This window comes from Ambystoma mexicanum, chromosome 3p, assembly GCF_040938575.1.
Source record: "Ambystoma mexicanum isolate Mex_15411 chromosome 3p, UKY_AmexF1_1, whole genome shotgun sequence".
Classification (NCBI taxonomy): Eukaryota; Metazoa; Chordata; class Amphibia; order Caudata; family Ambystomatidae; genus Ambystoma; species Ambystoma mexicanum.
In genome coordinates, this window is record NC_090925.1 from 205,837,792 (window position 1) to 205,909,880 (window position 72,089).

Here is a 72,089-nt window from a genome sequence, read left to right on the forward strand (position 1 = left end):
GACTGTCTCAGTATCCTACAGCCCCCCCTTGACGTATAAAACCCAGTTGCACTGTCCTAGCTATGAAATAATTTCCCGACCGAATATATAAAATGAATAATTTTAATAAAGATCTGATGGTGAGACTAATTTCATTGTTTATGTTTTTCAAACAGGTACATCATGCATTACTGCATGTGTCACGAGTACCAGACACCGGCGGACGGCTTTTTTAACCGCCAGTTGCTTCTCCGCGTGAACAACGTTACCACCCTGACCATTTTATGGGACGATCGCCAAGTACAAGTATGCCCTTACGCGGTACTAACGGCTAGATGCAACATACAGACCGTTGTGGTGGCCTAGTGCCTCGTTGTTGGAACAGCCATGCGATTATCAGTGCGACCGAAGAGCTTATTTTATCGTAAACCAACACCCTGTTTACTGCACACGAACATCGCTTGCCTCAAGACGAACAATTTTGGATTGAGAGCAAATAAAAATGAAAATCGCTGAATATTCTCTAAACATTTGATGTCAAATAAATGTACTTTACCAAATTTACAATCTTGCAGTTTGCTTTTAAACCACAGTTTCATATTCCGAATTGTGGCGCTGTATTGTGAGATGATCTAAGACCCTGTGTACAGCAAAGGAACATCGCGTGCCTCAAAACGAACTTTTTGGAACGTGAGCAAATAAAAAAGAAAATCGCTGAATATTCTCTAAACATTTGATGTCAAATAAATGTACTTTACCAAATTTACAATCTTGCGGTTTGATTTAAAAGTACAGTTTCATATTGCGAATTGTGGCGCGCTGTGTTGTGTGAGCTGATCTGTGTTGATTTCCGGGTTCTGTGTGGAGTCGCGTAGAAGACGCCTGGGCGCGTTTGCCTACGCAGCACAGTCACGTCACAGATAGAGGCGGGGAATATGAATGTTTTGATAAAGTCTGTTTCAGGGGCGGGGGATTTGATTTAGTGCCGCAAAAGCAGGTGAGCCAGGGCGATGCGGCAAGTGATAGGATTATCAGAAAATGGCGGCTGATTTCGAGTGCGTTAATGGACGAAAAGTCGGGTAAGGTCCATAGGAAAGTTTTCTACGATCTACCGAGTTATGCTTAAAAACACATGGCCGAACCGTAGGGACAATAAAAAAAAAGTCCCGGAACTATCCTTTAAGACTCAAATTGACGAGTTGAAGGACAAGGGACAAACAGCTATGCTACTTCTCCTGGACCTCTCTGCAGCGTTCGACCTAGTGGATCATGCAGTCTTATGTAACCACCTAAGGTCGGCGGCGCACTTCTATGGGGAAGCCATAGCCTGGGTCAAATCCTTCCTGGCCAACAGGACAATGCAAGTCTTTTCCCCACTAACGGCTGCTGACCCAACTCAAATCTCCTGTGGAGTACCCCAAGGATCCTGTGTCTCACCCACTATGTATAATATCTTTACTAAGCCTTTGTTCGACAAATTGGACAGACTGGGTATCACCTACACTAATTATGCAGATGATACCCAGATCCTCATTCCCCTTTCGGGCAACTTTTTGGAGGACACAACCTTAGTAAACAGAGTATACCTCCTCATTCAGGCATGGATGGCATCTCACAGCCTCTGCCTGAATGACGATAAAACTGAGATACTAATCCTAGGCTCTGAAACCAACTTAAAAAAAGTTAGCCCTAACTATACCGCCTTCAATATCGACAACAATCTCATCAAGGTGATGCCAGTGGTCAAAACACTAGGCTTCTATCTTGATGCCCCTCTCTCGGTTAAGAAACAAGTCAACTCACTCGCATCCTCCACAGCTTATACCTGTAAGCTTATCCGAGCTTGCAGACCATTCCTTTCTACCTCGAGTTGCATCACCCTCGCCAATGCCCTTGTAATGTCGAGATTAGACTAATGTAACGCTCTCTACTCAGGTGCCAACAAAAATATCATCGACAAAATACAAAGAATGCAAAATAATGCCCTAAGAGCAGCCCTGAATATCCCTAGGAGAGAACACATCTCTGATGCTAGGAGAGAGGTTAACTGGCTAAAAATATATGACAGGTTACTTCTAAAAACAGCCTCCCTTACCTCCAAATGCTTAAACAACTTGGCCCCACCCTACCTTGCTGAAAGGATAAATAGAAGATCGTCCACACGTCCAACGAGAACAGCCAATGTCCATACCCTGGAAACGCCTAGATTCAAAAGTGTCACAGCCGGAGGATCTAGCTTCCCAGTTATTGCAGCACAAACCTGGAATGCACTACCGCACAACCTCAGAAAGGAACAACCATATCCTAAATTTAGACTCAATATAATTAAATGGCTACGAACGAATGACTGTTAGCTTACCCTCTCGGTACCTTGCACTCCTGTCTCTGCTGTATGTCTCTTAACTCGCTTCCTTCTGTATGCCACTGTAACTATCCTGGCAGCCTATGTTCAAACTGTTTTTGTATACTATATGCTTCTTTGTACACATTATGTAACCAAGTTTAAGTTGTCTTGGCCTCTACTGCGCCCGGCTACCTAATGGGTTTGGCACGATTTACCAAATAAATAAACAAACTAGCAAACAAGAGGCCTGTGTGAATCCCAGCTAGTAAAGATCTGGGACAGTAACCAAGAGGCTTGGGTGAATCCAATCTAGTAGAAACCCTGGAACATTAAAACTTTGAGGCTTGGGTGCATCCAATCTAGTAGAAACCTTAGAACATTAACTGGGAGGCTTAGGTGAATCCCACCTAGTAGGAACCATGGTAAAAATAACTAGGAGGCTTGGATACATCCCTATTTAGTAGAAAACCTGGGGCAGAACCACAAGGCTTGTGTGAATCCCAGCTAGTAAAAATCTGTGCAAGTAACCAGGAAACCTGGGTGAATCCGATCTAGCAGAAACCCAGGAACATTAACTAGGAGGCGTGGGTGAAAAGATACTTGAAGGGAATCCCATCTAGTAGAAACCCTGGAACATTGACTAAGAGGCATGGATTAATCCCTAATTAGTAAAAACCCTGGGGCAGAACTAGGAGGCATGGGCGAATGGGCGAATGTCATCTAGCAGGAACCCTGGAACATTAACTAGGAGGCACACAGGAAATGCCATGTAGTAGAAACCCTGGAATATTTACTAGGAGACTTGGATGAATCCCATCTAGTAGAAATCCTGGAACAGTAACCACAAGGCTTGAGTAAATCCCTATTTAGTAAAAGCTCTGGGGCAGAACCATGAGGCTTGGATGAATCCCAGCTAGTAAAAACCTGGTACAATAACTAGGTAGCTTTGGTGAATTCTATCTAGTAGAAGCCCTGGGACAGAGCTAGGAGGATTGAGTAAATCCCATCTAGTAAAAACCCTGTGAGAGTAACCAAGAGGCTTAAGGGGAATACCATCTAGTACAAACCCTGGATCAGTAATCAGGAGGCTTTGGTGAATCCACCCATTAACTGGTAGGCTTAGGTGAATCCCATCTAGTAGGAACCCATGGACAATAACTAAGAGGCTTGGGTGAATTCCATCTAGTAGAAACTCTGGGCCAGAACCAGGATGCTTGGGTGAATCCCAGCTAATAGAAACCCTGGAACAATAAATAGGAGGCTGAAGGGAAATACCATCTAGTAGAAACCTGCGTAAAATAACCAGGAGGCTTGGATAAATCCCTATTCAGTAGAAACCCTGGGGCAGAACCAAGAGGCGTGTGTGAATCACAGCAGGTAGAAATCTAGGCCAGTAACCAGGAGGTTTGGGTGAATCCAATCTAGCAGAAACCCTGGAACATTGCCTAGGAGGCTTGGGTAAATCCCTAATTGGTAGAAACCCAGGGTCAGAACCAGGAGGCATGACAAATCCCATCTAGAAGAAACCCTGGAACATTAAAGGGGTAATTTGGTCAGAACTATTATTGGCCCAATCGATCGGGCATGTATTTTAGAGAATACATCGATCGTTCTTCAAAAAATGTCCAATGCAACTTACCAGCGTTTTTCTCACTTTAACACATGTGAAAACGACGGGTCGGGTACCAACATTTTGTGCTAATCCTATCCGTTGATCCATCACCCTAAGTTCAAGTGCCCTTGCAGCACTAATTCAGATCACCCGCCCCTAATGCTGACTTCACTAGACCCATTTCACAACCCCAATGCATGTGTCATGCCAACGTTCTCTGTGTGCAATCTATCAATGTGTGTCGATGCAAATGGCAAGATGCCTCGTTCCTCGACAAATGTAAACAAACCCTTTCTGATCACACAACATTGGAGTTTAATTTTCCTTTATGTCAGTGTATTTCATTTCAAGTTTCTGCTCTTTTCAGCTATCTGCCAAGTACGCCACACTGAGAACTGGTACTTATACTGCCTAAAATGAATTAACTCAGTAGTTGCTTTTCATTCCATATATTCTGGAAAATGTCTTTACCAAACCATAGTTAAACATGTGTCCTTGCAAACCTTTAAAGTTTGAGCCTATTAATCTTGTCTTTTCACAATGTGTTTTTGTAACGTGGCTGTTTCTTCACTTGTCTTTCTTTGACATTCAATGTTAATGGGAATCCACTTTTCTTTACTGTATTCAAACAAAAACGTTTTTATTTACCTCTCTGTTGATTCTGTGCTTCTTCACTATTCTGGAAATATGGCAACAATTCAGCCCTCCCTGTACGAGCCTGAATACTCAGAAGAAGAAACCCCTGAAAGAGAAAAATCTTGAGACGATGTGGAATTTGATGAACGTCATGTGGATCAATAACCGGAGCCTGAGCCCAGTCGCATGGAGCATGTTTCCACCTCGTGCACATGCCCTTGTTGTGAACGTATGCCTACTCTGGTGCAGAACTGCTGTTGCAGAGAAATCTCTGGCTGCTTGGCATACATTGCAGAAGAAGACACACCACCGCTATCTGTTACCGAGCTGCATGATTTCAGGACCGCCTGCATTGCAAGATCTGTGTTGCGAACGATGATGCTCCTTATGCACGAACTCCGAGCTACAGTTCGCCGTCGTAATCCAAGCAACAAGTAAGTTCACTCTTTATATGTTGTGTGTTTGACTACCAAGACGGCCAACATAATATGTTGTTCCCCAACATCAATATAACTTCGATTCATCACTGATGAAAGAATTTTTCTGAAAATGGAATACATTATTCATTCTAATCTGAAAACAAAGTGTTCATCTTTAGATTTATCGTCAGAACAATTACATTTCTTTCACTTGGAAGTATCTCCCAAACAATTTTTGCTGGAATGTGCGTTCACATTTCCAAAGGATCCCTACTTGAAATCACAAGTATTGTTAGTACTTCGCATGGAAAGATACTTTTTAAAGCATAACAATGCCTTACATTTTACAAGGTAAGGCAAACAAAAAAAATGCAATTATTGGGTTCATTCAAGTAAACTATTTGGTATCTCTTACACAGGCCGTACAGACTTTTGGCATATCATGCCTTTACATGGTGGATTCATGGAACACTGGGATTTTGCGTCCGATGAGTAATGCCTGCCTGGTTGGTTTAAGCCATTCATGATGAACTCCCCAGTGACCAAGGACAATACCGTAGATTTATACAGACAGTACCTCGACCGCAGCAGTATAATTTGTAGTGTGATTGCCATCCACTTTATCAAGCTAAATAAAAAATAAAAAAAAGAGTTAATCTGAACAGTTGTTAGACATTTTTTGTAAGTCCACAACACGTCCAAAAAGCTAAGAGTGTCGTAAAAGATTGCTTTGCTTTAACAAGTTTACTGGACTATCGCGCTCCCCTTATCCACATCCATCCCCCTCCTCTATCAATGGCTGTTCGCACCTTTGGGCGTGCGCTCACAACGGGCAGGTAGGATGGGAACGCTCAAGGTGCTGAATACCATGTACACCACAAAGAGTTATTTCGCATGTGGGCCCTTATCCACATGGCCACCCTAGACCCAGTATTTCCAGACTCCCCTTTGAAGACCCCGCCCTTGCAATCAATATATGTCTGTGTCTTTGACTGTGTTTCGGGCCTATCACACTTGCCTCATCCACATCCATCCCCCTCTGCTATTAATGACAGTTTGCACCTGTGGGCGTGCGCTCGCAAGGAGGCTGGGAGGGTGGGAATGCTTAAGTTCCTGAATACAATGTACACCACAAATGGTTTTTTCACATGGGGATTCTTCTCCACATGGCCACCCCAAACCCGGTGTCTCCAGATTCCCCTTTGAAGACAGTGCCCCTGCAATCAACAAATGTCTGTGTCCTTTGACTGTTTTCCAGGCCTAATGCGCTTGCTTCATCCACATCCATCCCCCTCCGCTATTAGTGACAGTTCGCACCTGTGGGTGTACGCTCACAAGGGGCCTGGGACGATGGGAACGCTCAAGGTGCCGAATACCATGTACACCGCTAAGGGTTCTTTTGCAAGGGCACCCTTATCCACATGGCCACGCCAGACCCAGTGTCTCGAGACTCCCCTTCGTAGACCCCGCTCCTGCAATCAACAAATGTCTGTGTTCTTTGACTGTGTTCTGGGCCTATTGTGCTCTCCTCATCCACATCCATCCCCCTCTGCTATCAATGACAGTTTGCATGTGTGGGCGTGTGCTCGCAATGGGGCTGCACGGCAGGATTGAGGAGGTCAAACATTGTCATAGAGGCCGGGTGGGTGTGAACAAACACGTCAAACATTCACATACACTCACTTCTGTAATCCTTTATAAGCACTGTGGTTATTAACAAGAAAACATCTGTGAGATCGACAACCGATATCGCCAGCTCTCCACTTTTTGCCTTGCTTGCTGAGTCGGCTCATCTGTTCGTCTAAGTAACTGTTAGTCAACTTTTACTATTGTTTTATGCAGTGTCAATGTTCTCTGCTAGGCCACGTCCTATTGCTTTACACTCAATTCACACCCTATTCTCATTTTATTTCATACAAAAAGTCTACACCATTATCACCCTATGCATTTTATCTCTGTAATTAGCACATAACATTACAGAGTATTGTTTCCAAATGTAATCTTTCATAGTGCATGTTTTCAATGCATGTTTGCTTTAGGTGCCATTTTTTATAAAGTGATTTGTTTTTATTATCAATGGAATATGATGTTTGATGTACTCACTGTGATACTTTTTTAATAGTAATATATATTTATATTTCTTTATAGATCATAGGGACAATCCAACAATGCCTTCTTGTATCGTTTTGGTTTGCACTAATAAGAGCCATGCTAAATGTCAGAGTACAGTCTTGTATCTATAGCCAAAGGATTTAAATGTAATAAGAAAATGTCATGTGGATGGGAACTGGCTCCTCAGGGTCCTTTCCTTTTATTCTTACTTTGTTTGTCCCCACTTTCCTCTTTATGGAAGCGGGGGACACCCAACAAGCCCCGAAGTCCTATAATGTCATTCAGAGGGAGTGGGGGACACCTCCACAACCCCCGCTCCCCTTGATCGTCATTATGATAATTCAATCATTTTTCCAGTGATGAATACAGCATTTTTGTCGCTTCATTTTTTTCTTCTTCCGTATTTCATACGGATACCCGTCTGCAGCATGCACTTCTCAGAAGATATGTACGAACAATCACAGTACACTAAAAAGCATCTCCCCAGACTTCTTAGCAAATTACTTCCCAATGCAATTCCAACTGAACTTCAGCACATGCCCACACAGGTGACTGGTGGATGCAGAATATTTTTACCATTTTCTAAATTTGCCTGTATAATATGTCTTCTAAATGACCACTTAATATATTGAAATTGTCTGTGAACAGGTAACATAATGGACGGTTTTTAGTTTTTGGGGAATATTTCCATTGATATTTTATTACACAAGTTTCCTTTGTGACACAATGTACTGTGGTTTGTACATTTTGTATTTTAGATTACTTTGTGTATCCCTATTTTAGAGATACTCGAATAGTCAGTGCAATGGGACCCTTTCCAAGCACACACTCACATCCCGTCCTTTAAAAATAGGTCATTTTTTTCAAACAACCATGTCTGTGTTTACATAGACTGCACTGATTTAATTACAGACCGTTACCCTGGAGGAAACCACAAACATATCCAACATCCTAATGGTGAGGCCGAGCAACTTGCACACAAACCTTTTTTCTTTATTTCATAATAATTTTATTCGGCCTTGAGGCCATCAATGTACAGCCTATCTCAAAAGATTATACAATATGAACCCAACACAATACTGCACATCAAGTGGCACTTTGTGGGGAAAAGAAAAAAGACCATCAGAAATCCCAGCCCCATTCAGGGTATCACCAGCTCCATGGGCCCATCCACTTCAGACCCCATCAGCCTGTGTCCAAAAGGGGTAAGGTTAGCACCAGTTAGGGGGGTAAAACTCATGTTGAATCTAGTTGGGCCGTCCCGTCCAGGGTAACAATGCAGACTGATTTGGATCCCGCTACTGGGCGTCCTACCACTTTTTCCCAGGACCCCATTGGCCACTCTCCAGTCCCAAAAGGCCAGTTCGACTGTGTCATCGGAGTTCTTGTCCTTGCTGAGAACTCTGCAGCATCCCGCCATGGCTTCCCTCGAAACAAAGGTGCAACTCCTTACGGTCCACAACCAATGGAGGCTTTTATTTAAAATGGCATCCCTAGATTCTTGCTTGCCTGTTGCCAATTTGGGTACCCCATGAAGATATATAAGGGCGCATCTGGGCCCACCTTGGGCCTGGGGTCTAAGCATGCTCCCTCTTCACCATGGGCCGTAGGCTCTCATTTCCCTTGGGCTAGGGCATCTAGAACCCTCATGACTTGGAGCGTAGGCCGCTGGTGGAGTGGACTTGGGTTTGGCACCCCCTTAAACCCCTTGGACTTAGTGATACTCTTGCAGGGAGCTATGACAGTGGTGGGTGTAAATTCCCAGGTATCAGATTATGGTGGGCAATATTTGCTTTGATAATCACAGATCTCAACGGAGGCTGTACAGTAGGGTTTTCCGGGATTGAATTGTTAGACCCCTTGTAAGCAAGTATCACGTTGCAGTCCCCCTCCCCCCCACCCCTGCAGCTTCACTATTCCTCATTATTCCCCTCCCCTGGATCTCAATGAGGTTTAAGAGCAGCGTTCTAATTACTGCCAGCTCAGCAAGCACTTGCTCTCATTTACACCCCCTAGCTATGTAGTCGACCCCAACTGGGTGATCAGAGGCACCAGGATTGATTTTGAGTCATGGGGGGTTGGGGGACCTGAGTGGGGTTAGATGAAGGAAAGAGCTGGTCCCGAAGGTCATGGGTGTCAAAAACCCACTCCAGGTGTTTCGTGAGGAGCAGGAGGGAAGTTTGTGGATGGAGGGATCCATGCTCCCCCTACCCACTTCAGCCATGGAATCCGGGTCAGTGGTGGGTGGAGAAACATCAGTAGTCAGGACCGTGGCAGGTACCAGAGTGGGGTCGGGGCTAGCTTATTCAGGAGTTGAGCTTGGAGGCGGACAACCACTTTCAGGTGCTGCTGGGAGGACAATTTCCCCTGCTGGGAATACCAGCTTCTCTGGCACAAAGCGTGATGGATCGGGTTTGGGGTGCACAAAAGGGGCAGCATATGTCGAGATGGATACAGAGGACGCACAGTGCCAGGTGGTCTCCGCTGTGGTTAGGCAGGTGCTACCCAACATACCACCCGATCGTTGAGCCCTATCAATGTCCATAACCATGCCACTAGGGGTGGTGTACCCTCTGGAGGATGTCTGACTTCCATAGGTGGCTGAAGTGGCTGTAGTTTCTTGGGTCATTTCTGTACACCTCACTCCCTGGCCCATATCGAACAGACCACCCAGGTTACAAGGGTATCGCGTCCTTTTGCTGACACCTGTTTTTTCAGTGGGTGTTTTGCCGCAGGAGTTTTCCCGAAAATTCCCATCACCATTTATTGGGGGAAAGGGTAAATATTGGGTTGGGGAAAGGTAAATAAAAAAAATTAAATTAAGTGGGCATTGGGGGGGAAACGCCCCAAAAATAATTAAGAAATATGGTTGATAACTTTTTTGCAAAGCTCCCACGGTAAAACACCCATCAGAAAAAAGAGGATTGGCGAAATTACATGGAACCATTACAATACATGGCTCCATGGCCACTGGAGATTGGTGCATTGGATGTCGCTTCATGAACTCCTCGATGAATCCCTTCAAAGGCAGCTTTGTCTCCCAGAAATTGATGTATCTCCTCTATCAGCAGGTGGGCCTACCCTGCTAGGGGGTAACTCGGGCAGCCATGATCCACCCGCAAAAGATGGACCAAGGGTCGGTGGAGTGTTGATGGCATTTTTAAGTGGCCCTCCATGATGCCCTCCATATTGCCGCTGCCTTCTAACGACCAGCATCTTGAGCTGGGATTTGGGCACTTACTCTGGGGGGGGGGGGGCAGACTGAGTGCAGAAAAGCAGAGGAGGGAAGGGAGAAATAAGTGGGGGTTCCGGTGATTCCATGGAGGCCTTGGATAGAGCTTAGCAGTGTTGTCTTATCGGGCGGCAAATCAAGTGGCCCTGGAATAGTCCAAAACATTGGGCCGCCACTGCCCTTTTTTATCATTTTGGATGTGGTCTAAATTATAGTACTAATGTCCATTTTTTATTGAACAATGGTATGAATATATAAATCGATCAAAGGACCGTGATGCTACATCAACCACTATTCCAGAGTCAACAGCAACCTCACTCACCTTTCAAGTAATTTGTTTAGAATATTCCTTCAGATGCGACTATACTGAAGTTCAACTTAAAACATATTGATTATTGTTTTGTATAATATTAGCTTTTGATACAAACTGGCTTGTAGGCTTCTTTGTCAATATCGACCATTTGTTACTTGTAATTTATTTTTGATGTTACATCTTTAGTATTACAATTACTGTCATATAGGTGGAGCCTGGAACTTCAACAACATACCATTCTTCTACTGCAAACTGTCTGGATGATGAGGCATGAGAAGTGGTAATTTATTGATTTATACTAATAGTTATTGATTAAAAATATCTTTTTTACATATAAGATAACCTATTTTTTTTATAATTTATAATACTGTCAGTAAATTGCAAAACTTTCCATCAACAACCTTAATGTATTTATCGCAGAAACACATGCAGCAATGAAAGTAAACCTTTGGAAAATTGAAGGCAAGTCCTACTGTATGCACACTCCATGGTAAAAACAACCCACTAGGGAAAGAAGCCAAGAGATAGCTTTGTAAGGATAACAAGGTTTACGCGTACAAAATACAAGTGCCAGAAAAGAACTCTGCTGCTCGAGAGCGCTCTGGTCTTACATCATCAAGCATGGGGTTATAAACACAAAAAGCGTCATCAATATATATGGGAGATATCGGTGCTTCCGATTGGAGGCACCCTACACATGGGCCTGCTCCATAGGGTATGCTCTGGAGAGCGCTCTGGTCTTACATCATCAAGCATGGGGTTATAAACACAAAAAGCGTCATTCATATATATGGGAGATATCAGTGCTTCCGATTGGAGGCACCCTACACATGGGCCTGCTCCATAGGGGATGCCAGGCGATAATTAGCTGGTTCTTCCCCATCGATCTTGGTGCATGTGTGTCAGCAGGGCTCATCCTTGCGGTTAAGGTCAGGGCATACATACAATACAATGGGCTTCATTAGAAGTATGGTGGTAAGGCAACAACAGTGCTGGTATGGCTACCGGCACCGTTGCTACCGTGCCGACATACTAGGAGTTCTGCTCGCTGGTGCCCTTGCAGCCACCAGGTCTGACCTGGTGGCCGTACCGGCACCTGCGAGCAGAACATAATGGTAGCACCGGTACCGTTATTAACGGTACCGGTGCTACCACCCTCCCCATTCCCATTGAGCTCTATGGGGCTCAAATGGGAATGGGGATGTGCCAGGCCCGGCACCCGCGAAAAGGCAATTAGTGGGTCCGGCTGGGCCGGAATAGCCCGGTAATTTCCCACTTGTGGGTGCCGGACCCGGATACGAGTTTGGAGGTAGCCTTGCTGGTAAATCCGGCAAGGCTACCTCCAACCTCTTAATGAGGCCCAATGTATCTGATCCAAGCTAAACAACTAAAACTGGCTATTCACTCATTATGACAGGCACCTGGGCAATACAGGAAAGGGGTGCCGGGGAGAAGGGAGGATAAAATGCATTCATGTTGAGCCATACATTCAGGACTTCATTGATACTGCAGTTCCCTACACCCAAGGTCTCGCCCCTGGCGATTAGTCTGTGATTTACCCCTCCCAATACCTCATGTTACAAGAGACGTGTGTTGCTATTAGAGAGAAATACAGTTGTATGGGCTTTGGATCTATGGTGGGCACCTTAGGGAGGTTAGGATGCTTATCACTAAATGAAAGGACTTGGGTTGGTGGAGTGTGGCCGGCTCTACCCTGGCTGGGTGGGGGTCAGCGGCCCGATGGCAGGTTAGTTGAGAAGTGTTATATCGTGCCTGAGTGTGTTTGTAATGTTTATCAGTAAAGGAAGGAGATGTGTTGTGATGTGCTTGTCTCTGTATGTGAAAGCTGGTGATGTAATGTGGAGTGTTGCCTTGTGAATGTCGGAATGTTTACCCAAGGATTCCACACCCAGCCAGTTAGAGCTCCCCAACCTGGGTGATGGGAGCCAGTGTTATGTCCTGTCCACTTATGTATATAACTTCATGTAACTGTGACTTAAGTACTTGTAATAAACATATAAGGAATCCCAAGAAGCCTGGAAGTCACTTTACAACATTGGCGACGAGGTGGTCTTAAAAAGAAGAACATGCGAGCAAGAAACTGAAGAAAGTGGAAGAAGCCTGCTGCTGGGGGTGCAGGAAGAAGTTGGAAAAGAAGGACAACACTGCCCCAAAACACAAGTAAGACCCATCACCCAGGGCACCAAAAGGGAGGAAGGAAGCCCTATATAGGAAGGATAAGCTGCCCATAAGGTGGAGGGAGAGCTGGGTCCTGGGGCTGAAGAGAGGAGCAGGGCCTTGAAGGGAAGCTCAAGAAGGGAGCTAGGCCTTTAAGATGAAGAAATCTGTGTGAAGAAGTCAAGCCTGTTAAAGTAAAACCAGAAGTGTTGTCTCTTAAGTGAAGATAAAAAGAAGCTCAAAATGACACCTGGGCCCTTAAACTGAAGAAGGAATCTCGCCCCATTAGTTTAAGAAACCTGTAGATTAAACAAAGCTCGTAGTGAAGATGACTCCCATGAGAGAGGGAGGAGCTAAGGAGCTGTGGGCAAGAGAAGACAGCTGATGTCATGACCAGCAGCAACTCTTTGTGACAGGAAGTTGTTCCTGGGGTATGGCGTGCTGGGTGAAGATGTCGCCTGTCAGAGGTCGCATTGCAAGTGCGAAGTACTGAGGGGTGAAGAAGAAAGCTTTGCAGTGATGTGTCCATTCACCAGTCAAAGTATCATTCCCCAGTCAAGCAGCGCAGGGATGTGATGCTGTTTACCCTCATATGAAACCAAAAGTGAGATTTGGGGAAAGTATGAAACCCAGTAAGCATCCTCCCGTGTAGGAGTGTAAGTCTGCTTTGAGTTCATAAGTGGGACTTGGAGAAGGATGTGAGACTGCGGACAGTGAGCTGAGGGGTTCCCCAACGAGCCACTATGATGTTAGGGAAGATTTTGAAGTGACAGTCTGGAGTGAGCAGCGAGTACTGGCTCTGCATGTCCCAAGCGCAATGTGAACTAAAGGTTAGACCCAGGCAGCGCTAGCCTGGTAGCGTATGCTCAGGGAAAGGGATGCAGGGGAAAACTGCTTGCGTGACACTTTGTTTTCAAGGATCAAAAGCGGATCGTGTTTTGGAAGCTGTGAACCGTTTTAAAATATTGAAGTTGAAGGGTGACATGCGCTGGGCCGAGGTAAGTGGTATGAGTGACGTTTGGCTTATGAAGATCAGCATTGCCCCGACGCAGAGCTGTGACTGGTGACATCACAGCTGGTCTAAGGGAGTCGGCGATGCCATAGAACGCCAGATTCAAGCATTATGTTTGTATTAGAATGCACTCACCATGCCAGATTTCAGCCGGTAGCCGAAGCCGTTAACCGAGGCAGGATGAAGAATAAAATAAAGGATGTTATGAGGAAAGAATCCTGCGACGTGCATTGCCGTGCACAGGAAGAAGAGAGCTGAAGGCATTGGGCCGTAAGATGAGTGAATAAGCCTAAGTGCATTGTGTGGTGAGAGAGACCCCCTTACGAATCATCTTCACAGTGTGCCTACGATTCTATGGGTATTATCCGGCTGAGAGATGTAGAGCGCTGCTGAGCACGTCAGTGAGTTGGAAAATCAGACAGGAATAAGAGCGCAGTAGGAAATCCGAATTCCAATATATGATTTGCCAAGGATGTCATTATTGTCGTCATGAGTGTTGTTCCTGGTGAAGGGAATGTGGCAAATTTGGGGTATGGTGCATCTAGGTGCTGCAACTGCAGAGGAGGCACAAGGACCGCATTTGAAGTAATGGCTGCAGTGTATCATTTTATGTTTAAGTGATTATGATGGTCACAAATCTGGTCTTTCAGAAGATAACGTTGGACATTGAGGAGCAGCAACGTGCATCCTTTAAATGTTTTTGCATTAAGTTTGTGTTATCAAACTAGTTTTGTAACAGATTAAGGATTGACAAGCATGGGAGGTGCACAAGAATTTTGTGTGTGGATATATGCGTGCAGGAATTGAGGTTCAAATCTGAAATGTATTGGATTTAACACATTTGAGGAATTTTAGGTTCAAAAGGACCCATTTGGACATTCTGAACATGCACAATATGCATATGCATTAAGTTTGTGGTACCAACCGAGCTTTGTAACAGATTAAGGATTGACAAGCATGGGAGGTGCACAAGAAGTTTTGTGTGGATATATGCGTGCAGGAAGTGAGGTTAAAAGCTAAAATGTATTAGATTTAACGCATTTGAGGAATTTCAGGTTCAAAAGGACTCATTTGGACATTCTGAACATGCACAATATGCGTAGATGTGTGCAAGTCAGTAGCAGGGTGTGAGAGAGGTTAGAGTAACCTTTGAGGGATTGCAGGGCAGGCTGCAACCAACATGGACATGTAGGAATAAATGCGCATATTTCTTGGTTACGCCATAAGGGCTGTATACGCAAATGTCACTATGAAGTTAAGTTGTTAGGCAGTGTAGATACAAGTGTTTGTGGGTGAGTGCCACAGAGGTGCAAGAACATAGTGTATCAGAGTGATTGTGGGTGAGTGCCACAAAGATGCAGGGTGTCACATAAACTGGCCATGGATTTTAGGAAATGTAATTATATAGTTTGCTATTGCTTTAATGGTGAGAAAAGAAGTATATATGTTGTGCAACATGGATTATTAGGATGGTAATTTTTGCAAAATGGTAATGGAAAATGTTGTTTTATGTGACTCATGTATGAAATGGGTGCACATGGGTAAAACATGTGTTTTGCTAAGAGTCAAAGAGGTCGAGTGTTGGGTAGCACCCAGAATATGTATTGTATGTGGGTGAAAGTGCCACACGGGTTTGGAGGTAGCGATTCCAGTGTATATGTAAGTATGAGTGTGGTTGAGTGAAACCACAGCTGTATGGGTGGTAGCGCCGCCATTAAACTAGAAAAATGTGGTGAGTGTGCCACAGCGGTCTGGACGGTAGTACATCCAGTTGTGCAGGGTAAAGGTGGAGAGCCTGCGTGACCATTTGGGTATGTTAGAGGTGTGTGTGGTTAGGAATACCACAGGTGTTGCAGAATACCACAGGTGTTGCTGGGAGGTAGCGCCTCCAGGCATACTCTACTTCCCTTTCAAGCATAGCAGTGAGAATGTATGCGAGTTGGGAGGTAGCAATTCCAAGCATAACAGTGAGGATTTATGTAAGTTTTCATCACTCCATAATGAGATGCATTCATGTTCCCTCATTGTTCCAGTGTGGCTTTATGTGTGTAGATTAGGAGATTAATGCGGAGTACCATTCTCCATTAAGAGGCAGGTTTTTGAGAGATGCGAGGTTTGGGATGTTATGAAATAGTGTAATGGGTGAAGTGAGGTTAGAGTGAGAGTGAGTCAGAGAAGATGTGAAATGGGGCAGCACCCATAGTGTGTGGAGCCTGTGGATGTGCTACAATGAAGTGAGGAGGTAGCGCCTCTGTGACTGAGGAGGTAGCACTTCCGCGAGTACAGTGGAGGTAGCACCTCCCACATGAGGAGCATGAAAGTATTTTTGGAGGTAGCGCCTCTGCCAGAGTAATTGGAGGTAGCGCCTCTGCCAGAGTAATAGGAAGTAGCGCCTCCGCCAGAGTAGTTGGAGGTAGCGCCTCCGCCAGTGTGATTGGAGGTAGCGCCTCTGCCAGAGTATTTGGAGGTAGTGCCTCCGCCAGTGTAGTTGGAGGTGACGCCTCCGTCAGTGTATTTGGAGGTAACGCCTCCGCCAGTGTAATAGGAGGTAGCGCCTCCACCAGAGTAGTTGGAGGTAGCGCCTCCACCAGTGGGATTAGAGCCACATCACTGGTTAAGCCTGGGTGATGGGACCCAGTGGTTCTGTTCATGAAGTCTTGATGTAACCTATAATAAAGATGTCTGGAGAAACCTAAAGAAGACTACAGAAGGTGCTTTTTAACACTGGCGACGAGGATCTTTAAGAAAACATGTGTGCAGAAGCAGAAGGCTGTTGAGGGGGGAGCAGCAGAAGGAGGACAGGAACCACTGCCCCCCAGACACCAAGGAAGTAAGTCCCATCACCCAGGGGTTCAGGGCGCAGGGGATAGAGAATTAAGGAGAGTCCCAGCGCAGACCCAGAGCATAGAGAGGCTGAAGAAGTGCCCATTGCAGGAGTAGCTTCACACCCAGGGCAAGGAGAAAGGGAAGCACCTGGGTGGAGACATGGGGCAAAGATGTTGAAGTGGAACCCCTTTGAAGTAAACCTCAAAGATGATAAAAATCCCCAAAAGTGAAGCTGGCCCTAAAGAGGCGAAGTCTGAAGTAAAGGGGGGAAAGCGCAGTAAAGACCCAAAAAGGAAAATAAAGACCCATAAGTGAAGTGAAGCCCTACATAGTGAAGCAGGCCACATTAAGGAGAAGTTCTGAAGCAGAAGCAAAGCACTGGGGGAGTGAGTGTAGAAAGCCACACACAGCGTCACCCAAGGAAAGGGGTGGAAGCAGCACCCGGGACCGGAACATTTGTTATAGCATTAAATTACTGCCTGAATTACACATGGCATGTAATGCTGTGTATGGGCTGAAGGGCATATGAAGTATCCATAAAAGAAGTGTGCGAATGGCACTTGGTTTGAAGCAAAACAGCATTTACCAAATGATAACCTGGTGGTGATACATCATTGAAACTGTTCCGACGGTTGGAGCTGCGGAGCTCTGTGCTGTTCCTTGTTTGGCAGAATAAATGATGATGTCACAGGAGATCTCAGGGAGTTGGCGATGAAATAGAATGTTCGCCTTTGTTCCGTTAGAGGGACTGAACATGTTTCGGTGCGGCCAAGTAAAGGGAGACATTAAGAGAAAGGGACCGAAAGGACGTGCATGAACGTCGGGAGGAAGTCCTGTCACTGCGTGTCAGAAAAAAGAGTGAAGTGACTAGTGAAAGTCTTGCTGAACGGAAAAGCTTGTTCAAAATATTGTTTGGCCAACATAAGCTAAGTTTCAGCATTCAGCGTTTTGAAGATTCCTGCAACTGAAGTGAGACAGATCGGTTGTGGGTGACGAAGTAAGAAGTGCTAAGACACAACAGGGCTGCAATGAAGGTGTACAATGATAAGATGGTACCGGCCTATACTAAGGAAGCAAGTGTAATGCAAGTTCAATGGAAGACACACGACAAGTGCATCACGACAAATGATGTATCTACTGGTGGTATAAACTTCAAGCAGGACACACAGGAACCACCAGTGAGCCAGGGTTACAAAAAGTAAGTCTTCTTTATTTAGTTACAGCTTCAGTAGGAAGGTGAGAATAGGAGATCAATAGGTGTGCTGCCTTCAACCCTGTCTCTCTCCCTGCTAGTCTCTAACCGTCAAACCTGGAACCCTATCACTCTCCACCTTCCATGCCTCACACAACATTCCAAGCTCCACTCACAGACCCACAGCTCTCATACCAGATATAACCCATACATATACTTGGATACAACACCATCCCCCTCCTTTCAAACCAAAAGACACTTTCCAAAGTGCAAAGAAAAAACCCTCAAGAAACTGACCACCTTTTGTCCTGGTCTGCCCCCCAGGACCTTGGGGCTGCCACCCCCAAGCACAATCTGCTCTCACTGAGCAAAACCCCACTAACAAACCAAAACCCTCAAAACAAAACCTACCTCCTTCTGTAAGGGCCTGCCACACCCAAACCCTGAACCTGCCACGTCCAGGCACAACCTCACCCCTACTGCAGGACACTACCGTCAACTGCACAGCGGGCAACACCGACCTTCATACAAATTCAAAGCAACATCTGGAAAACAACTAAAAGGTCTGACAATCTCTAACCAAGTAAATAACTCTAAACACCAACATCACCACCTCTCTCCACATAAAATAAGCAAGAAAAAGATAGGACAGCCACTAACAACACAGAGATCACAAAAAAACACAACACTACCACAAAAGGTGTGGTGTGCTAAAATGGTGCGCAGACACAACCATGCGAAAACAGGGAAAATTCCTGCGCACAATGCTGAAGAATGAAATTTAACACTTGCTGAAGATTCCCGCAATACTCCAAAACACACACAAGATGAAAAATGTGGTGCATTGCAAAACATACATTTGCAAAAATAATAGTCTAGATGCACATAAGAGATGAAAAGTAAAATGTGCAAATCTAAACTCTCCCAAAACATTTTTTTAGAATACTTTTTAAAACGGGTGTCAGTGTGGTACAACTCAGTTTAAAACTGCAAACTCCCAAAAAACACCACACTAACAAAAACTCCAAAAACTGTGTGCCACCCCAAAACAATTATGATAGCAAAATCAACTGGCGAGCCACTACCCCTCTTAAGGCGTCGCCTGGCAACACAGAAAACTCCCAGGAATGTGAACTACACTTCCAAACCTCCAACTTCAACTCTGAGGAACACTGCGCGGTCACCTACAACGCACAACTACGGGCCCCATGCCCTAAAACTCACACGCAAAACAATTGTGTTGAACAAATCTCCAAAACATATATATATATATGGGCCCACTGCCCTGGCTTCTACGCCACTACCCAAAACCAAAAAGTTTAACTCCCTGGAGAACTCAACAGCAAAGTGTCCAACCGCTGAAGGTTTTACAAAATACAAACAGCAATCACACTTGGCCACAGTGTGAAAGCCAAAACCCCTTCATAAGCATGCAACTCCACTACAGACGCGTCACACAAGACACGTACACTGCTGCTACCAATGTGTCACACTACTCACGTGTACATACAACATCCACATGTCACTACATTGCACTACAAATGCAGAACCTGCTGCTTACTGTGCACTCTCTAAAGTGAGACACCCAAAACTCCATTTGAACAACACATGCAAATATCAACAAATAACCCATCCTGCAATTCTATGCTCGCACACATGCACTCCAAACTCACAGTCCACAAGATACATATAGTACACAAATGTGCACTTTTATCTACATATTCTAAAACCGGGATGTGTTGCACTACCAGCCATGGTGGTGATCAGTCACAATGCTGGGGTGCATGCAAAATTCACAAAGTAAAACATACTAAAAATAAAACCTGTGCATGAGCTCATCAATAAAACACTGTCATCTCTGTTGAGACATTGTGGACATTTAACATTTTAAACTTCTTTGCATAATTGTACTCCAACCTCCAAAAACATTAAATCATTTCTTAAAATAAATCATGTGCAGTCTTTGTTTTAAACTGTGCGAATTTCCCTAAAATGCATTTATCACTTATTTTCACCTACAACAAATCATGTGCAGTCTTTGTTTTAATCAGTTTAAATTTTCCTAAAATGCATGTATCACTTATTTTCACCTTCAATACCCGCTGCAGACATAAACACATGCTTACCAATAGCATTTAACTCCATACCTTCACATGTTCCATAACATCCGTTTCAACAGTGAAATCCATATTTAGACTATTATCCAATTTCACTCTACGGATTGCACTAACGTCAAAACATGCTTTTAAATGTGCAACTCGTAACATCCCTTGCACAATAATAACTGCATCAACAGTAATTCACAATAATAAACGTGATCACATAATTGGATAATGCAATCCTCTGGCACCTTAGACGCCCACTGCACAACATGAAGGCGGCTGGTGGTGCGTCTTATTCTGGTGAGAGGAAGCTGGCTTTATTGTTGCATTTTTTGGGATTTGAAGGCCAAAGAATTTTTGACACACTACCGCAGTTAGAAGGAGAAGGTAGTGGTGATAATTTGAATGAATTTGAAATTGCATTATTAAAACTTGACAAGCACTTCAATCCAAAAAGGAGCACAATTTTGGAACGTTACAACTTTCGCATGCGTGTTCAGGCACAGGGGGAGTCTGTTGAAGATTATGTGACTGCTTTGCGGCATCTGGCTCTAACTTGTACATTTCAAGGAAGCTTTGATGAACATATTCGTGATCAATTCATGACACATTGTCGATCTAACAAAATACGGGAAGAATTATGGCTAAAAGATGAACCTAATTTAGATGAAGTATTGGATTTGGCCAAACGAGTAGAACACTCTTTAGCATGTGTGGCCAAGTTGTCCAAAACTGAAGGAGAAGATGCTAAGGAGTTAAAACCAGAGGTACTAAAACATAGCGGAAGGAAAGAACAAAAGAAGAGGAAGAAACAGACAGTCAAGCAGGAACAATCTGGAAGAAAGAAGGAGTCAAAATCCATGTCAGAAAAATGAGAAAAGAGAGGACAGGAAGGATGATAGACTTTGTTTTCGTTGTGCTAGTGCGACTCATTTTGCATCTTCTGTAGTTTGCCCAGGGCGAAGGACTGTTTGTACCAAATGCAGAAGGAGAGGACATTTTATGTCATGTTGCAAGAATTTCCAGTTTGGACAAGATACCCAAAGAAAAGTCTTTTATGTAAATGAAGAGGAAGATAGGAAATCGTCAGATGACGAAGTTGTTGTTGTCCCTTCTCAAAATGTTATTGTCAATACGATTAATGTTGTTGGTAAGAGTGATGATGTGGATGACTGTGAGCGTCCATATGCTACAGTTAGTGTAAATGGTGTCAGGGTATCAAATGGCTGACTCCGGGTCAAAAATAACTCTTATATCCAGGAGTATATTTGAAGCAGAGATGAGGGGGAATGTGTCAGCACTGTCAGAACCTGACATAAGCCCAGGAAGTTACAATCAAGATCGGATAGATTTGTTGGGTTATGTGTGGAGTAAGTTCGAGTTTAAAGGTCGATGTTGTGAAGGGAAGGTGTATATTACTAAGAAGGGACAATCTTTATTAGGATGGAGAGAACAAAAGAATTTGGGGATTAGGCTTGATCCCAACCATCCAGACCAAGTGTTACAAGTTTCTGAAGGACCAGTGATTCATGGGAAATATATGTCAGAGTATAGGAAAGTGTTTGATGAGTCTCTGGGAAAAATAAAAGGGTTTCAACACCAGATAATATTGAAGAAGGGCAGTGTACCTATTGTGGCTAAGCTCAGACCTGTACCATTTGCTTTACGAGGCAGTGTGAAGAAAGAATTACAAAAATTGCTGGCGTCAGGTGTAATTGAGAGAGCTGGGGGAGTAGAGTGGGTTTCCCCAGTGGTGATTGTAAAGAAGTGTTCAGGGGATTTAAGGTTGTGTGTTGATATGCGTGAGTTAAACAAATGTGTGTTGGTGGACAGGCATCCCTTGCCCAACATGGGAGAGTTATTGACCATGGTGGGCGGGGGAAAGTATTTTTCCAAACTGGATATGGCATCAGCTTATCATCAAGTGGAGTTGGAGATGGGCTGTAGGAAAATTACTGCATTTGTAACACATGAGGGTGTGTTCCAATTTAGGAGGATGCCATTTGGGTTGGCATCCTCCTCTTCAGTTTTCCAGAAAATCATGGATCGTTTGTTGAGAGGAATGAAGGGTGTTTTCTGTTTTCAGGATGATGTGTTGGTGAGTAGAGTGACTTTGGAGGAACATGACAAGAATTTGTGCAAGGTGTTGAAGATGTTTGAAGAGAGAGGTATCACGGTGAGAGGAGAGAAATGTAAGTTTGCTGTGACGAAAGTGGAATATGTGGGTCATGAAGTGTCGGGAGATGGTATAAGACCCAAAGAAGATATGGTGAATTCTATAAGAAATATTGAAAAGCCTAGGAATAAAAGTGAACTTCGTTCATTTCTGGGAATGACAGAATTTTACCAGAAATTTTTTATGAACTATGCCGATAAAGTTCAGGAATTAAGGAAAATCTTGAGGAAATGTGCTGACTTCGTGTGGAATAATCGGTGTGAAAAGGAGTTCAATAGTATCAAAGAAGATATAGATATGGCTCGTCCATTAGGATGTTTTGACACCTGGAAGTCTACCATTATTACTGTTGACGCCTGTGAGGGTGGTCTGGAAGCTGTATTGTCTCAGAAACAAGAAGATGGTTCTGAGAATATTATAGCTCATGCCTCAAGGGGTCTCAGAGGTGCAGAGGTGAGATATTCTGTTATTGAGAAAGAGGCTTTAGCCTGTTTCTGGGCTGTTGAACGTTTCAGGAATTTTTTGTGGGGTGTTGAATTTACAATACGCACTGATCATAAGCCTCTAAAAGCGATATTTGAGAGTAAGGGTCTTGACAAAGTTTCACGCCGGGTGGCAGGTTGGGTCACCAGGATGCAGACGCATTGCTTTAAAATAGAGATCATACCTGGGAAGGAAAATATTTTAGCGGACAGTCTGTCAAGGATTAGAGTTGCAAACCCTGAGAATGTAGAGAATGAAGAATTAGAATTAGAAATGTTGTAAAGTGACTTCCAGGCTTCTTGGGATTACTTATATGTTTATTACAAGTACTTAAGTCACAGTTACATGAAGTTATATACATAAGTGGACAGGACATAACACTGGCTCCCATCACCCAGGCTGGGGAGCTCTAACTGGCTGGGTGTGGAATCCTTGAGTAAACATTCCGACATTCACAAGGCAAAACTCCAACATGACATCACCAGCTTTCACATACAGAGACAAGCACATCACAACACATCTCCTTCCTTTACTGATAAACATTACAAACACACTCAGGCACGATATAACACATCTCCTTCCTTTACTGATTCACACTGCACCCACACATATACATCAAATAGACACAACATATCTTCCTTCTTCTCAAACGTCAACACACACGGACAAGCACACCACAGCATATTCCCCTCCTTTCCACATCCATCACCAGCATGGGGAATATCAATTCTTAGGGACACTCTCCCTACTTCTGTAGGCCACTAACCCTACACACCCACCTACACCTTCAAGCATCTGGGGTGATATCTCTAATCGCACTGGTGGATATGCTACCTCCAAATACTCTAGCAGATTCGCTACACGCTACCTCAAAATACTCTTGCGGAGGCGCTACCTCCAATCACACTGGCAGAGGCGCTACCTCCAAATACACTGGCAGGGCGCAACCAAATGACCCAAGCAGAAGCGCTACCTACACATACTCTGGCGGGGCCCTACCCCCGATTACTCAGGTGGAGGTGCTACCTCCAACTACACTGGGGCCTTGGCGGGGCGCTACCAAATGACACAAGCAGAAGCGCTACCTACACATACTCTGGTGGAGGCGCTACCTCCAATTACTCAGGCAGAAACGCTACCTCCAAATACTCTGGCAGGGTACTACCAAATGACACAAGCAGAAGCGCTACCTACACATACTCTGGCGGGGCCCTACCCTCAAATACTCTGGCGGAGGCGCTACTTCCAATTACACTGGCGGAGGCACTACCTCCAAATAAAATACACTGGCAGAGGCGCTACCTCTAATCACACTGGCGGAGGCACTGCCTCCAAATACACTGGAAGAGGGGATACCTCTAATCACACTGGTGGAGGCGCTACCTCCAAATACTCAGGCGGAGGAGCCACCTCCAATTACACTGGCAGAGGCACTACCTCCAAATACTCTGGCGGAGGCACTACCTCCAATCACACTGGCGGAGGTAGCGCCTCCACCTGAGTAATTGGAAGTAGCGCCTCCGCCAGTGTGATTGGAGGTAGCGCCTCTGCAAGAGTATTTTGAGGTAGCGTGTAGCGAATCTGTCAGAGTATTTGGAGGTAGCATATCCACCAGTGCGATTGGAGATATCACACCAGATGCTTGAAGGTGTAGGTGGGTGTGTAGGGTTAGTGGCCTACAGAAGTAGGGAGAGTGTCCCTAAGAATTGATATTCCCCATGCTGGTGAAGGATGTGGAAAGGAGGGGAATATGCTGTGGTGTGCTTGTCCGTGTGTGTTGACCTTTGAGAAGAAGGGAGATATGTTGTGTCTATTTGATGTATCTGTGTGGGTGCAGTGTGAATCAGTAAATGAAGGAGATGTGTTATATCGTGCCTGAGTGTGTTTGTAATGTTTATCAGTAAAGGAAGGAGATGTGTTGTGGCGTTCATCGTCCTTCCCCGGATAAGACAAGTAAGTGATTTTTTCTACGTTGTTGCCGCCCTGTGAACTCTCACGTAAGTAGTCCACATAGACGGAGTGATTCCTATGCAACTACCGTATGCTGTGTTATAGGAAGTGAGGCAAGATCATTTGTTGACTCTGTGTCCAAGGTGCCGTATCCCTTATAGTAAAGGGGCAGTGAATTGTCTGACTCAAAATACGTACAACTTAGGTTTCAAAGTAGTACCACACAGCATCCAAGAGGGACAGACTGTTGTCATATTAACTTGGAAGGAGTTGTAATCCCTCTACCCATCCACCAATTTTTTTTGTGGAGAAGAGAACTGCTGAGAGTTACTGCATTTTGCTTCTTGCAAGTTATTTGGGGAGACCCTCACCCGCTGCAGGACCTTTGTAAAGATAACTCAGAAACCACATTAAGTGCACATACTACTCGTCAGCTAAACATGGCAGGTCTTCCAGGCATATCGGGTCCTCCCATCTTTATGCCGACCCCAGGAATAGCAAAAATTTCTTGGAATCAATGGCGCAAGGGTTTCATGCACTATATGAAGGCGGCTGGTGGTACGTCTTATTCTGGTGAGAGGAAGCTGGCTTTATTGTTGCATTTTTGGGATTTGAAGGCCAAAGAATTTTTGGCACACTACCGCAGTTAGAAGGAGACGGTAGTGGTGATAATTTGAATGAATTTGAAATTGCATTATTAAAACTTGACAAGCACTTCAATCCAAAAAGGAGCACAATTTTGGAATGTTACAACTTTCGCATGCATGTTCAGGCACAGGGGGAGTCTGTTGAAGATTATGTGACTGCTTTGCGGCATCTGGCTCTAACTTGTAAATTTCAAGGAAGCTTTGATGATCAATTCATGACACATTGTCAATCTAACAAAATACGGGAAGAATTATGGCTAAAAGATGAACCTAATTTAGATGAAGTATTGGATTTGGCCAAACGAGTAGAACACTCTTTAGCATGTGTGGCCAAGTTGTCCAAAACTGAAGGAGAAGATGCTAAGGAGTTAAAACCAGAGGTACTAAACATAGCGGAAGGACAGAACAAAAGAAGAGGAAGAAACAGACAGTCAAGCAGGAACAATCCGGAAGAAAGAAGGAGTCAAAATCCATGTCAGAAAAATGAGAAAAGAGAGGACAGGAAGGATGATAGACTTTGTTTTCTTTGCGCTAGTGCGACTCATTTTGCATCTTCTGTAGTTTGCCCAGGGCGAAGGACTGTTTGTACCAAATGCAGAAGGGGAGGACATTTTATGTCATGTTGCAAGAATTTCCAGTTTGGACAAAATACACAAAGAAAAGTCTTTTATGTAAATGAAGAGGAAGATAGGAAATCGTCAGATGACGAAGTTGTTGTTGTCCCTTCTCAAAATGTTATTGTCAATACGATTAATGTTGTTGGTAAGAGTGATGATGCGGATGACTGTGAGCGTCCATATGCTACAGTGAGTGTAAATGGTGTCAGGGTATCATTAATGGCTGACTCTGGGTCAAAAATAACTCTTATATCCAGGAGTATATTTGAAGCAGAGATGAGGGGGAATGTGTCAGCACTGTCAGAACCTGACATAAGCCCAGGAAGTTACAATCAAGATCGGATCGATTTGTTGGGTTATGTGTGGAGTAAGTTCGAGTTTAAAGGTCGATGTTGTGAAGGGAAGGTGTATATTACTAAGAAGGGACAATCTTTATTAGGATGGAGAGAACAAAAGAATTTGGAGATTAGGCTTGATCCCAACCATCCAGACCAAGTGTTACAAGTTTCTGAAGGACCCGTGATTAATGGGAAATATGTCAGAGTATAGGAAAGTGTTTGATGAGTCTCTGGGAATAATAAAAGGGTGTCAACACCAGATAATATTGAAGAAGGGCAGTGTACCTATTGTGGCTAAGCTCAGACCTGTACCATTTGCTTTACGAGGCAGTGTGAAGAAATAATTACAAACATTGCTGGCGTCAGGTGTAATTGAGAGAGCTGGGGGAGTAGAGTGGGTTTCCCCAGTGGTGATTGTAAAGAAGAGTTCAGGGGATTTAAGGTTGTGTATTGATATGCGTGAGTTAAACAAATGTGTGTTGGTGGACAGGCATCCCCTGCCCAACATGGGAGAGTTATTGACCATGGTGGGCGGGGGAAAGTATTTTTCCAAACTGGATATGGCATCAGCTTATCATAAAGTGGAGTTGGAGGAGGGCTGTAGGAAAATTACTGCATTTGTAACACATGATGGTGTGTTCCAATTTAGGAGGATGCCATTTGAGTTGGCATCCGCCTCTTCAGTTTTCCAGAAAATCATGGATCGTTTGTTGAGAGGAATGAAGGGTGTTTTCTGTTTTCAAGATGATGTGTTGGTGAGTGGAGTGACTTTGGAGGAACATAACAAGAATTTGTGCAAGCTGTTGAAGATGTTTGAAGAGAGCGGTATCACGGTGAGAGGAGAGAAATGTAAGTTTGCTGTGACGAAAGTGGAATATCTGGGTCATGAAGTGTCGGGAGATGGTATAAGACCCAAAAAAGATATGGTGAATTCTATAAGAAATATTGAAAAGCCTAGGAATAAAAGTGAACTTCCTTCATTTCTGGGAATGACAGAATTTTACCAGAAATTTGGTATGAACTATGCCGATAAAGTTCAGGAATTAAGGAAAATCTTAAGGAAAGGTGCTGACTTCGTGTGGAATAATCGGTGTGAAAAGGAGTTCAATAGTATCAAAGAAGATATAGATATGGCTCGTCCATTAGGATGTTTTGACACCAGGAAGTCTACCATTATTACTGTTGACGCCAGTGAGGGTGGTCTGGGAGCTGTATTGTCTCAGAAACAAGAAGATGGTTCTGAGAATATTATAGCTCATGCCTCAAGGGGTCTCAGAGGTGCAGAGGTGAGATATTCTGTTATCGAGAAAGAGGCTTTAGCCTGTTTCTGGGCTGTTGAACGTTTCAGGATTTTTTTGTGGGGTGTTGAATTTACAATACGCACTGATCATAAGCCTCTAAAAGCGATATTTGAGAGTAAGGGTCTTGACAAAGTTTCACGCCGGGGGGCAGGTTGGGTCACCAGGATGCAAACGCATTGCTTTAAAATAGAGATAATCCTGGGAAGGAAAATATTTTAGCGGACAGTCTGTCAAGGATTAGAGTTGCAAACCCTGAGAATGTAGAGAATGAAGAATTAGAATTAGTATTTGTTAATACTGATGGCATAGTTTCCAAACGAGAGTGGTTGGAGGGTATGGAAGGAGACGATGTTATAAACAGAGTAATTCCGTATGTTGTGTCCGGATCATGGCCAAATAAGCAGGCATTGAAGGATGATGCAAAGCCATATTGGGAGGTGAAGGACGAGTTGTCTGTAAATGATGATATTTTGTTCAGATGGGGTAGGGCCGTTGTTCCCATTGGTTTGAGGAAGAAGGTTATAGAATTGGCACACAGCGGTCACATTGGAGTTACAAAGATAAAGGGTGTCTTGAGAGAAGACTATTGGTGGCCAGGATTTGACAAGGAAATAGAGGCTGTTCTGGCAAATTGTCATTTTTGTATCAAGAGCGGTAAGGGCGTTGTAGCCAAGAAACAACCATTGGTGGATGTAGGTCTCCCATCTAGGATATAGAGTGATATTGCTATGGACATTCTGGGTCACGTGGAATTAGGCTATTGTCGCAGAAAATATATAGTTTTAGTTGTGGATTTGTTTTCCAAGTGGACGGATTTTAAAATTGTCAGAGACATCACGGGGGAGAGTATGATAAGAGTTTTGCAAGAGATTTTTGCCAGAAACTGTCTTGACGGACAATGGTCCCCAGTTTATAGGAGAAAATTTCACCAGCTATTTGAGAAAATGTGGAGTAGGACACAAAAGGACTTTGTTATATCATCCTGAATCAAATGGTGTTGTTGAGAGGATGAATAGATGTGTGATGGAGAGCGTAAGGATGGGAGAGGAGTGTGGTTTGGACAAGTTAGCCATGATACAAAACAGAATGTGGGCTCTGAGAATGGCGCCACATTCTGTAACCGGATTATGCCCATTTGAGCTTATGAGGGGCAGGAAGCCGTTTTCCATAACGTGCCCACCTTGGCTTGGTAGGAGTAGAGAGTCTGACCTGGTGGTGGATCAAGTAATGAAGTCACTGATGGAAAATAAATCAGAATGGGTCATGCGTGAACATTTGAGAAGAGGAAAGAAAGAATTGCGTGTGGAATGTGGAGATTGGGTAGGATAAGGAAAGGTTTTCTCAAAAGGAAAGGGGACTCCCTTTATTCGGATCCGGTCAGAGTTGTAGCAGTCATGAGAGGTGCGGTGCGTGTGACCGGTGGGCAGGTGTGGAACAAAGATAGAATAGCTACTGTAAAGAGGTGTCATATGTGAAATGATGACTCAAAAGTATAGTTGACAGTTGTGTGAACTCCTTTTGTTTGTGGTTGTTTAAAAATGTTAGTGAATTCTCAAAAAAAAAAAAAGATTTTTTTGAGGTTAAAAAAAAATAGAGGGAGATGTGTTGATGATTCTCTCCGAGAGCAGAGAGGGTTTACGTATATGTTAGATAGCAAGAGCAGGATGCCATTCTCTATGATGTCATCGGAATGTTAGCCCTTTCATGTCATGTTTACATTCTAATATTGTCAGTTGATGTAGGATTTTGATGGGGAAGGATCTCTTATGAGCGGGGGTCTTTTTCCTACATTTATCTTAAATAAATACTTGTGTATAACTTACCTGCCTATGTCTGCCACTTCATAACAATGGCGACGAGACATATGCAATTAGTGCCGGTGTCTCAGTTGACGGGCAACAGCTTTTCCAGACACTACCCACATAACCCAAAACATCCATACGATTGTACCAAACAACTATCCACTCTCCATTGCCCGTCAACTGAGACACCAGCACTAATTGCATATGCTTGGACCTCTTGACATTCCACTGGCTCTTTTAAGCAGCTCCCTTGGACCTCCTGTCCAATTACTTTTACTCTGCAGCACCACTTGACAGCGTCTTGCAGCGCCTCACTGCACACTCCAGCACATCACATAGGGGCTCACTTGCCCTTACTAAAGCACCTCTTCACTTCAGCAAAGCGCTACACTTCAGCAAAGCACCTCTTCACACCTCTTCACATCTGCAGCGCCTCTTCACATTTGTTGAACCTCACTGTGCCATACAGCGCTTTGCTGCCTCTGCAGCACCTCGTTGCACATAACAGCGCTCCACTACCTCTGCAGCATCAATTCACTACCTCAAGCAGCACCTGTTCACTGCCTCATGCAGCACCTCACTGCCTCTGCAGCGCCTCTTCGCTGCCTCTGCAGCGCCTCTTCACTGCATGTTGCAGTGCCTCACTGCCCTCGCAGCACCTCTTCACTGCCTCATGCAGCGCTCATTCACTGCCCCATGCAGCGCCTCACTGCCCTCGCAGCATCTCTTCACTGCCTCATGCAGCACCTCACTGCCTGTGCAGCACCTCTTCACTGCCTGTTGCAGCGCCTCACTGCCCTCGCAGCACCTCTTCACTTCCTCAAGCAGCGCTCCTTCACTGCCTCACTTCTAAAACTTTCCCCCTGCTGGTCATATATATACACCCCCCATCCCTGCTAAATCTACCCAAACTTCCTTGTAATATTCAGGGTCTGGTGGGGGTGAAATCGTTGTGTGGTAAAGGGTGTCCACCTCATCCCCATGGCCATGATACAGGGCAACCACATGATATTTAGGGTCATCATTCACCTCTGTCTGGATTTCTACTTCCTGTGTCATGAGGCACCTTATTATTATTTTTCCCAGTTGTCACCATCGTCATTGCACTATTAGGTATTGCTTTGGCACAACGGAGACCCAATTGTGCATGCAGAAGATCACCAGTATGAATATAATGATAGGGATCAGTATCTTTACAGTTGTTCCAACCCACGATGGTACCCAGCCAAATGCCATGTCTGCCCAATCATCCTCTTGGATTGCTGCTTCCATTTTCATTTCTACCCCAAATTAATGTACTGCTGCGATAACATGCGATAGTGTTCCATTTTCAACATCTGTGGAAGCTACGAATGTGCACCAAGAACTCCCGATCTTTTTGCAAACCCCGCCCTCCACGGCTGTGGGGAGGTCGAGAACGTAGCGGTTCTGGATTGTCATTAACCTGATTGCTCTCATTTCCACCTTGATGACGTTGAACCTCTCTTCAGGGTCGTTTGCCAGCTGGATCAGCTCATACCTGATGATTTGGAGCCATTTAGCATTGGCTCTTGTCTGGATGCTAGGCACAAGGGATGCAAAAAATGTCTCTGCTAAGTTGTAAAGTTTATATTCATTAGGTATTTGCGCAAGTATGTCAGAGGAATCTTGAGACAAGTAGTTGGAGGATTGTTTCTTTCTGCTCGGTCGATTATGGCGCGCCACTTCTGGAAGGACCCGAAAGTTTGCAGGTGGTGTAGTGGGTATTATTTCTGTGGTGTCTGGTGTAGCTTGTTCTTCGTCAGGCAAGGGTCCCCCTTTAGGTGTCCTTCGGGTACCACCAGCAGGGCTGAATGTAGCATAGCAAGCGAACAATAGCCCCTCCATGATGATGGGAAGTGCAAGTACGCCTTCTGGCCACAGACCCAGTAGTAGTCCATCAATGCTGCAGTCCCCTTTCAGAGGTCTGGAATGAGCTGTGTTTTGTTGCATCTTTTGTTTGACCACACCGAGAAAGTTCCTTCACTGTAGAAACAAAGTCCATAGTTCTCTTCCTGGTGCACTTTCACTCTTTCACTGGCTTCTCAATTGCTTTGACCCATGTCAATTTCGCAACATGCTCCATCCATATTTGTGCACATGATTGTTCTGCAAGGGCTAGTGTTTTTTCTAAATAACTGAGAAGTCCTTCTGCTTTGCACATGAAAGTTGCTTCTTGCCATTTGTTTTCTGCAAACTTTGTCCCTTGTACAGCCAGAAATGGTTCATTGAAACAAATGGGGTTGGTAGAACTTGTTTTACATTTTTGGGGGTGTCTGGCTCAAGGAGTTGTAGGTGAATGCTGTGTGCCTGAAAGTGCCTTTTATCCCACATAGTGCAAGATGAATCAGACATTGGGCCTCATTATGACTCTGGCAGTAGCTATGCCAGTAAAAATGGCATGGCTGCCGCCAGAGTCATTTTATTTCCAGCGCCCGGCAATGGGGACTTACTGGGGCATTACAGCCCCGGCAGTCCTGGTAATTCCCCATTGCTGGGCGCTGGAAATAATTACTCATGAATGGTGCCAGTGCCACCATCAAGGTCTGCGAGCGGGTGCCATTCAAACCCAAGACCGTGATATGCGTCATACTTATTTGGGCGTGTTTGCCATTTCCTTCTCTCAATGCGCAGGGGAAATGTTCAACCCCCCCTCTAACAATGTTCTATAGGATCTACTACTGTTACTTCATGACCTTTGTACACATGGTATTAACAGCTGCAACATTAAACTATTGCACAAGGTGGATTGGGAGTTGCTACATGTGGTATTTGTGATATTTCACTCAGGGTAGGCTGTTCAGTGTTTGTTACTGCACCAGAACTACTTTCACTCATGCTTTCATCCGGGGTTAGAAAACGTGGAAAACCTGTAACCATATTAGGAGCGGGAGTAGCAAAATGTTAACTACCCAGGTAGTTAAATACTGATTAAATACTGGTTAAATACTGACCTGGTGACCTTTCAGTTACATTGTCGGTGGATATACTAGCACATAGGACTTTTCTTGTTGCATTTCGATGTATACTAGTGAGGTTTGAGGATATATTCCCACTCCAATTCCACTTGTATCAGTCCCATATCCATTTTCCCCCTCGCCACTTCTTTTATATGGTCTCCCCAGATAAGCCCGTCAGATAGCACTGCGAGTAGAACGCTCGCTTTGACATCTACGCAGAGCCTGAAAACGCAGGTTTGAATCCTGGGCAGGGCCAAACTCAGCCTTTCATCCTTCCGAGGTCGATAAATGAGAACCCCACACCGTGGGTAATAAGCAGTGTTCAGATGCCTGAGGGTTCGAAGGGCTATATGAATGGAAATTATTATAATAAAAGATGCTCCCCAATAAATACCTAATGCAAACATTAACACAGCAAATAATATTGCTGAAAAACTAAGAGAGAGATTTTGTAATTCTGGTCGCCCATAATCTAGCAGCAATGCATCTCCATTCTTACATTCAACATGCACAGATAATATTGGCGTAGGTCTGTCTACTTTATGTTGAGGTAGTGGCATTTTCCCCACTCAGAGTGCTCTGTGGTATGTGGTTTGATGCTTTGCGGACCTGTGAAAGGTGTATCCATTATCTTAACCCTTTCACTTTTACTGAAAATGGGGTGGCGAACACCACTTCATATGGTCTGTGGAATCTTGGTGTGTTCCACTTTCTGATGAAACTCCTGACATAGATCCATTCCCTGGGCAACAAAGGCTGGGTTGGGGGATCCTCAGTTGGGGGTCCTGTCACATTTTCCCTGTTCTCTGTGTGCGGGGGTGCGATTTGTATTGAGATGCATCTTATTGCCTGTGTGCGTTTTGTGAGATATTGTCTAAATTTTCTCCTAGGATAGTGACTGCTCTGTGTGCATCAGATGCTCTCCTTACTGGTGACAGTGGCATTTGCAACCATTGACCAGTCACTATTTCATGGGAAGACAGGTGGTGGTCCTTGTTGGGTTGTGTGCGCAGTTGAAGCAGTGCCAGGTGTAGACAGTACAACCAATTCTTGTTCAGTGTGTTGCATAGCTTGGACAGTCTGCTTTTAAGGAGGCAGTTTACTTTTTCTACCTCCCTGTTTACTTGTGGGTGGTAAATCGAGCACATTTTGTATTTTATTCCCAAGGGAGTTGTTACTTCCTTGAACAGCTCATTGAAAAAGTGAGTCCCGTGGTCTGATCGTATGATGTCACATACCTCCCATCGGGGGAATACCTCACTTATGAGGAATTTTGCAGCACATTTTGCATCAAGGAGGGCATAGGGCCCTGCTTCCACCCATCAGGAGAATGGACACACCACCACAATCAAGTATCGTGATCCGTTGCACCTTTTACCCATGTCTGCGTAATCTATGTGCAGCTCACAGAAGGGGCCCACAGGGCGGACTAAGGTTCCTAATAGAGTTCTTAGTGTCAACCCTGTCCTGAACACTTGACACGTGGTACACTGAACCACTATTAGTGTAAGATGTTCCTGCAGATTAGGGATAAACCAATCTTCTTGGAGATCGGCAGCTATGTGTTGTTTTGAGCTGTGGGCTGGAAAATGCAGTTGTTCAAAGGCTGTATACAGTAGCTCGATGACGAAATCTCCTCACACGAGTAAGAGTATACAAGCTCTTTATTGCATGGACCCCACAGGCACCACCTCCTCCTCCAGCGTCCCTGATCAACCGGCCTCTGTGGAATGTTGACTCCTGAACCGGCATCAACATTCCACAGGCACCCGTGCACATTACAACATATCCTCTTCCCTTACATAACAAAAGTATTAACAACCTGTAAAACAGTTAAATGAAAAACATGAATTGAACAAATGGAAACATAAACAGTAACATATATGTGACCTTCATACATAACAAAATGCGTTGCAATAATGCAGTATCATAATAAAAACCATTGCATCTGAAATGCACAATTTTGCACACTTAACAAATGTCTCTAAACCTTATGGGGGGCCCACACCGCCTGGCAAAGTGGCCCCCTTCTAGCCCCTCATCAGATTGCTGAGCAGGAACATTCTGGCACTCCACATTCACAGCTGAGCTAGAAGGGCCTGGAACAACCTCTTCCTGTTCACAGCTGACCGCTTGTGAACCCACAGGATCATAGTCCAGCACTGTTTCCTGAGACTCCAGATTAAACTCTGCATCTGAACCATCAGCACGCTTGCGGCCATCCACCACCACCCGTCTCTTACTCCACACAGAGCCATCCTCCAATTGTACATGACCCTTTCCAACCTTAACAACTCTCTTCGAGGGTAAAAACGTGCTGTTGCCTTTGTGAACCATCCTGGGATTTTTTATGTGCACATCATCCCCAGGCTTTACACTCAATACCTTCCTGAATTTCTGGGAAGACAAAATAGCTTCCTGGCGCACCAGAATACTACGATGTATAGCCTGTAGATCCACATTACATGGCCCACCACCACCCATAGCCAGAGTTCTCAACATTGTACCTGCTTTCCTGCCCCTCATGAGCTCAAATGGAGATCTCCCTGTAACCACAGCAGGGGTTCTCTGACATGCAGCCAGGTACTGTGTCACAACTTCCTGCCAATCCAAACCGTTGGCCAAAGCCAATTGTATAGCCGACTTAATAGTACCATTGGCCCTTTCAACCAATCCATTTGCAGGTGGATTATATAAAGCCGTTCGGTAATGGGAAATGGCATGCTGCTCCAGAAATTCTCTCATAGCTCTGGATGTGAACTGCACACCATTATCTGTAACTAAACTGGCAGGTAATCCGTCACGATCAAATACTTTCCTCAGAAACGCAATAACAGAATTGGTATTGACACTAGCACAGGCTGCCACTTCAATCCACCTGGACGTACAGTCCACCAACACCAACAGATATCTACACTCAGGCTGTAAGCATTCAAAAGGACCCAAAATGTCCAAAGCCAATTTGGTCCATACTTGCTCAGGAACCTCTACAGGATGTACAGGTTGGGAATGCAGTACCTTGCTTTTATCACTGACAGCACATGCCTGACAGTCTTTCACCTCCTGTTCTACATCCTTGTCCATGGGCGGCCACCAGTACTCCTCCCTAAGTCTCCTCTTAGTCAAAGATCGACCCAAATGACCGACATGCGCCAATTCCACCATTCTACCTCTTAGACTTACAGGGGGAATTAACCTGACGCCTCTGGACACACCCCAGGGACCCTCAGCTAATTCATGCAAAACTTGGGCATAGCCTTTCCCCTCAGGTTTATGCTTGACGGTATGCCAACCTTTGACCAGTCCTTCCCTAATCCATTTAAATTCAACATCAGCCTCAGACTCCACATCCCACAACGATTTCTCTACAGCGGAGGCCACATAAGCAACCTGACACCCCTGCAAGTCCTCCTCTTTCGCCAACCCTGCCTGACTGTCCCCCTCCATCACAGGCAAACGGGATAAGCAGTCCGCCACGACATTAAACTTCCCTGGAAAATATTGCAAAGAGAAATTGTAATCCTGTAGCTCCACTGACCACCTCGCAATCCTCGGGGATACCGCCATGAAACCTTTGGTAGAAAACACTTGCACCAACGGTTTATGGTCCGTCCTGACAATATACGGTATACCCCACAGAAATGTCCTGAAATGTTTTGAGGCCCACAACACGGCCAAGGTCTCTCTTTCAATTACCGAGTACCTAGCTTCCACATCTCTCAATGTTCTCGAGGCAAAAGCCACCAGCATCCATTCACCATTCACCCATTGTTCTAGCACCGCACCCAAACTCACCTCACTCGCATCCACGGTGAGAACAGTCTTGTTTTTTGGATCAAATGACTTCAGGCACAGAGCATTTTCCACATCCCTCTTAACCAACTAAAATTCTGCCCCACACTCCTCAGACCACACAAATCTGGCAGACTTCCTCATGAGGGCTCTCATGGCCACAGTCTTTTCAGCATAATTGAATATAAATTTAACATAATATTCTGCAAGCCCCAGGAAAGCCCTCAGCTGGTCTTTATTGGTCGGAGCTGGTGTGTCTCTCAAAACCTGTACCAACTCCCCCTTGGGACTCACACCTTGCGAATTCAGGGTATGTCCTAAATAGGTAACCTCCTCCACATCCACCTGACATTTGGTTAATTTTACAGTCAGACCTCTATCTTTAAGAATCTGCAGGACCTTCCTAAACCTAACATGTTCTTCCCTGCTACTGCCCCACACCAAGATGTCGTCTTGAAAATAACTTACTCCAAACATCCCTCCAAACATCTGCTGCATCAACCGTTGGAAGACAGCAGAGGCTGAAGCAAGGCCAAATGGCATGCGACAAAAACGGTATGCCCCAAAAGGAGTCACAAATGAAGTTAACAGCCTAGAACCCATGTGCAAGTCAATTTGATGGTACGCCGTTGACAAATCAAAGGTGGAAAAATACTTGGCATCCCCCAAAGGCAACAACAACTGGTTAATGTTCGGCAAGGGATGCCGATCCACCCATATGCTAGAATTTAGCTCCCGGAGGTCTACACACATTCTGATGCTCCCGTCACCCTTCTTGACCAAAACCACAGGAAACAACCACTCTGACGACTCAATAGGCTCAATTATTCCCACCGTCTGTAGTTTGGTCAACTCTGCTTTCAATGCCTCCCTTGCTGCCACCGGCACTCCCCTGACTTTGTGTACTTTGGGGACTGCACCCTTCTTCAATACAATGCGATGGGTAAAACCTCTGAGCTTACCAAGAGTGTCTGAAAATACTTCGGGAAACTCCCTTATGAGCACTGTTGGGGTAACTATGTCGCCCTGCACCACTCCCTCCTCCATACTGAGAACCGGCACTTCCTCACTCGGATGAATCTGCATTTTCAAAGCTGCCTGCTCATCCCAACCAAACACACTAGTGCCCTTTGAAGCCACATACAGTTTACCCAAACCATGCCTCCCTTTGAAGGAAAAATTAGACCAATTGTATCTCAGTACATCAATAGGGTTCTGCCCATATGCGCATGGCTTGATGTCCGAAGCCAACAAAGTTGAAACTTGTTTACCCAATACTTCCTGATACACCTCTGGGGCCACCAATGTGTAAGGTGACCCTGAATCCACCAGCATATCCACAGGATGCTGATCCACCAGTACTGACACCCATGGACCCTTCCGCCCACTTCCCTCCACATGCAGAATCACACCCTGTCCAGGTCCGCCTCCTGAGGCACCTTCTTGTAACATTGTGGAATCATCTGGAACCACATTAGCCACCACCTGCACCTTACACATGCGTGCAAAATGGCCCAGACGTTTACATTTCCTGCATTCAACATTGCAAGCAGGACAGGACTTAGAATCGGCCGCATGGCTGGACCAACCACAATTTGTACATCCATCCTTGCTCTTGGATCCCCTACTCCCTTGTCCAACCACCTTATCCACACTTTTCTTGTTCCTTGGCATTACAGCATGAACCACCTCCCTAGACGCATCCCTTTCAGTAACAATCTGTACACTCGTCTTGGAAGCTTCAATTGCTCTAGCAATCTCCAATACCTTATCTAAAGATGGATCACTCTCAATCCACAATCTTTCTCTAATTTTTTGATTAGATGTCTTCATCATAATTTGGTCCCTGATATGTTCATCCCCATTACCAGGAAACCCACACGTGGCCATGAGTGCGCGCAATGCCGTAACATACGTATCTATGCTTTCCATGGATCCTTGTGCCCTGGAAAAGAATTTATATCGTTCCAAAACCACATTAACACTTTTACCAAAACGTATTTGCAATTTCCTTAAGGCAGTCTCATATGCGCTCATAACCATCTCTCCCTCACCGCCCCCTTGAACCATTACATTCTCTCCAGGCAGGTGACGAAAAGCCTTCAATCCCTCAGTACCAATACAATTGAGCAATGCCGCCTCCCTTTCATCATCGTTGAACTTTGCACCACCGGCAGCCCTCAGGTACACTTTGAAGGCATCCAACCACTGCTCCCAAGGGGCAGTAGGTTCACCGGGGTTTGGCAAAAAGGCAGGTGGAGGCCTGGCAGCTGTATGCAACATGTCAAAATTAGGATGCCTTGGTCACTAGGCCCCAAACCGGAATCTGCCCACCACTCCTCAGAGCCTTTAGGATTCTTGACCCCAACCAATGGGTCAGCGTTCCACACTGTCACCTTGACTATGTGCACCCACACGTTAAATGCAGTACTCCCAACCAGCAGTTGGCACCGGGTGAGTCAACACAGGGCCGTTAGAGGCAATGCTTGTTGGAAATAATCCAAAACCATCCGTGAAATAAACCCTCCAAAGAATCACAGCCCAGCATGCACCGGTGGACCTTAACAGGTGTATGCCCCAACCTCGCTGTGAATGGCCCATTCAGATGGCACAGCCGTTGTAAATTGGCCCAGAGCACGTCTCCGAAATGCCCGTGGAACGTGGAGGGGACCAGCCGCTATTCTCGTCTTCCCTCTGCCATAAGAGACAAGCAGCGGTCAGCTGACTTGGCAGCCACGCTACAAAGCGCCGCCGTAGCCCCTCCTCCTTCTCCTTCGAAGGTGAGCCGTGAACAGCTGACCTCGCAGTCACAGGGCACCCGTCTCCTCCTGCTGCGCATACGCGGAGACTCCAAAGGTAGATAGCCCCGCCGCCTGCCGGCAGCACTCTTCAACACAAACGAAGGACACAGGGAAAACACGCACATCATAACACATCTCCCTCCTTACCGAAACACCTACACAAACAACAAGCACTTCACATACAGACAAGTCACACCACCATCCACCATACAGGCTTCACAGGTACTCTCACAGCTATGCAATTCCAAACTTCACCTGCACATATCCAGGTCACCCTAAAAAATGACACACATCACCTTCGCGATATCTGTTTTCCTTTATGTGTCATCTGTCAACCCTGAAAACTGAGAACAGTGCCAAATTAATTGTTATTATTCCACACTGTGCTCGTCATAGCCCGACTTATATAAGTTTCTGTCCTTAGTGTTGTGTGTTAACTGGACATTCCTCAGGGGCAATCATATCTCTTGTGCTCTGAAATGGCAGTCCTTTTCCGCTCAAAATTCTATTCTTGGTTTTCAAAAAAGATATTCCAAAATCTGTGGGTGCAACAAAGACAATATAAACATATCAATATGTGGGCATCACAGGTTTGCATTACTACACCTAGCCCTAGCCCTCAATACCAAAAAGGGGAAGAAAAAGGTAGGAAAATGTGACTATATCTCTACCTGAAAACTGGCGTCCCAAGGGAATAATTTTCTTAGGCCAAAATAAGGTTACAACTCCTTAATTCTGTAGACACTGGTCGTCTAGTCCAACAACAGACCCCACGGTTAAACTGTACCAAAACAAAAACAAAATCACGGGGTGCAAAGCCCGCAGAACAGACTGTTAGCAAGTATCTACGCAGATCTGTTATACAGATACACACAACATCTCAAAGCAATCTAATGGGACACCTCGTGTCTCCAACACCTCTGGTCCCTCACCTTCATAGAGCCGTGGATAAATGTGACATTTCCGATGGATACAAGTGTCTCAAAAGGCTTCAAACGTCCTCCAATTGTTCAGGTAACAACCTGATGTTGAGCCTCCAAAGTAGGTCCTAAACACAAAATAGGCACGTATCTATTGCAGCCCAATATAACCAGGCAAAGCCTTGTTCAAAAAAATAATAATAATAGGCTGCACTATGGGATATTGCTAACCTACCTCAACACGCGCTCGTAGTGTGTCTCAGTATCCACTCCCTAAACTGTGGGGAGCAAGCGACTTCGTTGACTCGCATCGTAAGGAACACAAGTTCGAGTGCAGGTACGTCCCGTAAATATGACGTCTACTAGTCTTGCGGCCGTCGGTTGCCAAGCAACCCTACGTATCGCGATCACGTGATATTATCACGTGATGGCTTGTAAACAAACAGACAAAGCCTTAATTCGCTGCAGTTCAAGGTAATTAAAGCCCCTGCTGTCCGAACCTGCAAGCTTCTCGCACAAGAGTCGCTAAACAGCCACCACTACCCATTTATTTCCAATCACGTGAACCCGTCACGTCTCGAAAAAACCGTATCATAGCCATCCCAACCTGGGTAAAGGCTGCTCCCTGTCTACTCCAGTGTACATGTCCAGCCCAAGGGGCCCAACACCTCCACAACTACTGATCCACCTAACTACATATGGATCAGAAACGGGGATTGCAAAATCTCACTGAGGTACGGACTGCATCAAGGAAAACAATTGGAAAGTGAGCCCCTTGATCAGACCGGGAGCAAGGACATATGAATAAACCCCATCCCTGGAATGGACAAAATGGTCATAAATATGAATGCACACAATACATGTATCAGAAAAAAGTCCCCAGAAATGACACACATATGACATTATGCCTGTCCCAAAATCAGGGTCAAAGAGGGCATGAAATATAGCCACCAGGAAAATACACAGAACCAGGGTAGAATTAGGCTAGGGAAATATTCATTTCACATTATGCCATTCAATACTTTCATTAAGACCCACCAGATGACTTTTGGTCATAAAAATCAGTTTCTGCTCTAAATTGACCAATTTCCTGTTAATCAAATCTTGACATTTCCCTGTTACTTTCTGCAAAATACACCATTCAAAATCATTTTCTGAGTGACCCAACCTTCTAAAATGGGTCACCAAAGGTGTGGTATCAATATTGTTCCTAATGCAGCTCCTGTGTTCAATCATCCGTGTTTTGCATTTCCTGTTGGTCTTCCCAATGTATATCAAAGAACACGGACACTTGATCATATAAATTACATTGTTGGTATTGCAATTCGTATGTTCTTTTAATACCCATTCATGTTTAAGACCCAAATTGACTTTCAAAACTTTCTTAGTCAAGGGACACATTACACAATGTTATCCTCCGAGAGTGGTGAAACAAGCAGCAAAACGAGCCTTTAATAATGATCGTGGCTCTCTGTTTGAGAAAAAGATCAAAGACACATTTAACCCTCCTTTGGTTTTGGTTAGCACTTTCAGTACCCTGTCATATAAAATCAAGGGTATTATTTGCAAAAACTGGAAAAAATGTATGACTCTTCCTACAACTATTGTGGCTTTTAAGAAAAGTACTAACATTAAGAACCTTGTAATGAAAAATGATGTTCAGCGTACTACAGTCTATCCACGCACGCAAGGCACTCTTTGGAATCTTCCACAAGTGTTGGGCCACTATCCATGTGGGAATTGTGTAATGTGTCCCTTGACTAAGAAAGTTTTGAAAGTCAATTTGGGTCTTAAACATGAATGGGTATTAAAAGAACATACGAATTGCAATACCAACAATGTAATTTATATGATCAAGTGTCTGTGTTCTTTGATATACATTGGGAAGACCAATAGGAAATGCAAAACACGGATGATTGAACACAGGAGCTGCATTAGGAATAATATTGATACCGCACCTTTGGTGTCCCATTTTAGAAGGTTGGGTCACTCAGAAAATGATTTTGAATGGTGTATTTTGCAGAAAGTAACAGGGAAATGTCAAGATTTGATTAACAGGAAATTGGTCAATTTAGAGCAGAAACTGATTTTTATGACCAAAAGTCATCTGGTGGGACTTAATGAAAGTATTGAATGGCATAATGTGAAATGAATATTTCCCTAGCCTAATCCTACCCTGGTTCTGTGTATTTTCCTGGTGGCTATATTTCATGCCCTCTTTGACCCTGATTTTGGGACAGGCATAATGTCATATGTGTGTCATTTCTGGTGACTTTTTTCTGATACATGTATTGTGTGCATTCATATTTATGACCATTTTGTCCATTCCAAGGATGGGGTTTATTCATATGTCCTTGCTCCCGGTCTGATCAAGGGGCTCACTTTCCAATTGTTTTCCTTGATGCAGTCCGTACCTCAGTGAGATTTTGCAATCCCCGTTTCTGATCCATATGTAGTTAGGTGGATCAGTAGTTGTGAAGGTGTTGGGTCCCTTTGGCTGGACATGTACACTGGAGTAGACAGGGAGCAGCCTTTACCCAGGTTGGGATGGCTATGATACTGTTTTTTCGAGACGTGACGGGTTCACGTGATTGGAAATAAATGGGTAGTGGTGGCTGTTTAGCGACTCTTGTGCGAGAAGCTTTCAGGTTCGGACAGCAGGGGCTTTAATTACCTTGAACTGCAGCGAATTAAGGCTTTGTCTGTTTTTTTACAAGCCATCACGTGATAATATCACGTGATCGCGATACGTAGGGTTGCTTGGCAACCGACGTCCGCAAGACTAGTAGACATCATATTTACGGGACGTACCTGCACTCGAACTTGTGTTCCTTACGATGCGAGTCAACAAAGTCGCTTGCTCCCCACAGTGAAGGGAGTGGATACTGAGACACACTACGAGCGCGTGTTGAGGTAGGTTAGCAATACCCCATAGTGGAGCCTATTATTATTATTTTTTTGAACAAGGCTTTGCCTGGTTATATTGGACTGTAATAGATACGTGCCTATTTTGTGTTTAGGACCTACTTTGGAGGCTCAACATCAGGTTGTTACCTGAACAATTGGAGGACGTTTGAAGCCTTTTGAGACACTTGTATCCATCGGAAATGTCACGTTTCTCCACGGCTCTATGAAGGTGAGGGACCAGAGGTGTTGGAGACACGGGGTGTCCCATTAGATTGCTTTGAGATGTTGTGTGTATCTGTATAACAGATCTGTGTAGATACTTGCTAACAGTCTGTTCTGGGGGCTTTGCACCCCGTGATTTTGTTTTTGTTTTGGTACAGTTTAACCGTGGCGTCTGTTGTTGGACTAGACGACCAGTGTCTACAGAATTAAGGAGTTGTAACCTTATTTTGGCCTAAGAAAATTATTCCCTTGGGACGCCAGTTTTCAGGTAGAGATATAGTCACATTTTCCTACCTTTTTCTTCCCCTTTTTGGTATTGAGGGCTAGGGCTAGGTGTAGTAATGCAAACCTGTGATGCCCACATATTGATATGTTTATATTGTCTTTGTTGCACCCACAGATTTTGGAATATCTTTTTTGAAAACCAAGAATAGAATTTTGAGCGGAAAAGGACTGCCATTTCAGAGCACAAGAGATATGATTGCCCCTGAGGAATGTCTAGTTATCACACAACACTAAGGACAGAAACTTATATAAGTCGGGCTATGACGAGCACAGTGTGGAATAATAACAATTAATTTGGCACTGTTCTCAGTTTTCAGGTTCCAACTTTGTGTTTCCTGTGCTTTTTAATTGTTTCAAATTTGTCTTTTTGCTTTGTATATATTGTATTGTAACATGTGCATATGCTTTTTAAATGTTTTAGATTTCTTTGTTAGGGTCTTGTGTTTTTGAGTTCTTTTTTGAATATTAAAATATGTGATTTGGAACATCTTTTGAGGACATATACGTAGGATTGACGAATGTACAAGGTGATGTCATGGTATTACCATTGTGTGCATTTTGGACATTGTTAATGTTTATTAGGGATTAGACTCCTCCTTCCTTTGTTTGTAAAAGAATTTGATTATATCCCCACTTAGTAGGAGGGGTAAATACCAGATACGTGTGGGGCAATACCCCTGTAGAAATGTATCTGCCAACCCTGGCAGCGTGGAACCAGGGTCCACACGAAGCCTCGTCGCCAATGATGAAATCTCCTCACACGGGTAAGAGTATACAAGCTCTTTATTGCATGGACCCCACAGGCACCACCTCCTCCTCCAGCGTCCCTGATCAACCAGCCGCTGTGGAATGTTGACTCCTGAACCGGCATCAACATTCCACAGGCGCCCGTGCACATTACAACACTCGACAGGCATGACAACGTTTCCTGTTGCCTGTTGTCACCATAGGAGATCAGTGAGTGACTGTATACACCCACGTTTAAGCCAAATGTCTTGCTCTTCAACTGGTGCCCTTCATTGTAAATCAATTATCTCCACTAGGGGGAGAGCTGTGTATGCGTCTGGTACTTGAGACGTGTCTGGAGTGGTTAGGGCGTACGTTGCACCGATGTGTACTGGGAGATAGGCTGCATCTTTTGCTGCTGCATCAGCCGCGGCATTACCCAATGATATTTCGTCGGTGTTATGGGTGTGATGTATGCGTAGCACTATTGCTACAATGGAGGGTTCCGCAAGAGCCTAAATCAATGTATTTAATAAGTGTGCATGTTGAACTGGGGACCATTCTGCCCTCCTGAACCCCCTTCTCCTCCACCGAGATAGACCTGCGTGACATACGCAGAGTCAGAGTAAATAGTAACACAACACCCCTTAGCTGTCTTTAGGGCCTTGATTAGTGTTACTAGCTCAGCTGCTTGTGCAGAAAAGGGTCTGGGCAACCTTTTCATGATGAGTGTCTAATATTCCCCATCTTCTAGTATCACTAATGCAGCCCCAACATGTTTTTTGCCTGTTTTCTGATTAATGGACGCTGACCCATCAACGAAGAGTACCTCTGTCTCCTCCACGGCACTGTCTTTGGCCTTGGGAATATCATCCCCTTCTCCTTCATATGTTGCGCAGCCATGCTGCTGCATATCTTCAACAGTGCAGGCCTCTGTGAGAAACGTGGCAGGGTTTACTGTTTTACATCTCACCACAATGATATGGGGGATTGACAACATTATTTAATATGTGGATGCTCTCTGTGTGGTCAAAGTGGATTTTAATTGTTCCAGTATTGCAAACAATGAGTGCTCAATGTACAATGTTACTGAACACCCCATTACGATAGTGGAACTCTTTTCAATGGCGAAGGCTGCAGCTGCGAAAGCTTGTTCGCAAGCGATCTGCCCTTACATGACAGAGTCGAGTGTGCCACTATAGTATGCTAATGGCTTGTGTACCATAGAACCTTTCTGTGTCAATACTGTGGTCATGAGGGTGACATTGGAATGTGAAAACAGGTAGTACTCCTGTGCATAATTTGGGGTTGCTAGAAGTGGAGCTGTGGAAATTAAATTCTTTAGGTCATTGAATCCTGTTATCACCTCTGCTGACCCTGTGATGTTCGTTCCGTCTTTTCATGCCTCTTTGAGCCCTTGCAGGAGTGTTCATGTGTGTGCTGCATAGTCCAGAATCCAGGCCCTGCAATAAATACAGAGTCCCAGGAATGTTTGCATTTCTTTTACTATGGTGAGTTTGGCAGTGGCAGGCACTGTGGCCGCTCTGTCTGGGATTATCCTTTTACCATCTTTGGAGATGAGCTGGCCTAAGCACAATACCTGTGGCAAAGAGTACTGGAGTGTTTTTTTATCCACCCTGTACCCTTTTTGTGCCAGGAGTTGGAGTAAAGTGATGGAGTCCCTTCGACAGCTTTCTCATTGTCACTACAGACTAGTAGATCAACTACATACTGAATGATCAAGCTGGTGACCTGAATGGTACCAAGATCATCGTCCAGTATTCTGTTGCAAATGCTGGGGCTCTCGCAGTACCCCTGGGGTAAGCAATGGTGTTTGTATCTTCCCCCCCAGGGTAAATACTGTGAGGTATTGTGATTCTGGGTCGAGGTGTAATGCATTTTTCAGATCCACCACCATAAAGTGGATGGCCTGTTTCGGGGTACTGAATAGGATGGAGGCAGCATGAGGAACAAGAGGAAATTCTTTATGTACAACATCATTAAGGGGGTGCAAATCTTGCAACATTCTCCAACTGCCCCCTTGCTTTTTTGATTGGATATATCGGGGTATTGGATGGTGACGTGGAAGGGGCTATGATCCCCTGCTGTAATAGGGCCTGCAATGTTTCTTGTATTCCCTCCTCCGCCTCGCGGGACAGGGGGCACTGTTTTACTCAGGGTAGTACTGCACCTGGTTTGAGTGTTATTTTTACAGGGGTCACTTCTTTTAGCATCCCTACATCATGTGAGTTAGTTATCCACAAATGGGGTGGGACCTGCTTTAGATCATTCTTGCAAAATGAGGGAGGTCTGCTGACAATGGCCATGAGAGGACTTTGCACCTTTCGGTACTGCACTATGATGTCACACGGTATACATATCTCGAGCACTATCTCCCCATCATCGTTGGCATCCTCAAAAAAATCTCCATCTGTTAATTCTCGTAAGGGTATATTGGGGTCAATACATAAAACTGTACGCCACTGGCACCCTTGGATGTCTGTTCCTAGTACTACAATTCTCTTTGCAGACATTTGCAATCCCTCTAAGTCTAACGACAGGATGGTGCCAGCAACCACTTCGGGTGTTGCCACAGGGTGGAAGACAAAATCAGCAGGCACTCTGCACTCTTTCCTGGTGAGATTGGATACGGCTTTAGCAAGCACTCTGATGCAGCAGATGAACATTTCTGGGTTCACTGGTATCCCTCTCACCACCATCTCATTTGCCACTGCATGGATCACTTACATTGCTCGAAGGGAGCACATGCCAGGGGTGGCGCAGATCACCCCGCTGTCTGTGAATGATATGGACATGTTTTGTTTGCTGAGTAGGTCCCTTCCCAGTAAGTTGACAGGGGAACTTTCATAATAGAGGAGTGGTGCGCGGACAACTGCCCCCCCCATTTTGACATCTAAATCTTCTGTGTATGGAACCGTTACTACAGCACCAGAGAATCCCTGCCTGTCAAGAGTTTTTCCTGATAGCGAGCAGTCACCTTCATTTATGGATGATTTCTCCGCCTCTGAGTCCACCATGAAGATGAATTGCTTATTTGCTATCTCTGCCCCCACCAGTGGTTCCTCTTCTGGATGCAAGATCATTGACAGTACTGGACAGGCAAGTGCTCTCTGTGGGCTGTCCTAGTCGGGGTAAGTGTCTATGCCAGGGCATGCAAAGGGGTTCTATCACATCACTGAGGCCCCTTGATAGGGGGCTGCTGCTCCGTTGGGTGCAGTGGCAAAAGCCTGTCAATTCCCCTGGCCTTTTGGGTTGGGGCAGATTTGGTGTTGTTGTAAAGTTCATTGTTGTGGCGGAGGGTGATTGGGGCTGGGGATTGGGGCTCCACACAGCCATTCTAATCAAAATCAATCCACCCTCACCCCTCCACACAGCCATTTTAATCAAAATCACTTCCACCCTCACCCCTCCACAGGAACAGCGTTCTGCCCTGGCCACGAAGACCACCTACAATGGATCTATAAGGTCTTCGACCCAGGATTCGTTCACAGCTCGATTACTCATTTGAGAATTTGGACCACTTCACGCTTCATGGTCCATATTTGTTTTCTTCTCAGAAATTGGTACCCACTCTGGCCCTCTCCGGCTCACTGAGGGACTTCGGCCTTCAGGGGACCACTCTAAGTGCAACACGCACCCGCAATCCAGCAACCAGTTTAGGATTGCCCACAGCCTCCCACTGCTCCAGCAGCAGCAGGTAAGCTATATTTTGATACACTATGGGCCTCATTACGACCCAGGCGGTAAGTTACCGCCTGGGCCGTGACTTTACCACCATGGCGTAAACTACGTTTACGCCATGGTGGTTGGCGGACTTACCGCCCCATTCCGACCTTGGCGGGGCGGTAAGTCCCCAATCCCCATTTACCCTTCCCCATTCCCATTTTTGCCCCATAGGGCATAATGGGAGTGGGGAAGGCGTACTTACGCCACCGTAAATTACGGTGGCGTAATTAACTCCATGGTCCCTTAGCGCCATGGGTGTTAAAACCTCCATGGCGCTAAGGGACCTCGTAATTGGCGGTAAGGGGTCGGCGCAGCTAACGCTGGCGTAAACCCCTTACCGCCAGGGTCGTAATGAGGCCCAATGTGATTTATCATCACAGCACCACGCAGCCATTATTAAATAATTTATAAATCAGTCAATTACATTCCAAGATCCTTACAGCCTTCTCTTACCCACAGATACCACGGACCACACCGCTACTGGTGTCCATCCTGACGAAGGCCAACACACAGACAGGCTCCAATCAAACCCTCTTTGGCCGAAACACACCTGTGTCCATCCCCCGTGACACAACTGTACTATCCCCCTCTTGTGTATGTTTTTGTAAAAACTGTTGTGTACACTGTTTGTAAACCAATCCTGAGACCAGGTTTTGTCCCAGGCGCACCCCTTTCCAACTGTAGGTCCTTCCTATCTCATTTCTGAATGTGCCTTTATGTGAAGTTTTGACCTCAATATCTCTGAGGTCGACACTGACCTGTGTTACCACGGAATACAATCACCCTTGTCCGTTGTGCTCTAAAAACTTTCGTGCTTATCGAAAGTACTGTAAAGTAACTATTGAGTCACCAATACATTTTCCATATTGTTCTGAAATAAATATCAACATTCAGAACGACAAATCGCTTGTAGGATCTTTCATCCTGATTATTTTTGATGTGTATACATGTACCCACCTGGGTAAATCAGGACTCTGCCAGGCACCCTTATTTTCTACTCTTCCTCTTTTATACAACTACACAAACTAATGATGTCACTTGCCAAACCATTGTCACTTGGGAGCAGCTACATTTTGAGGCTCAGCATGGTCCTAGCAAGATTCAGTGTTGTGATGCAGATGTTCAGAGGCTGGAATTTGAATTGAATGTCAGCAGTGACCCATGGAAATTAACCCTGGATCATTGTTACAGCACACATCACCCAGAAGAATCAGACAACACAGAAGATGTTTCAGAAGTGCTTGCAGAATCGCTCACACGATCCACACCCTCTAAAAAAAATGATATCTAAGAAACAGACAATGTTCCCTGTTTACCCAATACATGTGGACAAATCAGAAATATCACACACAGAAATAACCGAAGCATCTTCACTACTGATTGACTATTGTACTTGTGATGTGGACTTCACTCTTCCTAGAGTTGAGGACTTATCCACCACCATGGAATCACAAACAAGTATACTTCAGGATGATTGGCTATTAAAGGAACTAAACTACATTGCATTCAACTGCTGCCTGATCAACATTAAGAACAAAATTAAATGTGATCATAAATTGCATAGGAGGATTTGTGGGGTCCCATTGGTGGAGTTTACTCATGTAGTCAAAGACACCAACCTGAAGATCAAGGGTAGCTGGGTACACCACCATAACTCATTTTCATGGTCTGCTGAACCTATTCTTGGGAAAGTGCCTGCTGGAAATGTACTTTGTTTGTCTGCTTTATTGTTTAGCGGATCAACGTGCATTCCAATTTCAGGTTTTTCCGACTTTGCAGGACCCAAGTTCTTTTCAAAAACCAAGTACTACAAATATCAGAAGGATTTCTTGTACCCCACAATTAGCCAGACATGGACACTTGAACAGGTGTCAAAGGACAGTGCTCTCGCTGGCAAAAGCCCCTGGCTTGCTGGTGATGGACAGTGTGGGAGTCCATGTTTTTCTGCTAAATACTGCACTTACCACTTCCAAGACCTGGAAACCAAAAGAATAGTGAGTTCAGTCGTTGTGCAAGTATTTGAGTGTACATCTTCTGTTGCCATGGAAAAATATGGTTTCATTAACTCCATTCAACTTCTGCAATGCAGAGAAATGCAAATAGGCCTGATAGCCACCGACAGGCACGTTTCAATAGCCAAGGCCATGCGAGAGCAGTTATCAGACATAAAGCATTATTATGATATAGGACAAAAGGATGTTCCCGTATGGCTACAATTCTAACACAATTTGAGAAACTAACAGTGCCTATTCAACTGATAGTTAATAGAAAACAAATCGTTGAAGTCTTAACAAATGTACTTGTATCACCAGTCATACTAAACAATGGAGCCATTTATTAGATGTACCATGCATGGAAGATACAGGGGATATATGAAACCAGAAAATTGAAAAAAAGTTTTTTTAATGTTGTAAATTAGACATAAATATGCAAATAGAGAAAACATATATCGACAAATCCTCAAATATATACAAAAAAATCCATCCTAGGTTAGTAGAAACAGGAAAAGAAACAGGAGGGGAGAAGAAAATGAGTAAAGAAGAAGAGCACAAGTGAAACAGACAGGTTAACAAGAACACTGAATCTGATAGAAATCTTTATCCCAGTTAAACATGTAATTCTTGTTCTAATACACTTTTATTATATAGTAGTCTAAACTAAATTCAGAAAAGGGTAAGGTTTAACTATCTAGCCCTTGCTAAATCAAAAATATGATTCTAACATTTGGTTGTAACAAAAATAACCGTTTGATGCAAAACATTTTTTGAGCATATAAGAACACAGGAGGATAATTTGCACCAGACACGGGTTCTGTGCAAACAGCCAAACTCAATGGAAAAACACAGACAGTCCTAAAGAGTAAACCCTCAGGTTCAAAATAGTATGTGTGATTGCTTATAGTGAAATCCAAGAGGGTTATACAGCAGGCTGAAATGATATCCTACGCCTTCCGCTGGTGAGCGTGAATCCCACGTCCCGCGCACATAAGTACTGATGCACCTGTGCTTGGGGCGTGGTGAGATTGGCGTTTCGATGGAGTGTATAAAGACCACCTTCTTCAGGAAGTTCAATCCTAAATTCAGCCCCTAATGCAACCCTAAGGTTGCCTCCTAGAGCGGGATCCTGGAAAAAGACCACCTCATATGGTTGATTCACATAAGCTGGGGTGACCTGCAGGAAGTCAGAGTGTATCTGATTCGGAAAATGAAAGAGTCAGAGGATCCGTTGATTTATATCCAGAATTTCCAAGACGCGTGGGTGCTCGAAACGCATGAGTCGTGGACAAAATCTATCCCTGTATTTTACCACATATTATACCTGGGGTTGCCTGAACCTGTGCAGAAGCAGCTCAAAAAATTGGTAGGAGTAGAAGCAAAACCATTGGCGGAAATACAGTTCACAACTGCACACTACTGCAGATTGTTGCATGAAAAGAACCGGAAGAAGGAGGCAACTCGTAAAGGTGAGGAAGCAAAGCTGGTCCAAAAGAAACTCTCAAAGTATGCACTTGAGGGAGCCATGCTGACGAGCCCAGCTGAACCAAGCATGCAATCAGTAGCTAACCCATCCCAGAATAACCAAGGTAGCGCGGGATTTTACTCGAGGGGGAGGGGTTTTGGAGGAAGAGGATGGCAGAGTAATCAAGGTGCGTTTCGAGGGTACCATGGGGGCTTTCAGAATAATCAAAGTGGCTTTCAGAACTCACAGATGGGCAGTCCAGCTATGCCAGATGGACAGATGGCCCGACCACCACCAGTGTGTTGGCTGTGTGGAATGACAGGACATGTGGCGTGCGTGTGCAGAAGCCAAGGCATGTGGCAAAATAGCCAAGGGATGGTGGCAGGCATGGTGAATTAGCCTGCCATCCCGCAGCAGGGCAGTGCACAAAATCACACAGCACAGCAGCAGGCGTCAGGCTTGCAGCAAGGTGCGCAGCAAGTGGTTCAACCCCCGAGCATGGGGAACGTACCGCATGGGCAATCCCAGCAGGCATCACTGCAAATGTCACAGGGCTCTAGCTCCGGAGGGGGAGTCAACCCTGGGAATGGGGGAAATCAGCAAGTATACAGTGGGCCGAACTTATATATGAAATAGGACAGCTCGCGGGGGACTCTGATGTGTTCTATCCTATCAGTGACACCAGACCCTAATAGGGAACCTAGGGTGAATGTCGTCATAGGGGGTAAAGAATATTCCTTCTTAGAAGACATGGGTGCGACGCGCTCGTGCATACAAGAAGGCAAGTTTTCCTTGTCCGGCGAGGCCATAGATACTCAGAGTTTCACGGGAGCTCACAGTAGAGTTCCCTTTACAGACACGCTCCCTGTCTCTGTGGGAGAGTGCGAAATGAATGTACCCTTATTATATTCACGTCAGACCCCAGTAAACATCCTGGGTCGGGACTTAATGACTAAGTTGAATATGACAATCTCTTTTACTGAGAATGGTATAGTATGCTCCACTCCTGGAATGCATTATTCGGACGTGTGCAAAATGATCAAAGCATACTCAGGACGTATAGCCATGAGACCTACACCATTAGAGCCAGAAGTCTTCGCATATGGCGTTCGGGTGCTCATGGCGGGATTGTCAGGCCTCGCTGATAGAACTATGAGGACACCTGATGAGTTCCTATTCAGATCAAGAATACCTATGCATGAAGAAGCGGGACAAGTATTTCCCTTAATGATACAATCTACCGCAGTGCGAGGGAAAGTGGTGTTGGTCGAAGGATATGACGACGAAGGCAGATAATGGTGTGTGATCATCGCCATCGAAGAAGGGTATCGAGTGACTGACGTCACCGATGACGATTTGTTCAAATAACACCCTGCCTTAGATGAGACAAGGGTGGAAGTGAGTCTCACATTTTGGGTCAAAATGATCAAACGGGAGGTGCCACAGAGAATGATGCTGGCACTGATACGTCCAGAATACTTCGAAGATGACATGGCCCAAGTGCTTGTCACAGTATGGACTACAGGGCCCTATGATGTAGGCCTCCTGAAGGGTGCAGGTGAAGTGAAAATTAAACTGAAACCAGGAGCAATTTTACCACGAGCGCGACAATACCCCATGTCCAGAGAGGCAGATGAAGGGATCGCAAAGACAATTTCCGCCATGATGGAGCAGGGCATCCTAGTGATGTCAGAATCACATTGCAACACAGTGATTTACCCTGTCAAGAAATCAAAAGGAGGGTCTTGGCGTTTAATCCAAGATTTGAGAGCATTAAACGATATAGTCGAAGCCGAGTTCCCTCTAGTCCCTAATCCATCCACAATTCTATGCAACATACCCACTGAAGCGAAATATTTCATGGTGATTGACTTGAAAAATGCGTTTTTCTCAATCCTGTTGCACTGTGACTCAGAAGACCTGACATCATTTACTTTCAGGCAAATGCGTCTGTAAAGCACGAGGCTGCCACAGGGGTACTGTGAGTCTCAATCCATTTTCAACAGGGTCCTGCAGATTGACCTAAGCAAAATTGCAGTAGACAGTGTTGTTTTGCAGTATGTGGATGACATACTGATCTGCAGCGTCACTGAGGAACAATGCAGGCATGACTCTGTCCAGCTATTGACTATCCTGGCTGAGAAAGGATATAAAGTTGACAAGGAAAAGCTACAATACTGTCAGCAAGAGGTGCTGTACATAGGCCAGCTAATCTCACACGAAGGGAAAAAGGGAACCCCAGAAAGGGCTGAAGCTATCATGAACACGGCTAAACCGCTCACGATAAAACAAATGCAAAGCTTCTTAGGCCTGTACAATTATGTCAGAGCATGGGTCTTCGACTACAGCTCATATACCAAGCCCTTGCTTCAGGCCCTAAGGAAGGCCCAGGCGACAAGGGAAAAAATCGAATTGACTGAGGCAATGGAAAAGGGGTTTGCAGAACTCAAGGGGGCGATTTGTAAGACCCCAGTTCTCGGAATTCCTAATTATGCAGAGGAATTCTACCTGTTCTCACACACCGATGGTAATTTTATGACGGCAGTGCTCGCGCACTGAACCTCACAGGGGTACAAGCCCCTAGCATATTACAGTGGGAGTTTGGACCCGGACATGAAGGGCCACTTCCCATGCGAACAAAATCTAGCTGCTGCCGTTTTCGCCATTGAAAAGGCGTCATCCATTGTGATGGGGTGCTCCATGACATTGTACGTTGAGCACTCGTTATTCGCCATATTAGAAAAACCAAAGGGCACACTGACATCTCAGAGAGCATCCGCATATGAAGTGATTATCTCTAACCCATCGATCAAGTGATGTAAAACTGTGAATCCAGCTACGTTCATAGCTGAGCCGGTCGCAGAGGGAGAACCCGTACATGACTGTGCGAATTATGAGGAATTCTATGATGAAATCCCCAGGGTAAAGGAAAATGCCCTGGCAGGTGGTGAGATCGTGTTTATTGACGGCTCATCAAGAATCGACCAAGAAGATGGACAAATATACACAGGCGTGCCCGTGATAAAACACCTAGCGAATGGAGAGTTCCAGGTGCTCGTCAGTGCACGAATACCATCTCACTATTCTCCGCAAGCTGCAGAACTATTGGCGCTGATACTCGCCATTGAAAATCATGCACACCAGGAAGTAACGGTGTACAGTGACTCTGCCTATGTGACATCTACCATGCACACAGGCTTAGCACGCTGGAAAAGGAGGGGCTACCTCCGAGCAGACGGCACGCCAGTGCAACATGCAGCCTTATTGGACAGGTTGATAAAAGCACTACAGCTCCCACTGGGCATAGCGGTCGTTTAATGCGCCGCCCACACCAAAAGTACAGATTTCGTGTCACGTGGAAATCATGAAGCGGACACGGAAGCCAAGCGCATGGCATCCAAGGATAAAACAATCATGGACGTGGAGGTGGCACGTACCCATGAGCGTATGATAGTTGCACAAGCCACACCAGATGCCTATAGCAACATGGGACAGACCTAGCTAATGGAAATACAAGTGGAGGCACCTCAGGAGGAGAAAAATTTGTGGAAGCATCGAGGGGGTTCCTTAAACCCCTTTGACGGGTTGTGGAGGCAAGACAGGACTGGTAAACCAGTAATGCCTGTGCTCTACTGAAGGTAGCATTGGAACAGTTATACTACCCTATACATATGACAAAAGAAAATCTCGCTGCAAGGCTTGCAGAAGACTGGTTTACGCCGAATTTAGCAGAGCATGTTGCATTTTTCATGGTGAACTGCATTATCTGCCAACAGTTCACCGCTGGGCACACATTAAAAGTAGTGACAGGAGTTATCCCCCGGCCAAATGCAGCATTCCAGCACTTGCATATCGACTACGTGGACATGATTCAAGTATGCAACGGGTACAGATAATTATTTGTTGTGGTGTGTCCATTCTCCAGATGGAAAGAAGCAGGTCCCTGCACATACCCAGGGCCTCATTACGACCCAGGCGTTAAGCGGTTAACGGTGCCGTAAAAGGTTACGGCACCGTTTACCCCTTAACGCCTTACTACGAGGTCCCTTTGCGGCTCCCGACCTTAACGGCTGGTCTGTACCAGCCGTTAAAGTAGGGACCCGCAAAGGGACCTTGAAGGTAATTACGGTACCGCAATTTGCAGTACCGTAATTACCGCATTCCCCATTCCCATTGAGCCCTATGGGTCAAAAAAGGGAATGGGGAAGGGCCAATGGTAAATGGGGAATTACCGCCCCGCCAACCTTGGAATGGGGTGGTAATTCCCCATTTCACCATGGCGGATTCGATAAGTTACCGGCGTTAACCATGGCGCTAATAGCACCATTGGTTAACGCCAGGGTCGTAATGAGGCCCCCAGACTCTACCTGTGCTGCAAAATTTCTGGTGAGGGAGGTGTTCCCTAGATGGGGGGTGTGCGAGGTAATGAGGTCAGACAATGGGGCTCACTTTGTTAATGCAGTTTTCAAACAGATCAGCTTGTTGCTTGGTATAAAGCACAGGTTTTCGTCTGCGTATCATCCGGAGGGGAATGGCATATGTGAACGGCTCAATGGCTTGTTAAAGGAGACGATAGCCAAGCTGAAACTCACATTAAAAAAAGGATGGTTGCACTGTCTACCACGGGCATTGTATGCACTTCGGAACCAACCAGGCTCCGACCATCATCTCACGCCGCACGAGATAGTCACAGGCAGAAGGATGAGGACCCCTCTTACCCCCCGAGATAGAGCCAGATGTGATGCCCAGCCAACAAGTGAGGTCTTGGGGACAGAGATGCAGGAGTACTTGAATTGTATGACATCCAGCGTCTCTGTCATTTCAGGCCAGCTGCAGCGACGGCGAAAAGGGTGCAGCACAGTACAAAATGCAACAGGAAATGCTGAAACAGACGCCGCGCAAGGTTTATGTGAGCCACCCGTCTTCCCTGGTGATGCTGTTCTCATAAGGGACTTTACAAGGAAAAGTGGGATGAGCCACGATTCAATGGCCCTTTCATCGTAGAGGACTGCACTCCTTCAGCCGTCAAACTCCAGGGCAGAAGGGTATGGCTCTTCCTGAATGACATTAAACCTTTTATAGGAGAAAGCCCTCCAGCTGCATCTAGCCGCGAAGAAACCACAGACAACGGGGAAGAACCTCAGCACGTGCAGACAAGATCTATGGCGAGGAAGAAGGAAGCATGAGCAGCAAAACAATGACAAAGAACTCTGTTTTAATTTGTGACTTTTAAATACAAACATTTCTTCAAACCAGAGAAAGGTGATAAAGAACAATAATACGGACACTCTGTGCACCACAGTTGCAGGATAAAGGAGAGAACTGCATACACAAAGCCACACCAATGCTGACAAAACTCTAATAGACTGTAAATAAGCTGCATTGCGGAGAACGTAACATAATATCCTGAAGCAACTAGTATCAAGACTTTGCTCACAGACCTAATGGTATCCCCCAGCAGAAGCCTCAAGTGGGATGTGTTAACCTATTTTCAACTGGTGATAATATCATACCTGACACTCATAGGGTGAGAAACCAATTTCACAGACTTTATTCAAGATCCTGCGAACAAGAAGGTAATTTGGCAACTGCTGACTGTCATCACGGAAGCCTTCGCCGAGCTACCCGAGCACAGCAAAGAGGACACAAATGCTTCCACTGCCAGTAAACATTGATGAACTCACATTTAATTTGTTCTTTCAAATAATCGAGAAATGCCCAGGACTCGTCAGGAGAACAACTGACAGACGCACTTCCATCAGAGACCCAGGAAACCTAGCTCAGTTGAGCCAGCTGTGGACTAAACTAAATCACCTTGTGGTAGTCCACGCAACAGGAAGGTGCAGAGACTGTGTGAATCAAAAGAAAAGCTAATGACCAGGACCCAGCCAAACAGAACAAATGTCCCTGTCACCCAAAGACACCTGGCTGGCACACAACGTCCTGCTTAGACTAGTCACAGACTATCCGAAAATGGTGGGGAGGCCTGCAGATGTTGACGTTATCACTTTCCTTAGAGATCCGGCCAACGCCCCACACATGGGTACACTCCTCCACGGCATAATGCTCCAGCTGGAGCTATCTAACTTCCAGCGAGAATACCTTAGGAGGTTCCAGTGAGACTTTCCGCCGTGGAACAGATCGTGGAGACAGAGAGACAGTGCTTTATCTTCCGCCGTGGGACAGATCGTGGAGACAGAGAGACAGTGCTTTATCTTTCGCCATGGAACAAACCGAGGACAGAGACACAGTTCTTCAATTTTCCACCACAGGACAGATTGAGGAGAGCAAAGACAAGAACTACACCATCCTATTTTTTCTTTGTACTTTTTCCTCTAATTTTCCTTATTTTTATTTTTATTTTTATTTTGTATTTTTATTTTTCATGTTCACTTTACTTTTATTTTTATTTTTTATTTTTATTTTTACTATGTTTTATTTTTGTGTGATTTTTTACCAGTTCAATCTTTTCATTCCTTCGCATTGAACAGATTCCAGCATGTCCTTAGGACCAAGGCAAATTCGAGGAATGCACTGGGTCTTTAGCTACAGTAAATATGCATTATGAATGTGATGTATCAAAGTTGCTAGTCTAACCCTTTTCCATAGTCTAGCACAGCAACTGTACTACATACCCAGAGATTACCGACAGCACCCGCAAGAGGGGGAACTCACGAAAAGCACTCGTCACTTTAGTAGTAATAAACATTTGAGCTACAAGATCAGAGCAAAAAGAAGAATAAATAACTGACTATGGACTTGTTAGAAATGAGGGCACAGAATGGTAACCTGGTTTTACCACCAGCACAGGGGCGCCCCCGCTTCCCTGGAAGGAAATGCTGCCAAATGTCCTATAAGTCTATTATGTGTATATGCATAGTAATTATCATTGTCTTTCTATCGTTGACTATCAGAACTGCTTTCTTTATTGGTGCTTGAAGTGTCCCAATCTCAGTGCACCCACCAGATTATGAACGTCTTGGACCTACGAAAGCACCCAGACCCTATATAGTTATCCCAGTCCCAAGAAAACCTGATGGTAAATTCAACGAACTAAAATTAAATATAATTAGCAGTGATTCAGACACACTTGTGGTAACGAATGATGAGAAAAGCTGGAGACAGAGTCAGCACGGAATGAATGAAAACGCAGTACTGACCAATGCACGGACCCACACACAGAATGCAAACAGACAAGGGCATGTGTCTATGGCTACAGGCTTCCAACGAAGGCAGCAGAGAAGGGGAACCTGCCTGCCGAACAATCAGTTCCAGAAAATAGCTGAAGCGACCGAGGAGAACCAAGTGAGAAACCAATGAAAGAGGGCATAGCAAAATCCCTCAAAAGAACAGAAGTAGCCACAAAGGTACTCACAGAGAAAACACAAAGGGCCTCATTAGGACTCCGGCGCTAAACCATGGTGCTATTAGCACCATGGTCCATGAGTCCGCCATGGCGAAATGGGGAATTACCACCCCATTCCGAGGTTGGTGGGGCGGTAATTCCCCATGCCGCCATGGCCCTTCCCCATTCCCATTTTTGCCCCATAGGGCTCAACGGGAATGGGGAAGGCGCTAATTACGGTACCGCAAATTGCGGTACTGTAATTAGCACCAAGGTCCCTTTGCGGGTCCCTACTTTAACGACTGGTAAAACCAGCCGTTAAGGTTGGGTCCCGCAAAGGGACCTCGTAATTAGGTGCTAGGTGTTTAACGGCGCCGCAGCCTTTTACGGCGCCATTAAACACTTAGCGCCAGGGTCATAATGAGGCCCAAACACTGATAAACTATTTGTTCCCATTCATAGTCAAAACAAGGAAACTGCACGAGGAGCTGAAAAATAGAACTACAGAGACTAGAACAGTAAGCACGCCAGCTCAGACGCAAGGAACAAGCACTAGACGTACGACACAGCCAAGCATTGGGGAGTTGGTGAGCCAACGGCGGTTAGAGAACATCGACGAAAAATTACAAAAGGAAAGGAAAAGAAATGCAAAACCTTCTCCTACCACAGCGATACAGGTAATGAAACCCGCTCCATTAACATGCATGCCCAAGAAACTCCAACAAGAAAGAGTTGTATAGACGCATTTAGAGATGTGGTTATAGCTAACTACAAAAGGACATTGAGGATTAAGAGAAACCCGCATGAAGACAACAATGAACTCAATGATTACCTGGACAGCACAGCCCACCTCGGAAACAACATATGGTACCAGCACATAAAGGAAGTAGGACGAAGAGTGTGAGCAAGAGAATGTTTAGTCTGTGCACTCCTACCATATAGCATGGGAAAATCCAAGATCTTCGTGGCTGTAGAAATTGATGTACCCACAGCACACTGTATATTACATGTAGCAATGTGCAACACCAGAGGACAAGGAAGGGAAGAGACACCTCGTTGGTATGGGCCAACGAAAAGAATTACCCGGATGAAGATGGCTACGTCCAGGACATTAAGACAAGAAACAGGGCGCACACAAGGAATCAAGTGATCAGGTACGAGAACCCTGGTGTCAAAGGATCGGGGATAAGATGGGAAATAAACCCAAGACTGAACGTTGAAGGAAAAACTGCAGAAGAGGCTCAAATTTGGAAGAACAGAGGCCAAATGCAGATTTGGGGAACAGTGGTTTCCCCAGATGGATGGGAAGAAGGAGTAGTAATCTGTCGAGCTTGGATGGTCTTTGGAGCCTGCCAAGAAGCAATAGAGAATTTGCAGAGGTTATGCAAACCTCTATGGCCAAAACTGGTAAAGCTGCTAACATGGGTCGAAGACAGAGGAGGAAACCTGCAGATAGTTCCACTGGAAAGCCCAAAACTATGCTTCAGAAGTAATGGCTCGAGGAAGATGGGAGAGAATGTAAACTGCGGGTGAATCTTTGAAGCCCCAGGAATGACACAAGGAACCACGGTAATCATGGATCATTATTGGGCATGCGGATCCAAAGCATACATAAGACTGCCGAAAAACTGGGGAGGTATATGCACGATAGTGAACGTCCACATTCCCGCGCTGGTGATCCCTAAGAATGACCTGCAATTGGACAGTTTCCCGAAAGCAGATGCTCATTTAAGGAGAAGGAGATCTGTGGAATTGGTATCCAGGATGAAGAGAGAAAATTACTTTCTACCAAATCAGAAGAGGCATTCCATGCAATCCCATACAAACACAGGCTGTTCAGCCTCACCGCAACAGTGTTCACCACGATACTCTCGCCACACATCCAAATTGGAGTGAATGCTAAATGGTTGCAGACAACCAGATGGGAGTTACTGCAGACCATCAATACCACTAGAAAAGGATTTAAAGCAATCAAATAAGAGCTGAGAGCAATCAGACTGATGACCCTCCAAAACAGATATGTGCTTGAAATGAGCACAGCAATGGATGGAGGTGTTTGTTCAAAAATCAGAGAATCATGTTGCACATTTGTACCATCACACGATGAAGAAAACGGAACCCTAACAGAGGCCATAAGTATGTTGACAAACCAGAAAAACCAGATGATAGATGAAAGTGATGAAGTGGACGATGACAGCTGGTTTGGAGACCTATTCTCGTGAGTCCCACAATGGATGGCAGATAAATTCAAGTTTCTGAAGCCCTACTAGCAATGGTACTGCTAGGAGTCTGTGTTATCAAGATAATAATTGCACAGTGCCAGAAAACTGTGAAGAAAGCCATAGGGATGAAAATAATTGTTGATGTCGAGCACGGGTGGAAGCCCAGAGACTTGACTGATGAAGAAATAAGAGACTTTGTGAAGGCCAGCAAATTTGCACCAGAAGGAACAAAGTTCACGTATCCTAAGAAACAAAGAAGGTATGAAGGAAAATGGATCTACTGCAGCCCAAATGGACAATGCCAGCTAATGACTTGGAACAAAGATGAGCATGTGAAAACAGCAGGGAGTTTGAAAGGGGTGGCAAAAATATGGACCCCGAATACTCACACATTCACACCATCATGTACAAACCCTGAAGACGATGAACATCACACTGAAGAATCAAAGGTAATAAATGCAAAAGAGATCGCAGAGGTGGTTGATGAACTGACCAGAGGGGGGAGTGTAGAGGAGGTCCTAGACATGGCCTGCACTCCTGCCCCTCATTTCTAGGTACCGGGAGAGTACGCACCAAGGTATGTGACGTATGAGGAACAAATGACCCAACAAAGAGCTGCACTGGGGCTCTGCCCAGTGTACATCACAAGATCCATACCTGTTGAAGCGCCCATAACCAGACAACCCTGGGCAGCACGGTACCCTATCAGACAGCCGTACCAGCCACTGATAGGAAACAAAGAGTACCTACAGACGGTCTATGAAGAGACCGAAAGAGCCTTAATGGAAGGCCAGTGGAAATGACACAAGGGCCTGGACAGACTCGCCAATGAACGAAAAGAGCCATCGAAGATAGCACGCCAGTGCGAGTCGCTACGAAAATAAATGTAATGGCCACAGAGAAGAGACGATGTTAAAACATGAGGGAACGTTGCTACGAGACAAGATGGAAGCAACCGACCAGTTAAATGTGTGTAAATAGGCTTGGAACGCAAGAAGCTAAAGAAAACTATACTGCTTGCAATGCTTAGTAGAAGAATAGAGCGGCAAGCGCCAACTATATCTACCTCAATAAGGCACGCTATACAAGTGCGACTACATTTTGTAAAGCAGAAATGTACCCAGGCTGCCAGAGGCCTAACAGGCCAAGTTTCATAAACCCAGCCAGAGTCAAGAGAAGGAGCGGAATCGAAACTCAACAAAGAGCGGCTCATGCATAGGAAATCGAGGTCATCCAGAGAAAGGGAGGAGAGCGTCAGCTAACAAGACTCAAACTTCAGAGCATACCAGCCTGCCCCGTGAAGGTCAAGATAAGGGAGGCCCATGCAGGTGGTGAGGCCGAAAACAGAATTAAATACACTAAAAGCTGGAAACTGAAGCAGATTCACTGTGAACGGACATGTGACCAAGACAGGCGCAAAGAATTACCAACGTCTGATGTCACCCAGATCCAAGGGTGCCATAACTTCTCCACATAAGAGGCTGCAGTTTTGTGACCCTGCCCAGCCAACTAATTGACACATAGCCCCAAGATACTGATTGATGGAAGGGAGGCAGGGGGAAACTTGGGACACCAGGCACCTGGGTGTCCATTCTGCATGCTGCTAATTAAAAGTGGAAATGTATGTCTAATGGTGTAACCTGCCCAATCACAATGTACCATGTTATCTAGGGTCCTATATATTGTAGAACCAATGAGACGCCGTACTTGCAGTGACGTCTATCACGTGTGATGTAGAGGGAGGGGCGTAGATGCCCACCCGATAAGAATTATCCAATCCTCATGCTCTATTATCATATACAGATATAGCACCTATACTTAAGTTACCTTTCTTAACCAATTATATTGCATGTCGAGTTTTGTAGAATTAGAGGTCAATGATGATGAATATTGCCTATAAGAATTGCTGTTGAACTGAAGTTCGAGGAAGTCGGAGCGAGACAGGTGGTCGCAACAATGCTGATTCCTAACTGCTTCCCTGTTTGATGTACTTGTCATTAAACGGACTTCCCTTTGCCAAACTACTGAGTCCTCATTGTTGAGTCGTGTTTGAGTAAGTGAATTCTGCACCCCCATCCCTCACGTGGTGAAGCTATCTTGCATTACAAGTACTAGAGGGTGAGCACTGACCTATGGGCCCGTCAGTGGATATCTTGTCCTCCTGTACACCATCTAGAAGAAACCCTGGAAAAATGACCAGGAGGCTTGGATAAATCCCTATTTAGTAGAAACCCTGGGGCTTTTGTAAATCCCAGCTCGTAAAAATCTGGGCCAGTAATCAGGAGGCGTGGGTGAGTCCAATCTAGCAGAAACCCTGGGCTAGTAACCAGGAGACTTGTGTGAACCCAATCTGGCAGAAACCCTGGACCATCAACTAGGAGGCTTGAGGAGAATCCCATCTAGTAGAAACCCTGGAAAATGAAATAGGATGATTGGGTAAATCCCTAATTAGTTGACACCCTGGGGCTGAACTAGGAGGCTTGGGTGAATCCCATCTAGCAGAAGCCCTGGAACATTAACTATAAGGCACAAGGAGAATGCCTTTTCTTTAGAAATCCTGGAACAGTAACTACGAGGCTTGGGCGAGTCCCATCTGGTAGAAACCCTGGAAGAGTAACTAGGAGGCTTGGGTGAATCACTGTTAGTACAAACCCTGGGACAGTAATCAGGAGGCCTAATGAGAATCCCATCTAGTAGAAACCCTGGAACAGTAACCAGAATGCTTCAGTACATCCAGTAGAAACGCTGGGTTTGAACAATGAGGCTTGGATGAATCCAAGCTAGTAAAAACCTGGAATAGTAATTAGGTAGCTTGGGTGAATTCCATCAAGTAGAAACCCTGGATCAGTAATTATGTAGATTAGCATGTGTCACATCTAGATAGAATTGTGGAGTTAGCATGCACCACATTTAGATAGAACTGTTGAGATCTTCATGCGTCACATTTACACAGCATTTTCGAGAATAGGATGCGTCAAATCTAGATAGAATTGTGGAGATTATTGTGTGTCACATTTAGATAGAATTGTGTGCATTAGCATGCGTCACATCTAGATAGAATTGTGGAGTTAGCATGCACCACATTTAGATAGACTTGTGGAGATTAGTAAGCATAACATCTAGATAGTGATGCCACTTGCCAATCCTACTGAACAAAACTCGCCCCTCTGCATAAACCTCTCAAACTCTGAGCCAAACACAACAATACCCCTACAGCACAACAAACCTCACACACTACCCGACACTGCGACAACAAAACAAACCACACATAGCCTCGCACAACAACATATGGGGGCTATCAACCGAAAATAAAAACACACCTAAGCTCAGTAAACAGTGTAAACCGAACTGTAGCTGCCAACAGCACATCACAGCTCCCTTGCTCTTTTCTCTGGTTCAATCCCAATAGCCTCCACCCTCACCCTTTTTCCTTACAGATCCACCAGAGCACAAGGGGACCACGAAGGTGGTGATAGTGCACAGTATAAATAATCTTTAAGATAATGTAATCAAGCCACTACATGTGGAATAATTCCACCATCTTGGACTAGTGTCCACATCAATATAGCACAACATATATAGGTATATATATATATATATATATATATATATATATATATATATATGTTGCTCTCGCCGCTAAGGACCTGAGGCCTAATTCATGTCTAATGGCAACTACGGGTATACAATTTGGAAGACTCAATACTCTCCTCCAGATCCTCGCCTCCAAGCAATCTAATTTGTCTAATACCCAGGGGTGCATCACATCCACTCCATAAGGTAACTTAGCTACCCTTTGCCTTCCTAAAATGTAATCAAAGGCAAAATCGAGAATTCGCCATATTTATAATGAATTTCACTCTATTTGCCCGGATAACGCCTTCACTTTGTGCTGCAGGAACTCCATAATGTGACCCTTCCCGGGTTTCCTAACAATAGGAAAACCTAAGCATATTACATTGTCTGTGCCATTGAACTTCATGTTATTTACACGCCAGCTGTAGTTCAACGAACGTTACGAAGAAGTAACAATCATACGTTTTGCTTTATTGTGATTGATTTTAAGGGACTTTTTGTTTGTATAAAGGGCACATTGCCCATACGGTTTTGAAGGCCTCGCTGTGTACAAACAGGAGGGAATCGCCCGCCGGCGCTATCCAGCAGGACTTAAAAGCCGATGATATATAAACAAAAAGTCAAATACAGTTCCCGTATGCAGTAAGCATGTCGGAATGGGAGGGTTTGCATGATCCGGACCCCTCAGTTATTCCCCATTTCGGAGCCCCATTGGCCCCCATGAGGATTTCCTATTCCTGCATCCAGTAATTATTTCATGTGTTAATTACCACATGTGTTAATGGTTTTACGTGGGGTAAGTTTACTCCACAGAAAACCAGGCCATTTCAATAAGTTTCACATTGAAACTCTGAATTTGGTGTTGCTGTAAAAGTGGTGGTGATCCCATTACCGCCACCTTCTTTTACCACCCTGTAAAACTCTAAATGATGCCTAATATTTGAATTGCTCAGGGAATCCTCCTGGTTTATTCGGCTGAGCTCGCATTTAGCTTGTAGCAGAGCAGAAGAACACTGGGACTGGGCAGCCTGAGGGCCACTCTGGCCTAAGGAAGAATAAACTGCGTGGGAAGGGAATGTGGATAACAGATGGACGGCGAGGGGAGGTGCAGGCAGCCTGACTTGAAATTCCAGGGTATGCTGGTGGCCGGGCATCCTTGAATGTGAGAGGTTCTCAGTATCAGATTGGGCTGTATTGGAACATTCGGAATTCCAAACGGAGCGGATTACCAGGCATAATTTAGCGGCGGGGCGAGCTCCACTGGACTACCATAGGAGGAGTGCTTTATGTGAGCGAGCGTGCCACGTATGAATGATGCTCTGCCAGCAGACATGCCAGGGCCGAGGTGCAAAATGGAGCCCAGCGCGCAAAGAATTCATGAAAAGTATCAACGAGGCATATAACAATATAAAGACAACACCCGTGTCCATTGCGGGATAAGGTTTGTCTGAAACGTTTGGAGGAAGTTTCTTTTTTTAATAGTTCCTCCGTTAGTCTACTCTGATGATAGTGACTAATTCTGTAGCTGTACAGCGTTACCTTATTGAGTTGTATAGCCTATTTGTGTTATGTGGTGTTATGTCACTCAGAGTTTGGTGTGAATGATACTTTCAAGTTGTTCTTCTTCTGTATACTTCACTGGTTGTGAGGGGCTACTTTTGGACCTCCTGCATGTCCTTACCACGACTGCCCTTTCTTCCTCCCACCTCCCCTTTAGTTGCACGCCCGTGCCTCCAGCTTCCTGTTCCTTTCTTAAGGTCGTCCTGTGCTTAAGTCTGTGGTCATTTCTCATCACAACATCTCCCCCCCCACTTAACATTCCCTCTCTTTTGGTCAGTCCACCGGAGTAGGCCTCTTCGTCTTCCGACTGGTTGGGCTCTTCTAGTTCTACTCCCAGGTATTTCCCCTTCGTTCTCCCTGTGGTGTTTTGTCCATTCTTGATTGCCCATCCGGTGGCTCTGCTTGCTTTCCTGGTTCCCACAGACGCATTCCGTCCAACGCTCTAGCCATTCTTCTTTGCAAGGGCGGTGTGCCGCTTGGTGGGAAGAGTACTCCATCCCTGCACACCTCCTCGGAGTGGCTCTCCATCCCACATATGGTGCACTGGTGGCCCATTGCCAAGCACAGCCCCCGGTGGGGGAACGACAGGCCACACCTGTAGCACATTCGGTCTCCTCAGCTCTGCTGGGCTGTTAGTTGATGAGGTGCTCTGTCTGTGCTGCTTTCGTCACGGGGCAGAGTAGCACAGTCTGCACGCATGGCAGCGATGGTACCAGCCTCCTTTGGGTTTTCAATGTTTGCAGCCTGCATGTCCACCCTTTCATAAATACGGGCCAGCTCTAATATTTTAAAGGTTTCTTGAGGTGCTTTATCGAAATATTGGTGACTTGCAGCCTTCTATTATTCTCAGCCGTATTGCTTCCTCATTGGAGAAGATGGTAAAGTTGCAATGGGCTGTTTTATTTTGTAGTCTGATGACAAAGTCTCCTATTGTTTCATCTGGCCGTTGCTGGCATCGGTTGAATTCATATCGTTCAAAATCCTTGTTTGGCTGTGCAACCAGTCTCTTGTTCAATGCAGCGATGGGCAGGTCATGTGTCATTTTCTCCTGCGGTGGAATGGTCTTAAAGATTCCCTTTATCTCTTTCCCAGCCAGGTTGGTTAGGATGTCAAGGAGGGCTGTAGATTTGTCGTCCCCTACCACTTTCATGAACTCAGAGAATTCCTTTACCCATTCTTCCCACCGCCGGCCCCTGTCTTGTTGTGGCTCTAGTTGGAAGGGTTGTGGTCTCATTAACATAGCGCTCTCGACCTCACGATTGCTTGTGTCATTACTTGGGCCTCCTGTTCATCTTCCATGACTCTTTCCCTGGAGTGCTCCTTTGCCTTCTGGTGCCCTGGGTTGACTCTTTGCGGGTGACGCTTGGTCCGGCTCAGGTTTCTGGCTTGTCTATGGTCTCTTCTTTTCAATCACCTTTTTGGAACTTTAATTTCCTTTGACGTGGAAGTCGTCCTGGGTTTCCTTTCCGTCCCTTTGTCCTTTGCCCCCCCTTTGTTGGAAGTGGTACTGGGTGTAACTGTGTGGCTGTGTCGAGACCCTCACAGCTGCAGCAGTCCTCTGGGGGCGGAGATGAGCCCTGTGGGCGGGTGCACAGCACTTGGCAAACAGGTGGCACAGGCCTTACCCGTGTCAGATGCTGCAGTCTATCCTCTGGTGGGTCAGCGAGGCCAGCGATCCAGTGGCGATCTGCGGGCGGACTGCCCAACTGCACTTTTCCTCCTACTCAACGAGGCTCCTGGCCCCCGTATGTAGTGTATATGAGGGGATCCACTATCCCCTGGGTGGATTGTCCCTTTGATCTCCGACAGCCTTAGAGGCGGATTATCTCCTCCTTCTGATACGGCGGACAGCTTGATCAGCTGCTCAATTGGCCCCTCCCCCTTTTCTGAGCTAGGATCGGCTGTCCCATTGGGCGGAGTGCCCTCCTTCTACTTGACCCGGAGCTGGGTTCATGGTCTTGACGGGCCGGAATGTCCCCTTTTCCTACTTTTGAGTAATTTTTTTTTTCTCCTAAACCGTGGTCAGCTACGTGGCTGGGCGGATTGCCATGGAGCTCCTCAAATGGTGGACTGCCTTTTTGACAACGGGTGGATTGCCCTGCGCACCACGGACGGTTTGCCCTACACAGCATGGGTGGATTGCCCTTCACACCAAGGGCGGCTTGCCCTTCACACCATGGGCGGATTGCCCTTCGTACCATGGGCGGATTGCCCTTAACCCCAAGGGCGGATTGCCCTTCACACCATGGGTCGATTGCCCTTCACTTCAAGGGCTGATTGCCCTTCACACCATGGGCGGATTGCCCTTTTCCTCAAGGACGGGTTGCTCTTCATGCCATGGGTGGATTGCCCACATAGGTTTCCAGTAGGCGTGATCAGCGGCGCTTCGTTGCCAGCGTGGATGTGGTGGGACTCACCTATTTGGCCGGCGGAGAGCTGGAGTGGATGAATGGCAGAGTGCCGTAATAGTGGAGTACTGCGGTGTCTTGTCTGGGCGGCGGAGTGCCGTTTTTAGCCGTTCGGTTTATTGGAGCTCAGCAGATGAATGAGGGATCCCTCCTTCTTCTTGCGCCCAGTTGTTAGCACCTTTGTTTGGGGTTACAGGCCCCAGCCCAGTCAGGCTTGCACATCGGGCCTTTCACACTAGACAAAGACAGACAGGACCGAAGTATCGTCAACCTTCCCTTTATTCTCTCCTTACCACGACTGCCCATTCTTCCTCCCTCCTTCCCTTTTGCTGCCTGCCTCGTGCCTCCAGCTTCCTGTGCCTTTCTTAAGGTCGTCCTGTGCTTAAGGCAGTCCGTGGTCATTTATGATCACAACCGTGAGCATGGTTTGTTGCTCTGTGAAATGCTTTTGGAGAAGCTAAGAATTCACAATAGGTCGCAGAGATCAATAGGTCACTTAAGTGTGTGGCAGAGTGGCATGCCCTTGTCTGCCAGAGAGGGAATAAAGAGAAAGGTGCAAAGACTCTGTATGGGACATAGAGAGCGGTGCTATGTTGCTAAAATTGCTAAAAGCGGTGGATGTCTGGGAATTAGAAGACTTGACAACAGGTGGGCTGCCTCTTCTATGCCAATTGGGCTTTGGACCATGTTGTCAACATTCCCCAGTCCCTCAAATAGCATTAGAGGCCAGTCTGCCCCAACAGGAACGCTGTGAGATGGGAGCACTCTTCTGTTTTCACAGAGATAGACAGAGGGCACTTGGTCTGCTGAGGTTGTGGGCTGGTGAAGTGGAGATTGGGAGACGTAGAAAAAGATATAGTTTGGCAGTGTGGTAAAATCTGTGGTAATTGCATTACTGCCAAAGAAAGTGCTGGTAACGGAATTACCATTGCTTTTATATTGCATGGCCAGACCTGTCATGAGGCCATAGCACCTTGCATCCTCTGGTGCAGTGGGAAGGAGGTGGGGTAAGTGGACATGGATGGCAAATTGATGGAATGACTTGATTGCCCATTAGGCAAGTTCTTTATTAGAGCCTGCAGGGTTTGGGCATATTTAGTCACGTGGCAAGGTTTTCTAGGTGTGACTACCCCAGCTCCAACCCATTGGCCTCTCTAAGAGAAGCTGCTCTATTGTTTGGCCTAGAGAGGGGGGGTGGAGTCCTCACATGCGCCCTCAGCTTGTGCCCTTGGCAAGTGGACAGAACATATGTATACATTTCTATGTGTGCTGCAAGGAAGGTTTGAAATTCACCTTCTACCTAAGCTACCTTGCAGTAGATGTAATAGATTGCAATGCGTGTGATTCATGATGGCAATTGCAAATTGAAATATGCATTTTGTTAATTGCAACCTAGCACATTTGCGTTTGTAAATCCAGTCATTTGTGCCTCCAGACTGCTATTGGCTGCCCAGCCGCCGAACGCTGCCCAACACCGCCGAACGCTGCTGAACGCTGTTCCTGACGTTCAAACCTGGACGCTAACACGCGTGTTTGAGCATCTACATTCCACGGGACTAAAGCTCTGCCACAAGCCGCCCCGCATAGTGATTTAAATCCAGGCCACGCGCATCCCAGGGTGCCTCCAGAGTGCTGTTGGCTGCCCAGCTGCCTAACGCTGCCTAACGCTGCTGAACGCTGTTCCTGACCTTTAAACCTGGACGCTAGCACGCGAGGTATTGGAAATTGCCTAAACCACATTGACTATTGGACTATGGACTTTGGTCTGTCTATATATATTACTCTACATCAGACTTAAATCTACTGTTGTTGTGTTCTTTTTAAACAGTTTGAGCATCTTCATACTGCGGGACTGAAGCTCCGCCCTCAAGCGCCAGCACAGTGATTTAAAAATGGGCCGCGCACATCCAGACTGCTGTTGGTTGTTTGCTGGCTTGTGGCGAGATGGCGGCGGCTCTTGTATAACAACTTTTATTCATCTGGAAAGCGAGCAAATACGTTATCTACCTGGCGTTTATGGCCGGTAGGAGCTTTGTGTTAATCTAACCTTACCTCCATCTGCAGGAAACATTACTTAATCTTTCTTGGTTGCTTCGCCATAATCCGCTAAAGAAAAATCCAGAAGAAAGAGCGTATGGCGTCTTCAAGGAAAAATATCATCAGTGCACCCCTGGTCTTTACAACAAGACGGGATAGTTTGCCACAGGGTATGCCCCTGCCTCTTCCCCCATCTCCCAGGCCGGCAGATTCCATCTCGGATCGCGTGGATCAGAGGGGGTTATATCTAAAGAGAAGGCACTTATTGTGGTTGATCAACATAATATCTTTCCCAGTGATGCCTACTAGATTCCTATTGAGGATATAGTATCTTTACCTCAAGTTGTTCAGAATCAGATAATGTGGATAGAAGCAGTGGCAAGGTCTCAGCCTCTACCAACATGCCCAATGATTCTCTATCGCAGGGGTCCCCAACCTTTTGTGCGCAATGAGCAAAATTGGCATATCAAATTAAATGGTGAGCAACATCAATTTTTCGACGGAACATATTGGCGCACAGTTGGCGGACAAATGATTGCAACACAAATTAGAAATGTAACAAAGTTAAAACTGCGTATAGAACATTTAATTTGCAGTACTTAATAGTTATCTAGACCACGTGTTATTCTAGTCAAGGAAATGTGCAAGGTCTTTAACATCATTTGACTTTAAGTGGTTGTTTACAAGCAATTTTGCGGAAATTAAGTGATGAGTTGTACATTTTGAGACATATAAGACCAGTCCAGATGATCAAAAATGGAATAGGAGTAAATAAACATTACCAGGGGTTTCAGGCTCCTTAGCAAAATATTAGTGCAAATATATGGACAGTAAAAATGGCCACAAACGGAGCACTGATTTTTCAGGTCTACTGCGATTCTCTCTAGGATTTTATGAGATCTTTAATGGGAAATGGTGCATTCCTAAGCATACAAGATCACCAATACTGTTCCACAGTCATTGATGACTGTATTGTGGATTGTTTTTTTCTTCATTTATGTTATGAAATTTTACATTTCTTGTTGATCAAAGAGTAAACACAATCCTCTTGAGTTAAACACAATCCTCTTGAGTTCATTTTCCAATGGCCAGGGTAGGCACCACAAAGAAGCTGGTTGGCGATGCCTACGCTCGAAAAGGAGGCATTGGAAAGAATTACTAATTCACAAGAAATTAAGATATATTCTTAAAACTGTTGAACAGTTCAGAGGCCACAAAGGAAAAGTGTCAGTTTTTTTGAGTCTTTAGGAGAAACTATCCAGGACAGAGCTATTGGCAAACCATGCCCCCAAGTTCAGGAGGTCCAGGTTATACACAGGGATGCACCATGGTTCGATGCAGAATGTAGAATCTCGAAAAGAAAAGAAAACTGAACCATGATTTAATGAGTGGTGTGTACACTGCTGGTCAGATTCGGTTTCAAAATGGCATAAAAAATTGCCTTAGGACAAAAAAAGAATTTGAGAAACAATGGGCCATACTAGGTTTGAAGTTTAATAACGTTTTGAAGAAAAAAAGAAACAATGGGAGCTTTTTTGAAAGACACAAAATCGTTTTATGTTTATTGCTGTTGTCAAGACAGGCATTATGCCATCCCGTTAGACAAGTATTTCTTGGATCACCAGCCCCTGACGGTTATTTGCCAATTCTCTTACTGGACATTGGGGCTCATTATGAGTTTGGTGGCATCTCAATGGTACCGTTACTGCCACTTGATCCAGCGGTATCACTGCCAGATTCCAAATGGTGGTGTGGCGGTTTTAGTCCCCAATTATGGAGTCCGTAGCACTCCAGGGAGGATTCTGTCGGTATTTGATTGATAGTAATGTGGTG